The sequence below is a fragment of the Rutidosis leptorrhynchoides genome, chromosome 1, assembly GCF_046630445.1.
Source record: "Rutidosis leptorrhynchoides isolate AG116_Rl617_1_P2 chromosome 1, CSIRO_AGI_Rlap_v1, whole genome shotgun sequence".
NCBI classification, from domain to species: Eukaryota; Viridiplantae; Streptophyta; class Magnoliopsida; order Asterales; family Asteraceae; genus Rutidosis; species Rutidosis leptorrhynchoides.
In genome coordinates, this window is record NC_092333.1 from 460,969,267 (window position 1) to 461,041,355 (window position 72,089).

The 72,089-nt window shown below is 34.1% G+C and overlaps 4 protein-coding genes and 2 long non-coding RNA genes across 6 annotated transcripts; all 6 read right to left on the reverse strand.

Moving 5' to 3' along the window:
* Positions 1 to 2,896: 2,896 nt before the first annotated feature.
* On the reverse strand, positions 2,897 to 3,505 carry LOC139904111 (transcription factor TCP9-like). The gene has a single exon (XM_071886045.1). The coding sequence runs from the start codon at positions 3,503 to 3,505 to the stop codon at positions 2,897 to 2,899; it is 609 nt and encodes a 202-aa protein (XP_071742146.1).
* Positions 3,506 to 5,444: 1,939 nt separating this feature from the next.
* On the reverse strand, positions 5,445 to 13,697 carry LOC139904120 (phospholipase D beta 1-like). Its single transcript, XM_071886052.1, has 13 exons — positions 13,655 to 13,697; positions 13,423 to 13,500; positions 10,235 to 10,367; positions 9,171 to 10,134; positions 8,318 to 8,434; positions 8,034 to 8,228; positions 7,579 to 7,824; positions 7,364 to 7,432; positions 7,102 to 7,249; positions 6,861 to 7,009; positions 6,617 to 6,787; positions 5,849 to 6,046; positions 5,445 to 5,738 (listed from the first exon to the last, which is right to left on the reverse strand). Exons 1-13 carry the CDS (start codon positions 13,695 to 13,697, stop codon positions 5,445 to 5,447), a joined length of 2,805 nt encoding a protein of 934 aa, XP_071742153.1.
* A 3,363-nt stretch (positions 13,698 to 17,060) lies between these two features.
* On the reverse strand, positions 17,061 to 18,380 carry LOC139874224 (uncharacterized). The gene is made up of 3 exons (XR_011767846.1): positions 17,857 to 18,380; positions 17,598 to 17,694; positions 17,061 to 17,412 (listed from the first exon to the last, which is right to left on the reverse strand). It is a non-coding gene; the product is annotated as an uncharacterized lncRNA (long non-coding RNA).
* Positions 18,381 to 18,542: 162 nt separating this feature from the next.
* Positions 18,543 to 25,409, reverse strand: LOC139874231 (uncharacterized). The gene is made up of 3 exons (XR_011767847.1): positions 25,197 to 25,409; positions 19,199 to 19,829; positions 18,543 to 18,863 (listed from the first exon to the last, which is right to left on the reverse strand). It is a non-coding gene; the product is annotated as an uncharacterized lncRNA (long non-coding RNA).
* A 7,636-nt stretch (positions 25,410 to 33,045) lies between these two features.
* Positions 33,046 to 33,558, reverse strand: LOC139904128 (uncharacterized). Its single transcript, XM_071886065.1, has one exon. The coding sequence runs from the start codon at positions 33,556 to 33,558 to the stop codon at positions 33,046 to 33,048; it is 513 nt and encodes a 170-aa protein (XP_071742166.1).
* A 45-nt stretch (positions 33,559 to 33,603) lies between these two features.
* LOC139904136 (uncharacterized) lies at positions 33,604 to 34,727 on the reverse strand. Its single transcript, XM_071886075.1, has 3 exons — positions 34,631 to 34,727; positions 34,262 to 34,522; positions 33,604 to 33,959 (listed from the first exon to the last, which is right to left on the reverse strand). Exons 1-3 carry the CDS (start codon positions 34,725 to 34,727, stop codon positions 33,604 to 33,606), a joined length of 714 nt encoding a protein of 237 aa, XP_071742176.1.
* Between the last annotated feature and the right edge of the window lie 37,362 nt (positions 34,728 to 72,089).

A 72,089-nucleotide genomic window follows, 5' to 3' on the forward strand; every position in this document is an offset into this window, starting at 1 on the left:
AACAAACCGTCTGCAATTAAAACGTCTGCCCGCCCGCAGACATAAGACAAAATAAGGTCTTCAATGGGAAAAACAAACAACACCTGAAGTTTAAGAAAAAATGACTGTTATATCTACTTTTTCTTTACAAATTTACCTTCCTTTTTACATATATTTTCGCCTTATATGCTAAAGTTAAGGACATAAAGGAAATCTACCTTATTATTCTTATCTATTTATAGAAGTGAACTATTAAATTAGGGCAACCTAAAAAGAAATACTGGAGTATTAAGATGAGACAGAGGTAGTATAATTTGCAGTGCACGAGTTACAAGTTGTTATCTTGTTTTCGGTTATGTTAAAATGAATTTGGTCACATTTTGTAAGTATGCTATTTCATAGACTAGACAAATCGATGTTTAAGTTATATATATTTTGCTAAAATCCTAAAAAGATGTATTACATTATATTCCAACTGGATATAAACAGGTTCAATAGTTTTATTTAATATGCGTTACGTAACAGTTTTACTAACCAAACTTTTCTTGAAAATTAACTTAATTTGATACAGTAAATTTACTTTTATCATTTCATTTGTTGTATAACATGTTAACATTTTGCATCAATCAATAATTAAAATTAAAATTATAAACTAATAACTTGTTAAAACAGCTACAAGCCTCCCAAAGCAGAAAGTGGTCCCGATTTAAAAAGTGGTCCAAGTAGCAGAAAGTTGACATATTCCATTTCCAAGTGATATTCGGTGAATGTTATACTCCCTCCGTCCCTAAATTATTGTCTAGTATTCCATTTTAGGATGTCCCAAATTAATTGTCTACTTCCATAAATAGAAAGGAAAGGAGATATTTCATTAGTGGATCTGGAGAGAGAAGATATTTCATTGGTGGAGAAATAAAGTTAGTGGGATTTCCTAAAACTGTGTGTTTTTTGTCTGGGGACAATTAATCTGGGACGGAGGGAGTACTAGTTTATTTGTGGTCCTTCAACTGGAAACAATTTTTTTTACTATCACCATTACAATTCATTCGCTGTGAAATTTTGAACATTTTGTCAATCAGTAATTATAATATGTATTCAAAAACTTATATGCTATATTAAAACAAAGATCGAACTAACATAGTAGTAATAATTTAAGCTAGCACTACAAGTCTTTCAAAGCAGCCTATTGCTGGGGTGACCTTCACCCCTTTCCCACATCGGTTGGAGAGGCAAAAACAAATGTCCATATACGTAGCTTGATACCTCTTTCTCACATGACGCGTTTTAAACCCGTGAGGGCAGTTGAGTCGCTGGTGGCTCGCTGTTCCCAAAGCGGACAATATTCTGTGGTGGTCCTGGCTTCTGTCTCCGTTGCCATCAACTGGTATCAGAGCCGGGGTTACCACACTGATGTTTGTGGGTTGTGTGTGTGTGGTTGGGAAAGGCAAAAACAAAGGCCCATATATGTGGCTTGATACCTCTTCCTCACAGGACGCGTTTTAAACCCGTGAGGGCAGTTGAGCCGCTGGTGGCTCGCTGTTCCCAAAGCGGACAATATTCTGTGGTGGTCCTGGCTTCTGTCTCCGTTGCCATCAACTAGTATCGTTGCCATCAACACCTATGTGGTCCCAAAATGTTATAGATAATTAACTCGATGGCTGTGTTTGGACGAAATTAGCTGGAGCTGAAGTTTATGACTCAAACTGGAGCTGGAGCTTCTTTTGAAGCTGGAGTGTATTATTTTTTGTAAGTGTTTGGTAAGTAGTTGGAGCTTATACTTGTAGATTATTAAAATCATAAGTTCAAGCTCCTATAAGTTTTCATAAGCTCTTATAAGCTTGTCGGCCAAACACACCCCATGTGTATGATCGTAACTAACCATCAAAGACTTCCGTGATCACGCTATAATCTCGGTTTATATGTAACCGTTTACTTGATTTATACGATGATAACTCATTACCTGATTTTATTTAATGTGTATTCTTTAGCAAATCACTCAGAAAAATTTTTAAACACACTTCTTTAGCAATTACTCGAAATTTGTTTCAATACACTTTGACGCACATAATTGTAAACCTTCCTCAATATCATCATTATTTTTTAAGTTTGTGATTTATACACTTTAAGATCCTTATAAATTAAAATTCCATCAAGCATAATATTTAAAATCGGTAATTACAAGTGATTTTCTCACATTGTGGTGCATACAATGTAGATAAATTGAAAGCAAACTAGTACGCATCATGAAGTGACAAAAAACAAAGAAGAAATAAGTTAACTTAAAATTTCGACCAAAGTACATACTATATTGCAGGTGGTACAAGTGGTTATTACAAGAAGCAGATAGACAAGGTGGGTGGAGGAGCACCATACTACCTCGCGTGCTACCTTTCATCTAAACAATGGGCCATTAAAAAGTTACGGAAAAAAAAATAGAAAATAAAATATAACAAATAAGAAACATCCACGTGCCAAGCCCTACCAAGTGTCATAACATCCATCCCCATTCAGACACGTGGCCAATTTCTTGCCGTATACTACGCAGGAACACGGTAACCTGGGCCCCTTTTAAATGGCCACATAAAGCGACGGTATCAAATCAAGCGGCCCAACAAAAGTGGTCCTGTACCTTCAGGGCCCACTTAAGCAACCATCACTTTGGTCCCACCGTAGACCCACCCTACACCAAAGCCTGCCCACCTTTGTAGACCCCACTCCTTCACTCACGTGCTCACGTTCTGTTGTTTCACAAAAGGGGATGATTCTCACACACTGTTTTTTGATCCTCACACACCCTTTTACCCCGGAGGAGTTCAATTGGTGTGTGAAATTGGTGTGTGAGGATCAAAAAACAGTGTATGAGAATCATCCCTTTACACAATTGTAAAAAAAAAATAAAAATTAATAACCAGACTAGTTATTGTCTAGAAGGTGATCGATGATTTGTCACAATGAAATCAATCTCTTTCTTCTCATTAACGTTTGTGGTCGCCGAAGCTGACGTAATTACCGACACGGGTGTCGGTTGAAATGCCCAAAACGCAGTTGTCCCGTTAATAGGTATAGCCCATACCGGGACCAAAGATTGAGATTGTGCAAGCGGTGCGAATAAGGTTTTCGGCTTGGTTTCGATTCGGTTTATATCGAAATCTCTAGGGAGTTTTCTTTTGTGTTCGGTTGCAGATGTGGTCGGGACTTTAAGTGTACCGTTAATCGACATAGCGATAGCAGGAATAGTACCCGTACCTGTTGCCGCAACAATAGATGGTTCAGCGTGTTGTAACAGCCATTGAATTGTTTCACCGTCCGATTTATGACCGAGTTCTCTAGTCAGCTGAAATATTCGTGCAGCACACGTGGCAGGCATTCGGATTCGTCTTCCTCGTCCTTCGACTTTGGTGTGTCTATCCTTATTGGATGCTCTTCTTGATGGCGTGGCAATTTTTATGGGCGCCGTAAGTTGTGGCTCATCTGAAAAAGGTTCCTTTTTGAGAGGAATGAACTGGAACTCGGATGGTGACGTCATGGTGAGGTATTGAAAGAGAATGGGAAAAAGTGCGTGTGATTGTGTGTGTGTGTGTGTGTGTGTTTTGATGGGTTGATGAATTCAATGTATTGTATTGTGAACGAGGGGGCCGATTTGGTGTTGGAGTGTGGGACCACTGTTGTGTACAAAATCAAGAAGGCTCTAGACCAAATTTCACTCATTTAATTAGCCCATATGCAGTGGACAGGATATTATGTGGAGTGAATTAACAATGTTCCTCAAACCTCATATTGCCTATTGCCTATATCATAATATTCCGTAACCAAAGTAACTACATGAAATTATTGTATCCAAAACTTTGTTTCTATATTGTTGGACCGTAGGACAAATAGAGGGCCACGTTCGAGAATATATTATGTCTGGTGGGCAAGCAATTGAAAGAGGCTCACTAAAAATGAATATTAATTTTAATGGGTATGCATAAATTTCTGACTTTAACCCAATTCGTTGAATTATCGACTCACAAGCTCTTTTAAATAATTCTAACTCATTCACTTAGAGAATGAGAGATGTATAGATGTATTCCATTTCCAAGTGATATTTGATATATATGTTAATTTAGATAGTATGCGGGTTTCAAATAAAAGAAATTGCAAAATTACTTGAAACTGGTGTCTATAGTGGCATGGTCTCCGTCTCCGCGCCATTATCAAGACGTCCTTGCTCGGTCCTCTAACACTCTCTTCCTTGCAAGACACTCATAAAATGGGGGTATGTGGTGGCATCGCTCTGTCGCCCAACCCATTTCTATATCGACATCCCACTCAATTTTGTCTAGATCACTTTCAACTACCACACACTTCCTCACAATCACAAACTGCCACATCATCATTATATTAACATTTCTTCCTATCACAAATGAATAACAAATGCACTCTTATCCATCACATTCTTCCTAAAAAAATTAGACTTGCTGTATTTGTTAATTATACCAAAGTATATATTGAGAAGTAGATGGTACAACCCAGTTTTACCGAGCATTTAGTTAATTATACCAAAGTATATATTGGGAAGTAAATGGTACAACCCAGTTTTACCTAGCATTTCATAACACTCGTCGTAAAATATGCTTACAAGCACGAAGGGAAGGACGACGTGGTGATGACGGATGCATCACACGCAGTGGCGGACCCAGAAATTTTTTTCACCGGGGGCGAAATTTTCTTTTAAAATGTAGGGATTTTTTTGCCATGGAGGTTTTGAGGCAAAATATAGAGTTTTTTGAGCAAAATTTGAAGATTTTTGGGCAAAATACGAAAGTTTTGAGGCAACATATAAATGTTTTGGGGACAAAATATGAAGGGTTTGGGGTACAAAAAAAATTCCACCAGAGGCAAAATCGAAAAACCAAAAAAATTTGCACTAAACATTGCAAATCCACTGGGGGCGGGCGCCCCCCTCTGCCCCTGCATAGGTCCGCCCCTGATCACACGCCCATACCAACGGTGCCATCCCTATCACATGGCAATGACGGATGAATGGCACGGCGTTGGGACTAATTTTTCGTACTTGATTAAAGCCACTATAATCCATTTTTCAGTTTCGAAGTTCATGTTGAACCTTGAGTTGAACACTGAACTTCAATGTCACCTTTCCTCTTGCCTTATTGTATTGAACACTAAATTTCAACGTCACCACTCCTCGAATCAAGTATTCAGGTCATTGACGTACAGGCTAAAAGAGTAAAACAATTAATCATTGCCATATATTGGTTTACCTTAAAAAAGGTTGTCTAATGTGATGTTCATCCAACAAGACATATACATATCATCTTTAAAAAGTTTAATTATTTGCAACAACATTCTGCAAAAAGAAGTTACAAACAAAACTACACAAAAACTGATTCTTTAACAAAATAAAACCTTGATCAAAACCGGGGTTCAAGAAGCCTAAACCTTACAAGATCAAAACCGACGTATCAAATAGTCAAATTCTCTTGAATACCAAGAAACGACCCGACAATTTGACCTCCTACATCAGGGAAGTTTTCGAATCCAGGAAGTGATCTTACTTTACCACTTCTAACAACTTCAACCGGATATTTCATAAGATGACCTTCCATTTCAGTTATTTCATCAGCTGCAAATTGATTCCAGTTAGCTTCAGCCATTGATCTAACTTGTCTTACACATTCAATTGACTCTGGCTTCATAAAACACTCATGAACGGTGCCAAGATGCTCAGCCCAAAGAGACATTCGATATCCATGAATCTTGAATTGATCATCAATACCAAAACAAACATTTCAATACAATTAAGAAAGTAGTTGTGCATCTTGAGCATATTGAAGGTTAGAAGTGTAAATTAACAAGTATGATTTACCTGTCCTCGTGGATCGGTGAGGTTTTTGGCCCAAGTATGATGAGGTTGGTAGGCACCCATTGCAATTTCTGTGTCTCGAGTTCCTTCCATAGAACGTTGATTTATGTTTGCAGAACCTATAAGTACATACTCGTCGTCTACTATCATGCCTTTTGAATGAACATAGATCATAAATCGTCGGTTCTTACGTGCAAGTCCCTACAATACATCAAAGTATGAACAATGGTGCACAATGTCAAATGAAAGTCAGTCAAAAAACAGTCAAAGTCAAGTTTGGTCAATGACTAACTAGCCCTTTGACCAGCCAACGACTTTTACAACCTTGACTGTAATGACAGGTGGCAATTTCAGTCCGCTTGGTTAGGAGTGGGTCAATTCGGGTTGTCTTGTACGGGTCAATAAAAATTACTCCAGTATTAGAAGGGGAATTTGTCAAATGGGCCCAACCGGTTGAAAGCCCTCTAAGTCTTCTTTTAATGTGTAAAACTAAAACTGTGTAAAATATTCTTTTCCAAGATTTAGATTATCATTATAGCATTTATAGTTTTAACATATTTATACATACACATAAAAGAATAAGAAATGTGTTTGCAGTTCAACTCAACAATACAAGTTTATTCGTTTCAAAACTAGTAAAACTGACCCATTTTTCCGCTCATCTGGACACCTCTCCGCATTATGGATTGGATTTCTAAATGTAACATGAGGATATTTCAAGGTTTTAAGAAGCTTTTATAACAGTGTAGTGATAGTCGATAAAAGGTTAACCTGAGGAGTACTATCAGGAGTATGGTTAGGTGAAGCATCACTTGTGTCGATTGCCTCTCGGTTCCCCAAACAAAAGAAATTTAAAAAATCTTGTGTAGAAAATGCCTCCTCAAGACCAACCTCCACCAAAGCCTTGTATATAGTTTGATACATCATTTGCATTGTTTTGTTCTGCAGAAATCAAAGTGTCATCTCAATAAGTAACTGATCTTGACTTTCTTAAGTCAAAGTCAAAGAAATATACCTGCCAAAACAGAATTCGTTGAGTTGCAGAACCTGTTGGTACACCCTCTGGCCACATGGGTATGACAATGTACACTGCAAACCTTTCGTTTGCTCTAATTTTACTAGCAATCTTAAGTGCAATTTCCATTGGAATCAAATTGTTGGCACCTAAAAATGGTAAAGATAATTAAATATTAACGCTCGTATAGATTTATTTAGCACTTAAAAATTATTATAAAAATAGAAGAAATGTCCCTTACCCAACTCTTTGTAAGACTTCCAATTGTATGAAGATCCAATAAAGTATTGATTTTCGATATAGATATAATGTTGTGCAGATCGAATGGCCTTTACGTATGCAGAATGTATGCTCATGTCGATCAGAACGTTCTTCCCGCACATCAGATTCTGTTCAAACGAGTTTATCGTTAATCACTATTAAAAGTTATTATTGTTTTATATTTTTTTTACAATAAAAAAAAAAACTCTTGACTCATGAAAGTAATGATTATATCTCCTCACCTTCGCTGTAGCTTCCCGCGGTTCCTTTGGAAAGCCTTTAACAGAGTTTGAATCAATCGAACGAAATATCTGCATCATACAAATCAGAATTTTATTGCATAAGTGGTTGACTTTTGAATTTGACCCGTTTGAGATAAGACATAGTACTCCAATATGCCATTCATTGATACATGGGTCGTGATTTCCACCTACAATTTATATTTTATTTTATTTACCTGTACATGCCACCCCTCAGGGTCATCCTCACTTACGGAAGGTCCCTCATCTGCACCCAAAAGTTCCGGAAACTTCTCCAGTTTTAGCAAAGCATCGATTGACGCTTTAAGTTTTTTTATACCCCGAGGCTTCGAAGCCTTTAACCATCGTTCCTCAAAGTTGGTCATAATATCATACGCTGCGGGCCCATCAATTTTAGTATGCAAATCATGCCATGGTTCTCTTGGACAACCAGAAACACTCCCCTGTTAATATCATAATAAGGATCATGTTTAAAAAAAATAAAAAAAAAAAAATAAATTATATTTTTCTAATGACCCCCTTATAGACTGTTATTATTGACTTTTGATTGACGGTTATTCTTTTATACAAGCATTTTGTGCACCTTAATGACAGCCCTAATCATAAAAATCCTTAGAATATTGAAATTCTTCTACTACTGACTTTTATTTACCGTGAAAGTTGGATTATGGTAATCATCTGCATGAAATGTATTTAAAGTCTTAAATATCGGATGTTGTGGATTATCGTATCGCCCGTTGCAAAGATCAAGTCCACCAACAAAAGATACAATTTTTCGTTTACCATTCTCTGCATCAGCATCTACAATAACTGTTTTCTGGTGGTGCGTGTAGATCGTCCCAACTTCCTTAACAAAAAAATAAATATAAAAATAAAAATGTGAAGAATATAAAACTGATCATTTTGTTCCTACTTGTTTGTTGGTTTGTAAGGTACCTTTTTCTTGACCCAACTATGTTTTTTTCCAGCCATACGAGGACAAAGCAAGACTTGCACCGAAGAGTGTTTGAAAAAACGCCGAGTCTCTTCATCATGCGTTGCCATTAGTCCATCCTGAAGATGTAGATACAGAAATATTCAAATCAAAGAACACGAGAATGTCTAAATGGGTCAAAACGGGTTAAAATGGGTTGGGTCCCATAACAGTTTATGCACAAGAAGTTATAAAATTTATGTAGGTAAGTATTATTATTACTTATAATTCAATACTAATATTGTTTCAGAAATTTTATGTGTTAAAAATACATTTCGATAACCTTCGACCTGTTTGACCCATTTCAACACAGAACTAATTTATACATATTTGACCCATTTCAAGCTAAAACGTCCGCCTTTAAACTATCAACATACTTAAAACGAAACTGACACTGGGCTCTAGTTATTGAGTCGACAACAAATATCGATTTATTGGAGACTTGACTGACTCTTAAACCCTAAATTAAATTTAAGACAAGATTTAAAACCCATGAAAATTTGATATTACCATTTTGATGGCGTCTCTATTTTATTTATAATTTTTTTTTCAAAACTTTTTTTCCTACTTATTGGCCGGAGTTCCACTCGGAAGCAATCTCTCTATCCGTTGAATAGAGAGAGGGATAACTTTCTCTACTTTTGAGAGTGTTTTCACTCTAGGTGGAGAAATGCCTTGTCTTTATTCTCGGATAGGGGAAGGATTGACTACATCTCACCTCCCTCATACACCACTTATGTGGTATTGGATTTTATTGTTGTTGATGTTGTTGTTAAAACAAAACTAACACTATCAAGAAACAATAAATTAACGTACCGTTTTGTAGCCCATGATGTTTCTTGAAGTAGGATCATCCCAAACAAGAAGCAAAACCCTAACACCATCTTGTGCTTTAGATTTCAAAAGATCTCCTAAAGATTGCGATGGTGCATTCGATTGGTCACGAACCAATCTCACTTTATCCCAAACCGACCACCCAGTAATATAAACAAGACGTTGTGCATTACTAATCGCATCGAATATATCAATCCAACAAGTTCCATGAACATAATCCATGTCATCACTTAACTTGAAATCCGGTAGACTTTTATGAGGCACGTGCGCATCTTGATACAAAGTCACCCTCCCGCCTTTCCTTAATGGAAAATACGTCCCGGGAACACCAACATATTCGGGGCCCGCTCCTACGCCATTGTTATAAAAACTCAATCTTGCCATTGGAATATATTGCATTGTGAGCGATAAACCAGCTCCGTTTTTGCATGGTCTCCCGTTTGCGTTAATAAGTGGAAAAAATCCTTCGATTTTGGATCCCGAATATATATGTTCAACTGGGATTGCTACCGCACCTATAAGTTGAGACCCCACAATGTCCCTATCTTTAACAAGAAAATGAACTTCGGCTGTATGATGCGCAACGGGTACATTAAAATGTTGGTTCCAAACGGGGTTAGTGCTATTCGAAAGTACGTAAGTTCTTCCAATTACAGCGCTTGTTATAACAATAGAAACGTACGGATCACTAGTTTGTTTCCCGGGAAATTTGGTAAAAACATCTATTGTTTTATGGAACACATCCATGTTTGGAAGGTTTTTCGCTTCGTGAACCCAAATATCAAGGTTTCCATGTAAGAGCAATACTTTTAACGCCTTTTTAGGTGTCCCAAATGGTACGATTTGGTAATTCTGTTGATTCGCTAAATCTAAACAACCGTGTTGTTGGATAGCAAGAATTTGTGTTGAAGAAGGTACACCCGTGAATGTACTTGGATACGAAACGCTATGTAGATGTTTTTGAGTATCCGAGGTAGAACAATGATCATCTTCACAAGAGCGATTAGTGGTCCCACTAACACCACATTCTTGATTGTCACTATGACTATTCGGTTGAGTTTCCATTTTTCGTGCGAGTAAAAGAAAGTTTGTTAGTGTTGTGGAGTGAGTGATATGGATATGGATACGGATATGGATGATATGAAGCTGAATTGTGATACGGATATGGATGATATGAAGCTGAATTGTGAGATAGATATGGCGATGGATGGATGGATGGATGGATGGATGAATGGAAGTGGACGAAAGTTCGACAAGATTAGGATTATATGAAGATGACTAATTGGATTGATTAGCCATACATGTATAAAACAAACATAAACATATGATCATAGGATTGATCACGTAGATCTATAGTTTTGTTCAAATGGGATATCTTTAGATATATGACGCAAAACCTAAGCTTATTGAATACAGAATATGATCTAGAAAACTTACAACAATAAATCCATGTAAGAACGAAAATTATGAATACCTTTTGATATGGAATTTGTTGATTAAGGGGATGATCACAGCTTGAAACAAGATCAGAAAATAGGGAATGAAGAGAAGGACCCATGTGAAAATAATTGCGATTATAACGCAAAATATTCACCAAAAAATTTTCTGTCAAAATTTTGGAACAAACACATATTAAAATTTGTTTTCAAAGAAAAATCCCTTTACTACCAAACGCAACGGTTTTCAAATTTAAGCAAAACGCGCATTAATTTATTATTATTATTATTATTGATTATTAACCTATAATAAGTATTTTGAAATTGACTAGTGAAACTAGAAGTGAAACATTGACAACTCCTCGAACAAGGGATGTGCATGATTCGGGTAGAATCGAAAACTGAGAAGAAACCGACCTAAAACTGTACCCGAGATTATTTTGTCCGATTCTTGGTTTAAAGAATTTCATATTTTTGAGTATCGGTCCGGTCCGGACCAAACTCAAAAAGAAAGAATTTTGACCAAACCGAAGATAATGTATGAATAACTTTTGTATAATAAAGGCAAAGGCATTATATTGTACTTAAACAATATTAGCCTACTCCATGACAATGGTTATTTGGCTTATAGTGTTTGATGTTGTTTGTTTATTAGAAGAGATTAATTAATAGACCGGCAGAGTTAGTAATTAATTGTTGGTGTTTGCAATTTTATTTATTGAGATGATTTCATTGAGTTTAGTATGTATAATGTACTGTTACTGCATAAACGTAAGGCCTTCGTTTATTTAGACTTCGTACGAAATCAAAGTTATACTATCATAGTTCATCCGTACGGATAGGAGTTAACATCTGTACGGATAGAGTACTGTAGCACGGATAAGTTATATTCGTATGAATGAAGGACACATCCGTTGGATACATCTGTAGACTCGATAGATAGGTGATTTCGGGTTCATTGTTAAGGTTACGAACCCTAACACCTCTTAGCCAATTCTAGTCGTCCATTAGCAAACCCTAATCGAATTCTAATCGTTCCAAGTCAATTCTTAAGGTAAATAGATCAATTAATCAAGTGTATTCGAAACACTATATCGAGGATTCCGCACTCGATATAGCAATATACGATTGTTTAATTCTGTTTAAACGATCCTACAAAGTGGTATCGGAGCCAGTGATCCTGGTGAGTGCATGATGTTTTTTTCATAAAACCTCGAAGGTAGATGAAGTAACGATTCAGTCTGTGCGAAAAACACTGAAGAACGGGTTTTGCACTATTATGTGTACAAAGCCATAAACAAAAAGAAAATATTTTTGGATTTTTTATCTAAGAAATGTAAAACATATTTTTGGATTTTATATATTACAGGAAAACAAAAATATACACAAAGAGTTGGGTTTTTTTTTATGTTAAGGGATCGGAATGACACGAGAGACTTAGCATCTTTGTTCATTTTCAAACATTCAGTATATACATTATCATTCAATTACTGCTGGATTTACTGATATCACTTCATTAAACATGTACATGCTCATCCTTAACACTTTGAAAATCACATTGACATTAGTTACTCGAACATTATAGAGCGATGATTTTTGAGATCATGTTGAGTTCATTAATATTAGACTCTTTCATCACTTATGATCGCATGTTGTATTAGTTAGCCAATTCATTCCGATATTTGGCAACTTTCCCTTATCACTTCCATGTACTTTCGATCTAATTGAACACGAAGGTTCTCGCGGCATTTTGAATAATCCTTTCAGCCTTTGGCTTCTACTATTGGTTTATAATCCTCAATCCAGTTGGCTCGGCAGATCTCAAAGTATGTTGGATTATCCGAATAGGCGCATTATTTACCGTAGGCATTGGTCTACAGTTAGAGCAGACATACATGTTGACCAGTCGTCACAAGAACCAAAACACAAGGCCCAATACTTCTTTATTTCAAGTTATCGTAGGAAATGGAATCAAAAGATTAAACTTTCACTGATGTGCATATCTAGATTATATTTAGGTGCGTATCTTCCTAACTTATAGCCTATATGGGTATAATTCTTAATCGCAGACAACAAGAATCTTGATAGTTCGATGTGAACATCGTGATTAACAATTGAAGCCAACACGGGGGCGTCACACTAAGAATGATTTGATTTCTTTATGAGCAAGCATACTTCATGAATAAGCATACTTCAAATTTAAAACTTCGGGAATTTTCAATCATTGATACGCCAACATATTGACTTTGATTTTCTATGGATATTTCATTGTATAATTCAGCATATCAAGGTCTTTTTGAATCATTAATTTTGAACATCATCATGAGTGGAACTTCCATCATTTCTTTATTGACTACATGCTTCGTTGTGTGTGCTCAAATCATTCAAAGGTGTTCTCCCTTAAACACTTGAAAGATCCGCAATAAAGAACATATTTTTGACTTTAAGCGAGAAGGGACACTTACTTCGACATAAACTATTTTTTTCGACATAAACTATTTTTCTCTGAATTTGGGGGTTCAATTTTGATTATCAAGTATGAAGGCCCGTGACAACGTGGCGTGCACCATCCAGACAGATAACCCTCAACTTATGATCCTCTGAATATCTCATCATAGTTTTGACACTGAATGGCAGAGCAAATTTTGAATTTTGCTTGGGGATATGCAACACCACCCTTTTCTAATGATTATAAGTTATAGTAGGGGTTACGTTCAACCGACTATCAGGTTCCTCAATAGTTATCTCTAGATACAGTTTCAGTGATAGTTAGGTGACTACCCTCAAACGCTATAGACCTTTCCATGACTTCCGATTCTTAGAATGTACATTATTCTTAGTGTGATTGTCTAATGCCAAGAAATCGTTAGCCACGTCTATCAGTACATCACATAACAGATATACATAAACGTTCAGTTAAGTCCTTACTAATCGATTATTAGTTATCAGTTCAGTAAAGTTCTCGTCATCTCCAATAAAACATTAAGCACAACTACTTTACAAATACAAAAAGTTGATATTTTTAAAAACCTCTTTGAAAAACGATTCCCACATAGAAGTATACAGAAGTCATTGTGAAGTCAAATCATTTTGAAGATGATTTTGAATACCATGTGTATGTGTTATTGATTTGACTTATGCTCATTGAATTCCACCTTGATTTGATATACGGTGTATCTTTTGAAAGTAGTTTTCGTATAAATGGAGAATTAAAATAATTAGTTTTAGCCATAATCAGAGATCGTGCCTTTAACTTGAGTAAATCTATAGAAGAGTACTTAGCTGATTTGGTTGAAGAAGTGGAACTTGGTGGAAAAAATTGGTTTGGTCGTCCACTTCTTATTTAGAGGGCTGTTAAGTTTGTGATATAAATGTGGTTTAGAAATACCCATCGTATGTGCAATGGTTTGAATTTAGAAAAGTTGAATGAAATTAGGTTTTTGAGCTGATATGAATCTTGCACAAATTTTCATCATGATCAATTTGAGCTATACCACGTAAGTTTTAACGCATTATTTATCGAGTTTTGATGAATTTTTTCTGAAAACCCTAAACATTCAGTTGGTTCGATTAAACATGAATCCGTATGTTTTAGTTTGAATTGCTATATATAAATGGTTAATCGGATGCTTATTCAGGGATTGGTTTGGGTTTATAACATGTTTTGATTCGCAATAGTGATTTTTGAAAACCCAGATCTGTTGAACTGCATTCGTACAGATGGAATCCATCCGCACGAATACAGCTCCCATATGTACGCGTGGAATTTGTAACCGTACGGATACGTTATTGGGAACCCTTGAGTTTAAATGTTTATATCCATATTGATATTGTGAGATTGATATGATCTATTTACTTATAACCGGTTGATAACATGTTTAATTATAAAAGAACAATCCTTGTCATTTGTCAAGCATTAAAGTGAACACTACCTTTCTCCGTTTAAATTTTATTTATTTAATTTTCATATCTTAGTTTAATTAAAATCCAATCCAACTATTTTTCTTAGTACAACTATTAGTTAATTTGAATTCTGACTACTGCTCTCTGTGGACAAAACTGAACTTACTAAATACTTTACTACATTGATCGGGTTTAGTAGCCTGATCCGTGTGTTAAAACCATTTAGTTTAGTGCATTTAATTTAGGTATGGTTTTACAACATCAGGAGGCGTGAACAAATCTAGTGCGACAAATTTTATTGCATTAACACTCTTAAGTGTGATTATATTAATAATTGTAAATGCCTATAAATGTGAACTTTTTATCTTTACAATTTTATGTGTGAAACTATGAGAGATATTTACGGTTATAAATGTAATACAATTACACATATTTATAAGTGTATAGAACTTAATAAAAAAGTTCACACTTTTTAAAACGTGTAAAAATATGTGTAACGAAACGCCAAATTTGTTGTAATATATGTACCATTATTATTTAAATTGTTATTATTATTATTATTCGAGAATATTAAAGACAATAATAAAGTATTCATCACACCATAATTGCTCTTTTACAAACGTAGCAGAGTCCCATATAGAAATTAAGCCTCTAGATCTACCTTTTAGCAAGGCTTACTGCGAAATCAAAATTATAATTACCCCATAACGATCTTAAACCATGCATCTCAAGACGAAGCATCTTCGGCTCTTAAAAACCCAAGAAAAGAATGTTATTTCGAACACAAACATTCTTAATTAACCGCCTCTTATCAATCTTCTTTGACCCGCAACTATTTAAAAAAAATCATCTTCGTTGAGAATCCGATTTCATACCTTCACCAGCTATTATTTTCTCAAGATCACAACCACTGATATCGTAACCAAGTGTATCTGCCAGTGACTGCCACTTCAATTAAATTTTCTACCTCATGATCATTAGAAGCTCTACGCAAATGCTTATCAACAAAGCTCTCACACTCAGGAGAAATTTCAACACTTATGCCACAATATTGTTAAAGCTCGATTATAATTTGTTTTAATAAACTAACTAGTTTAAGACCTGCGAATTCGCGGGGTTTTTTAGGGACGAATCAAAATTGAATGGTCAATATAATTAAATTTTATAGAGTATTTGTTAGATTGACGAGAAATCAAAATAGTTTCAGTAGTGATGTCCAATCATTGATAATAAAGCAAGCAAGTTAAAACTTGTAAAAAACAAAAAACACAAAGATGTGAACCATAATAGTTGAAAAGAAGGTTTAGTTTGTAGTTATTTTTCTGATCGAGTTTCCTATAATGAATTGTATAGAGAGCGAAAGCTGTATAATTTATTATGAGTTGGGCACCCAACTGCACTTAATTTGCTATTGGTTGATTTAGGTCAGTTTTCTTTGGGATCAGATAACGACGCTTGATGGTAGAAGCTAGACCCGAGTGGTATTTTTTTTTCCGGTCATGAGTGTGAGAACTTGCGCTGATGATGCTCCTCTTGCATCTTTATAGGTTGGTGTAAGTTGTTCCATAGAAGGTTAACGTTTTCATTTAGCGAGCTATATTGGATAGATTGCCTACTTGATTGAATCTATCTAAACGAACGTTGAATATTCTTTCTAATGTGGTTTTTTTTAACCAGAGTGCTTTTCAAATCACATCTTTTTCAATTGTGACATGGCAGCTATGGTCTGGTGCAAGGTTAGGATCTGGTGCAACATTGTGATTCCTGTTTTCTTTGATTTGAGATTTATGCTTGATTGGGTTGATAACTGAAATGGTGGAACACAATTGAAAGAGAAGCTTTTGGTCATATTCGCATCTATCTCTTCGGTGATATAGAAAGCTCGAAATAGTATCATATATGATCCTAATCCAATGAAATGAAGAAGCATTCTTTTTTTGATACCATTTGTAGCTTTTCGCATTTTTGATTTGTTAATGTTAATAGAGGTAGAAAGCCATTAAATTAATTATTTCCTCTTAGATATTAGAATTCCGTCAAATGAAAATTCAATGGCTTTTCGGCTGTCACCATAAATTGTTCTCTATCGATAGTAAACAACGCATTAATGGACATTCCTGAATATAAGCAAAAAAGGTTTTGTAATATATGAACACAAAAATATGATGGAATTTTTAGTAGGTTCAATGCATCTAAAATTCAAAATCACTTATCTAGTAAATTTTGATTTGTCACCCGTTTATTACCGATCATAGGTTTTAGTATTACCTCTAAAGAAAATAGTTAATCTTGACAGACTATCTTTAACTTACCTTGTGCCAACTTTATTTAAACCCTCCTAAACATGTAAGCACCATTGAGAAAAAGATAGTAAATTTCCCTACACGAAATGACCACGTGATTTAGACTTTCATCCCTTTCATAGTACCGTTTGAGAATTTTGAATAAGATGCGTCAAGTTCCAAATCAAGTGATTCATGGGTAAATGGTTTATAGCAAGATTAAAGGGCACACGCTTCACTGCTAAGAATTGTGTGTGATTATTTCGATAGCTATTCATTATACACTCAGTTTACATGGAAAATTATTCTAGAGTCAAAAAGTTACCATCATTTCGTCGATGGCTATTCATTACAAAGTTAAATTACACGCCAAAGTATTCGACGGTTTAGGCAAAAATGCACAACACATTTGCTCTCAGTAGTTGTTTCGGTTGCTTTATTTGACTAACGATAACAAATGTGGGCTTCGTAGTTGCTATGATATTTCTGGCCTCGAATGCTCTCATTCATTCTTTTCCGTTGTTGTTGCATTGCCATGACGTGATAGTAACATAGATCACAATAATTGTAAACTGCTTTCACATAGTTCTCTCCTTCACCAAACTACTACAATCAAAAACATCATCAAGATTAGTTACGAATTTTATCAAGTAAAGTAGTTTAATAATGTTAACGTAATCACAACCAACTCTTCAAAACATTCGTAAAAATGCTTATAGGACTATGTGGACGAAACTAACCCAGCCCATTTCCACTTGAACAAAACATAATGGTAAAGAGTGACATACCTTTGAGGTGATGCTCGACATCAATATGCTTGTCATGTATCTCGTAAGAATGCTCTATAAGCAAGTAGTACATATTTGGAAGAATCCTTTCTGAAACCTGAAACAAAGAAAGTCATGAAAGCAGAATAAACAAAAGACTACATCAAAATATATATATATATATATATATATATATATATATATATATATATATATATATATGGCAAACAACAGAGGCGCTAAAGCTAAATAATAATCCAGAGAAAAAGTTAAAACTTACTATCAAGAATCGCTGCAATACCTGAAACGAAAAAAAAAACCACGAGAAGCAAAAAAATTGGAATTTTTTATAAATAAAAAGTAAAGTATGATAGCAAGTTGTACATGATTTTGATTAGGTCATGCTCCATTTGATATTCTCCAAATAATACCATTGACAAAACCCTCACACAAAAGGCAAACTCTATCAGATCTTCTAAGATGAAAACTACAGCAAAAATTATTTAAAAAACCTGATGATGTAATTGATGATTCGAAAGGTGGGGTGGAAACATCGTCGTAGCAGAAGGCACCGGTGAAGGACATACTCACCCATAAAAAAATTAGGGTTCCTGGCGATTCTGCGATGTCTCATTGAAGGTAGGAAAGAAGTATGCATAAAATCTGATGAAATTAGGTTTGGTAATGAAAAGAAAAAGGTAGGGAAGAAGATATTAGGGTCGTGATTGAAGAGGTGAGGTTGTAGGTAAGGCCCTAAGGGAGAAGGTATTGGTGGGTGCAGAGATGTCTCCCTAATTATATATTATATATAGGGAAAAAAAACGTGAGCAGTAAAGTTTGTGAGAGGGGAGTGGTGACGTGAACCAATGGGAACAAAAGCTTTTGTTGTGTATATAGTAGATGGGTAATATGCTGCTGCTCCAAAACAAGAGAGAGAGAGAGAGAGAGAGAGAGAGAGAGAGAGAGAGAGAGGGAGGTAAAAAGAAACATGACAAGATTCCAAATGACTCCCAACCCCTTTTGCCTCCAACTGCAACCAATCCGTATCATCCTTCGCCTCCATTTGATTTTTTTTTTTTTTGCACACTAACTCCAAGAAATCGTTAATTACCTTATACACACAACATTTTTGGTCAATGAATTCATGAAAGCTTCAACAGGTATTATACATAAACAGAAAGAAATACAAATATTTGACCTATTGGAAGAGGAACTAACTACCTCATTGTGGGTTAGCACTTTATATAAGGAGAATGTTTGCAAATACTCGCATCCAGTTATCTCGACCTATTACGGAATAGAAGTTATTCTGTTATCTCAATTTCATAAAGAAATACGAATATTGACCATTTATTCATCACTCTGGAATAACTTTAATAACAACTATAACACCAAGTTGCGAATGGTCTAGATGAAAACGATTAAACCTGCTATAGCTCCTACTCACATTAACTTAATTAAATTAAATATGTTCGTTCCACGTTTTGTATCAATTTTTAGCTACCTGATATTTTATAATTAGGTCATTTGACCTACCTTCAAAGCAAAAATTCAAATAACATTATTTGCATACATAAGATATATCGAATTTTTAAATCGATATAAAAGACGAAGATACTTACTTTCGAAAACAAAGAAAATAGTGTATGATTCAGATTCTTCATCAGATTATTGTACATGTTACTTCACAGCTGAGTTCCTTCAGGCCAAGATTCTGTATTTTCTTGTCACACAGTACATGATACTGTGTGGCGGATTCTATAAGGACTTGAAGAAAGAAAAATCGAAGAAGCTCCACCTTAAAGTCAGAACTAACTCTATCCAAGAATTCATACAAAGGAGTTGGCATCAAAGTCACACGCTAGAAGTCTAAATAATTTAATTCAAGTACCATGATCACCATTCAGTTGATCCATCATCTTCGTTACAGGTTCCTGACTAATATAAAATATATTAGTAATCAAGATCAATGCGACTATGAACTGAACAAAAACAAAAACAAAGTTGATTATATATATATATATATAATAGTATAACTTTACATCCACCTGACCCGCCCATTTGGCTACCTATATGGCTATACGCAATAAAGTGAGTGACATGAGCAAAAGAGACAATGAGCTATGAATGATGAAGCATCGAATCAATAGCACCAAAACAATCAAGAGCATCTCTAGTGGTGTATTCGTGAGGAAGAAGATGAAAAAAGTGACATTTCCACAACAATCAAGAGCATCTACTCTTCCACTGCATCTGTTGGAAACTAAACTTGATTTTGGGCTATGTGTTTTAGATTTGAGCTTGCAAGTATACAAATATTTTGGATCAAGATTATAGCCCATTATGTAGAAGCTTCTTGTAATATGTAGTAGTGAAAGTGTGTAGAATGTGTGTAGAATAATCTTGTAAAATATCTAGGTCTAGAAATACTAGGAAATATCTAGATAGTAGTAGATGATGGAGTGATCTAGACTACTACATTGAGTAGTATAAATAGAGGGCTTCACTCCTCATTTGTAATCAAGCAACAAAGCAATTCAATAAGCAATAAAAAAAAAGCTTTCAAGATCAATCTAACTTCTAAAAATCATCAATCCACTCTTCCACAAATAATATACATAACCTCCTATTTTTAACAAATTGGTATCAAGAGCTTGGTTCGACAAGATGATGGCCAACAATGTCATCACGTTTCCTCGCCTCACAAAGGATAATTATGATCGATGGAGCATCCAAATGAAGACCTTCCTAGGTGGACAAGACTTATGGGAGATTGTGGAGGAAGGCTATGAGGAACCTACAGAAAAAGGTCCTCTCGGCAAGGAGAAAAAATTAATGAAGACGAACGATCAAAAGGCTCTTTTCATCATCCAACAAAGTGTAGATGATGGAGCTTTTGAGAAAATTGCAAGTGCAACCACCGCCAAGAAAGCATGGGAGATCTTGGAGAATTCTCACAAGGGAGTTGAAAAGGTGAAAAAGGTTCGACTACAAACACTACGAGGTGAGTTCGAATCCTTAAATAAGAAAGACTCAGAATCAATTTCCGATTATTTTACAAGAGTCTTGGCGATTGTCAATCAATTAAAAAGGAATGGTGAAACTCTAAGTGATGTAAGAGTCATTGAGAAGATTCTTAGATCATTAGATTCAAAATTCGACTATATAGTCGTAGCCATCGAAGAATCTAAAGATCTAGAATCAATGACTATCGATGAACTCATGGGTTCACTACAAGCCCATGAAGAGAGGTTCAATAAGAATAATAAGGAGCCATTGGAGCAAGCTTTACAAGCAAAACTGTCTTTCAAGGAAGAGAGCAGTGAAAAGACTCATCAAACGAGTCAACGAGGTCGTGGTCAAGTACGTGGCCGAGGACGAGGACAAGGATATATCAAACATGGAGGTTATAGTTCTTACAGAAATGAAGAAAGAAGTCAAAATTTTCACCCGACAAGAGGTCGCGGGAGAGGCTACACAAGTAGAAGGCCAAGGTATGACAATTCTCAAACCAAATGCTATAATTGTCATAAATTTGGTCACTATGCTTCGGAATGCGAGAAGTCAAACAATTACGTGCAAGAAAGAGCAAATTTAGTGCAAGAAGATACCGAAGCCGTGAAAAACACTTTGTTACTAGCATGCAAAGGTGAAGATAACGGAGAATCAAATTTATGGTATCTCGACACGGGTGCAAGCAACCATATGTGCGGTGACAAAAACATGTTTGTGGAGTTAGACGAGGTAATAAGTGGAAATATCACCTTTGGAGATTCCTCAAAAGTCCCGGTTAAAGGCAAAGGTAAGATCCTCATCCGCTTGAAAAATGGAAGGCATCAATTTATCTCTAACGTGTATTATGTGCCTAATATGAAGACAAATATACTGAGTATTGGACAACTCTTAGAGAAAGGCTATGATATTCACATGATAAATCGTAGTCTTTATCTGAGAGACCAAAAAGGAGGTTTGATTGCTAAGGTGCCAATGTCAACGAATAGGATGTTCTTGCTAAATATTCAACATGACATTCCACGATGTTTAAAAGCATGTTTCAAAGATAATTCTTGGCTTTGGCACATGAGATACGGGCACTTAAATTTTGGAGGCTTAAAATTATTATCAAGTAAAGGAATGGTGAAGGGTTTGCCTCCAATTAATCACCCGGATCAAATTTGTGAGGGATGTCTTCTAGGAAAGCACTTCCGAAACAGTTTTCCAATAGAGGCTTCTAGTAGAGCGAAGAAACCTCTAGAACTTATTCACACGGATGTGTGTGGACCCATAAGCCCACCGTCTTTTGGTAAAAATAGATATTTTCTTCTATTCATTGATGACTTTAGTCGAAAGACATGGGTCTATTTTCTAAAAGAAAAGTCGGAAGCTTTTGGAATGTTCAAGAAGTTTAAAGCGTTTGTGGAGAATCAAAGTGGTCTCACCATAAAGGCGATGAGATCTGATCGTGGAGGAGAGTTTACATCCAAGGAATTCAAGGAATTTTGTGACAACAATGGCTTACGACGTCCTCTAACTCTTCCATATTCACCTCAACAAAATGGTGTTGCGGAAAGAAAAAATAGGACCATTCTTGATATGGCCCGGAGTATGTTAAAGAGCAAAAGGATGCCTAAGGAGTTTTGGGCTGAGGCAGTGGACTGTGCGATCTATCTAGCAAATCGCTCGCCCACTAGAAGCGTCAAGAACAAAACGCCCATTGAAGCTTGGAGTGGAAGGAAGCCCGGCATCTTACACCTTCGAGTGTTCGGAAGTGTGGCATATGCTCATGTGCCAGATCAGAAGAGGACGAAGCTCGATGATAAAAGCGAGAAACTCATATTCGTGGGCTATGACTCAAGTTCGAAGGGTTACAAGTTATACAATCCCAAGACCGGTAAAGTAATCTCAAGTCGAGATGTGGTGTTCGATGAAGAAGCAACATGGGATTGGAATGTTCCCGAAGAGGAGAACTACGACTTTCTCCCTTATCCATTCGAGAGTACTGCAAGGAATGAAGAATATCTAGAAGTTCAAGAACCTTCTAGTACACCATCTCCGCACTCTCCACGTACTCCAACCACTACACCTAATGAAGTGACACCAACATCAGGAGGAGAATCAAGTAGGCTACAACATCACACAAGGAGTATTGAGGAGTTGTACGAGGTAACTCAACCTATGGAGGATCTAACATTGTTCAGCCTTCTTGCCGATTGTGAGCCAATAAGTTACGAAGATGCAGCAAAAAGCCAAAAGTGGAAACGTTCCATGGACGAGGAGATTCAAGCAATCGAGAAGAATGATACGTGGGATCTTGCTACACTTCCAAAAGGGCATAAGGCTATTGGTGTAAAGTGGGTGTACAAGGCCAAGAAGAATTCCAAAGGTGAAGTTGAAAGATACAAGGCAAGGTTGGTGGCGAAGGGATATAGTCAACGAGCTGGCATAGACTATGAAGAAGTATTTGCTCCCGTCGCTCGTCTAGAAACTATAAGATTAATAATCTCACTTGCGGCTCAGCATAATTGGAAGATTTATCAAATGGATGTCAAATCCGCGTTCCTTAATGGCCACTTAGAAGAAGAAGTCTATATAGAACAACCTTTGGGATACATCGTGAAAGGCCAAGAGAATAAGGTGCTGAAATTGAAAAGGGCCTTATATGGGTTGAAGCAAGCGCCTCGAGCATGGAATAGCAGGATAGACAAGTATTTCCAACAGAATGGCTTTACAAAATGCCCACATGAGCATGCTCTCTATACCAAAGTAAGCAAGGAAGGAGATGTTATGATTGTGTGCCTATATGTGGATGACTTGATATTCACTGGCAGTAATCCCAAAATGTTTGAGGAGTTCAAGAAAGCAATGGTTCGGGAGTTCGAGATGACCGACATTGGACTTATGGCTTACTATCTTGGGATCGAGGTAAAACAAAAGAAAGAAGGAATATTCATATCCCAAGAAGGTTATGCGAATGAGGTGCTCAAGAAGTTTAAGATGAATGAATGCAAGACAATGAACACACCGGTGGATTGCAATCTCAAATTGTCAAAAGATGATGAAGGATACTTGGTGAACCCAACACAATACAAGAGTTTGGTTGGAAGTCTGAGATACCTAACCTGCACGAGGCCAGATATTCTCTACGGAGTTGGACTAGTAAGTCGATACACGGAAGCACCTACAATAAATCACTTGAAGGCAGCCAAGAGGATACTTCGCTACATCAAAGATACGATTGACTATGGCCTGTTTTATTCGCCTTCTAATCACTTCAAGCTAGTTGGATACAGTGATAGTGATTGGGCTGGAGACAAAGATGATCGTAAGAGTACGAGTGGTTTCGTGTTCTATATGGGAGATACAGCGTTCACATGGAGCTCGAAGAAGCAACCCATTGTGACTCTGTCAACGTGTGAAGCCGAGTTTGTTGCAGCAACATCGTGCACCTGTCATGCAATATGGCTCAGGAAGTTACTAAATGAGCTTAAGTTTTTTCAAAAGGAACCTACAGAGATATATGTGGATAACAAGTCTGCGATTGCTCTAGCAAAGAATCCAGTCTTCCATGATCGAAGCAAACACATCGATACAAAATACCATTACATAAGGGAGTGTGTTACAAATAAAGAGGTGCAGATAAAGTACGCGAAGTCACTTGACCAAGTTGCTGATATTTTCACAAAGCCCCTAAAACACGAGACATTTCAGAGATTACGGAATATGCTCGGAGTGACGAAATCAAGTTTAAGGGGGGCTGTTGGAAACTAAACTTGATTTTGGGCTATGTGTTTTAGATTTGGGCTTGCAAGTATACAAATATTTTGGATCAAGATTATAGCCCATTATGTAGAAGCTTCTTGTAATATGTAGTAGTGAAAGTGTGTAGAATGTGTGTAGAATAATCTTGTAAAATATCTAGGTCTAGAAATACTAGGAAATATTAGATAGTAGTAGATGATGGAGTGATCTAGACTACTCCATTGAGTAGTATAAATAGAGGGCTTCACTCCTCATTTGTAATCAAGCAACAAAGCAATTCAATAAGCAATAAAAAAAAAGCTTTCAAGATCAATCTAACTTCTAAAAATCATCAATCCACTCTTCCATAAATAATATACATAACCTCCTATTTTCAACAGCATCTACATACAACACATTTATTTATGGTCAGTCTTATCACGTGGTCCTGGTGAAGTCAACCCATTTGGACCGTATACGTTCATCTGCACATAACCACAAAATCAATCTCTGTCAACATTTTTTAAAAATTCTTATCTGCTTATTTGAGAAGAAATAGGCACTATAAAATAATGATGTACATACCTACTTATTTTTTAGCAGTCACTGTACATGAAAGTTTCATCACTCTTCATGATCACTGTATATGAAAATCTAAAATACATACAATATTTTTTGAACATCAAAACTTTATTCATCTTTATTCATTATCATATATCAGATATATTAAGAAGAATCGTAACTAATTAAAGCTTCAAATGAACACAACACATATGGATCACAGAATCTCGAAACAATATTTCAAACTCACTGATTTCATAAATTGATAAAAAAAAAAATTAATGATCGATACAACAGGAAGTAGAAATAAGATGTGATTACCTGAGTTTCTAGACATTAGGTTCGAGATTAAAACGATAATCTTCACGTAATAGTCGAATGTAGCTTATTGATTTGAAAACTTTAATCGATCGAAACTTAATAATGCATCCGATTCGGAATCTCCATTTATATTGTTCTCCGATTAATATTGTTGTTTAGTTCGGATCGAAATCAAAACCATTCACTCTTTTGATTTTAGTCGTTTGTTTTCGTTTTTAGGGACAAATTTAGGGTTTTTTCTCTGAAGTGATGAAGTAAGAACGGGATGAATGATATTCTGTGGAACCCTATTGTCTATATGTTTTCTCCCGTGTTTTTTTTATTTGTGAGGGTATTTTAGTCGCACTATTATAATTATTACATATACTTTTTAATGGTGTAGATTTAATGATAGCTAATGAATTGAGGGTTAAGATTAGAAGTTAGAAATTTGGATGACCTATTTTGGTGTTTGTTATTATATATATATATATATATATATATATTACATATACTTTTTAATGGTGTAGATTTAATGATAGCTAATGAATGGAGGGTTAAGATTAGAAGTTAGAAATTTGGATGACCTATTTTGGTGTTTGTTATTATATATATATATATATATATATATATATATATATATATATATATATATATATATATATATATATATATATATATAGTAGAGAGTAGAGATAGAGATAATTACACTATTCTTCATTTTTATACAATGCACTAACTTCCTCCTACCGACAACTTTTTCCTCTGCCTCATTTTCAATGATGATTGCAATGACTAAACATACGTGGAAAGAAAACTTAATTTGGCAAAACATATTTCAATACATATTTTTAAATATATTTTTGCTTCTTAGTTAATGTGTTTTTTTCTTTCTTTTTTTTTTTAAAAAAAAATCTTCCTTTCTAACTTAAATAACCTTTCGTATAGTTTTTTTATCATACTTTTTTTTTTTTTTTTTTCATTTCAAGTCAATTAATATAGCTACCAACTTTTAACTTCAACTACAAGTATGATTATTTTTAATTAAAAAACAAATGACTTAGTAAACTAATTGAAAAGGGTAAAACAATTAATTACTATTACTATACTATCTAAAAGACAAAACTCTGTAACACTATTCATCAATAGTAACCAGGTGTATTTTCGTTATTTCATTTTTTTTTTGGTCTCCAACGATAAAAGAAGCAACTTTCGTAAAAGAACCAACCCTTTAATGTTACCAAAAGATGCCGAAAAAATTTATTTTTTACAAAACAATCAACTACCTTTTTTTTCCTCAACGATAAAAGAGACAACTTTCATAAAAGGAACAACTCTTCAATGCTACCAAAAGATGTCGAAAAACATTTTTTTTTTACAAAATAGATCAACTAACTTAAAAAAAAAAGAATGTTAAAAGAAGAAACTTTCATAAAAGGAACAACCCTTCAATGTTAGATGTCGAAAAAAAATTCTTTTTTACAAAATAGATCAAGACTTTTTTTTTTTAACTCGCATTCAAAACGGAGCCCCCGGCACGAAGCGAGGACTCCACAACTAATTAATAAAATTTGATAGTTACTTTTTATAAGTGAACATTAATTATTCTACGATATATATTGAATAATTTTGAATAATTTTAAGTGAGAAATATATTGAATTATCTTAAGTAACGGAGGATGCTTTTTTATTATTATTATTATTATTATTATTATTATTATTATTATTATTATTATTATTATTATTATTATTATTATTATTATTATCATCATCATCATTATTATTATTATTATTATTATTATTATTATTATTATTATTATAACGGCGATTTTTAAGCATTAGTAGATCATTTATTTCAACGATCTTCATCATTTGCACGTATCACACACGTTCGGGCGAAAACTCGAACTTGATCGATCATTTATTTCAACGACCATTATTTGCAAGTATCACACACATTCGGGCGGAAACCCGAACCCTATCGACGGTAACCGGAAACACATCCATTCGAGCAGTGTTCTTTGGTGGAGGTCCGTGAACGAATCCGGTAAAACCTTCATATAGGGTCAATATATACCACCATTATTGGTGTTCAATTGTTTTAAAGAAAATCATGTCCACCCTAACGATCGAACTCATGATCTCTCCATATCCCCTAACACAAAGTACATGGGGAACCGTTAGGCCATTGTAGCAAATTTATTATTATTATTATTATTATTATTATTATTGGAAAATGCTAACGACAGCCCTAAGGACTGTTATTAACACGCTTTATTTTGTTGCAAATATTAATAACCGCTATTAGAAAAGTGACCATAAACCGTCTTGTGCAACATTATAGCATCATAACGACAATCTTTAGAAATGTTCGTTAGCATTTTCTAAAAATAAATAATAAAAAGTTCGTATGATGGTTATACGTTTTCACACGTGAAACAATAATAAAAATTCTAACAACTGCTTTTGTCACTTGTTATAGTTTATTCCGTTGACGGTACTATTTTATGATTTAATAGATTTAAATCTGTTTAATCTATTAAATCTATTATATTTGTTGTTTTCATGAGGCGTCACGCTATAACTTTCTGCCATCCACCATTTGACATAGACCATAGATAACGCGACGGCATAGAGCCGTATGCCGCCACAAACGCCACCACAAACGCCACCACAAACGCCGGAAATGGGCGGCGGTGGGCGTTTGTACGGCGGCGTTTGTCGCCGAATCACGGGGGTGAGGGAGGGCGGTTTGGGGAGATGTCAAGCTTTGATTGGTGGATGAATTATATCTGTTGGAGTTTTTTTTATCAATTTACATATGAACAAAATTTTAGCTGGATGAATATTTGATGATTAAAATTTTTGAAGAAACATGCAATTGATGATTAGTGAGGAAGATGAAATGGTTTTTTTAATTTATAGAAGACCCCTTGAAGTTTATTAATGTTTACACAAAATATTACAAAGGTTAATAACATTTTGGTTTAGCCCCTTAAGTTTTTTTATAATTCAAGAAACGTTTTTTTTTTTTTTTAATTCATGTAACGTTATTTTTTTTTAAATTCATGTAAAGCTTTTTTTTTATATGTAACGTTTTTTTATTTATTTATGTAATGTTTTTTATTATTTAACAAATCAAAACAATTAAAACAACCAAACAAAAAATCAAATATAAAATATCACGTTACTGTCATCCTTTGACAAAAGCCCCCATAACAACTCCCCCCTAAAATGGCATGGTCCAGTCACTGACTTGCCCCAAAAAGTGCACATCTTTCACTCCACGTAGGCGTCACCATTATCCGTGGTCTAATAGTTTTTTATTAAAGAAAACACTAAACGTAGATCTAAGGCTTAAACGTAGTTTGTAAAATAATATGAAGTATACTTTGAATTAATTAAGTTTGAATATTAAGTTTCAGATAGTGAAAAATTAAGGACGAAACTTTTCAAGGACAAAGAGGGGTTATACGCCTAGATAGAAATAAAACTTGTAGCCCTTTGAATTACAAGTATTTGACTTTTGGATCAACAAAATCATCGTCCGTATGATAAAGATATGATTAAAATGTTGACAACTCACTAAATCTGTAATAACAATCAAAAAGTCACATTTTATTCATATTACATAAAAATAAATTTCATAATTAAATAAGTATCAGAAGTTTATAAAATCTAGTTAGATAATGTACAATTCGAAGAATATGCCGCTAAAATTATAGTAGTGATTTGTGTCCCCCAATAAACATGTCCAAGCTCCGTTTTTGCATAACACAATACAATCAAATGATACTTTCAATCAAGTTTTATAAGGCAAATCGCGACGGCGCGTTACGATCTAGTGCATTCCCGCCAAGAAAAACAAAAGGTCATCAGTCGAAAAGACGTATATTCATCGTCATCCGTGTGTAAAGGATCTAAAACTAAATGTGATGAGGTTTTTTTTGGTGATGGTAGTAACGTGATAAATATGCTGGTAAATAAAGAAGTATTAATTCCACCATCATTGTTAATAATTTCACCATACATGTACATTGGAATGTTGTACTTTACAATTTAGTGATGTACATAAATGGTGGATATATCAAAAAATAGTGGTGAAAATATCACTACCATATTGGAATAAGGTGATGGAGTGTAGGTCTCACATTTTAATTTAATCTTTTTAAACAGTTTTTATTATTTGATTTTTATTTTATAATTTTAGTTTATTTAATTAAAAAAATACAGTAAATTATTAATATAACTAAACACATATAAAATTACATTAATAAATTCATAAATTATATTAATAAAGTTCTAAAATTTAATTAATAAAATAGATAAATGGAATAATTTAATAGTGCTAAAAATCATTATTATTGTACGTATGAAAATGTGAAGGAAGGTGTCAAATGTGCTCGGTCAAATCGTCTTGCCAAATGTCCTAGTGTAATAACTCTACTTTTTTCGTTAATTGTTTAACTATCGTATGTGACTTTTATGTCTTGATTTGAGTACATAACATTTATAAAATATAATTTTTTATAAATAGTATTTGTAATATTTATTTGAGGACTATTGTGATGTTAATAATATATATTCTTAAATTTTGTTGGTTATACTTGACGACCGTTAGAAACCGTTAGTGATTTATCCATATATGCATCTGTTAATTGCTAGACACTTAATATTCGTGTCAAATTATAAAAACTAAAAAGTTCCGTGTCCCCTCCCTCCCATTGAGCCGATCGGCCATGTATATGTCCAGGGGGCGGTTGTAGCTTTTGTTAACTAGTAATCTAGGTTAGACATCTCTTAATTCATTCAACAAATAAACTTCGTTTTGCTCTGCTCTTTCTTGGCCGCTACACACACCCACGACATCCATCATCATATTCAACCAAAATCTTCATCTTTTAGCAAGAATTAAACCACCCTTCCTCAATTAATCGTATCCGTACGTCTCTAGTTGCTTCCTTCTTGTGCTTTCTTGACCCTAATTTTATTTCTGAGTTTTTATCAATTATTCATATTATAATCATGATTACTGCTCGAGTTATGATAGTTACATGAGCGGATCATTGTTAGATTAACGTTAGGGTTAATTTTTGAGATTGTTGAGTTGAATATGTTGATGTCGACCACCAAACAATTTTATTAAATTATAATGAGTTCATATATAAATTTATTTTTTCGAGTAGATAATTTTCATATAAGACTCGTAATTTTTCATTGAACGATTTTCAAGTTACAATCAAAATGAGTTTTATGTAAATGTTGTAAAAAAATGATGGGACAGTCGAGTTCATTTACTGTTGATGCGTTTTTCTAAGTCGACTTAGGTCTCAAAATTGTTACTGTAGGTTCTCGACTTAAAACAAGCTTCTTCATTTGGCCTTGGAGAATTGGGATTGCGGTGATTTTTCTAAAAATTTTAAAGTGTAACACCGGCAATTTTTTTTAATTTTATTATAACACAGCGGAAGTCTTACTTAGTAACATCACAACCTTAATTACATCAGTACAGAAACCACTTAATTAAGTTTACTTTCATAAACAGTGTTACGTTATTACAAACACGGTTACAATTGTTCACATCAGAGTTACTAGTCAAACATGTCTCCAACATCATGGCCCGATCCCATCAGCAGTACCTAAAACCTGCAGGGGAGGAATGTGGGGGATTAGCGCATCGCTAAGTGAATGGAATCTATCTACAGACTGAGCTAAGCAATCCACCATACTACAATCAGCTAACATGCTTACAACCAACAAGCATACGAATAAGGACAATATGAGGATCGGTGGCTTGTACGGTCACACGAACCTAGCTGATCGGGCTAGGATCTACCGATAGTCCTTCCTACCAAGTCTCTGCATAACTATCCAAACGCAACACATGCGTTCTTCTATGCTATACTAAACAGACTGTAGGACTTGGACTCAACCGCCCTTGGAATGGTGGACCTCACACGGACTTCAACCGCCCTAGGAATGGCTGGTGTCACACAAAGTGCACATATACAACATATATAGATCACATAGCATGCAACTATCCACCTAGCATAGCAATAACTACACTACATAAGGTAATCAGAGTAATCCACAGTAGCATGATTTGCTACTTAAACTCTATCCGAAGATAGACCCACTCACCAATTACCAGCAACTGAAGATTCTCGGAGGTCTAATCTTTCTGAGTTTTCTCTTTCTCTTTTCCACCTGAGAATAGACATAACACAGTCAGTAATCATGTCTTGATATTAAATCAACAACAAGACAACAACACTATAAATCAATATTTAAACACTTAAAACTGGTCTGCCAACCGTACGAGTAACACCCTCACTCGCACGTTTGAGAACACTAAATTGTGCGGTTGACAACTTACTCGTACGTTTGGTCTATAACTAAACATCCATCAATGAATTACCTAATCCATACGGTTCGTCACACGAGTGACCAGTGACTCGTACGAGTCACATCTCAACCGTACGTATCATCTTAACCAAAATAATAGTTCGCCTTATCCACTCACTCGCACGGTTCATAACACGGTTTGTGACGACCCGGAAATTTCCGACCAAATTTAAACTTAATCTTTATATGGTTTCGACATGATAAGCAAAGTCTGTTAAATTGAATTTCAAAATTTTTGAAACTATTTCATGATAACATTTGACCTTTGACCATTCCCGACGATTCACGAACAATTGTGTATAAATAATTATGTATATATATATATATATATATATATATATATATATATATATATATAAACATAAATAAGTATATATATTATAATGTGAAATAATAAAATACAAACTTAATTAGCAGAATTAAACATGTAAAATAATATACAATATAAGAAAGTTGTTATTAATATATATATATATATATATATATATATATATATATATATATATATATATATATATATATGATTTGTGTAATAATTATTATCATATGTATGTATATATATATATATATATATATATATATATATATATATATATATATATATATATATAAAAGTTATAGATATTATATGTTGAAAATTACTTGTACGATGAAAGAATATAATATTTTAAATAAATATATATACAATACTCATATATATAAGATAATTATATTCTCAGATTTAATATGCAACACATATTATATAATGTATTAAATATTCGACATATGTTATCATATGATATATATATGGTATATTTATAATATATAATATTAACATGTTAAACGTAATTACAATTTAAAAAAATATAATTACTATACTAATGCTATTATTACTTTTATTAATAGTAATATTAAAAATCAATATTAGTTATATTACTATATATAATATATAGATACGAAAGTTGATACATATAATTTGTTATAGTATTAGAATTACTAATATTATTGTGTCATTATTAATATCAGTATGATTATTTATAATAGTAAAATTTAAGATTTTAGTTATTATTAAGATCTTTATTATTGTTATAATTACCATTATCAATAAAATCATTATTAATAATAATAAGATTTTTTTATAAAAATAACACAATTTATTTTTATTATCATTAGTAATATCATTTTTAAGAATTATTATTATCATTATTATTAAGATTATTATTATTAAGATTATTTGTATAATTATTGTTATTATTAGTTTTATTATTATTAATATATATATATATATATATATATATATATATATATATATATATATATATATACACTAATATTTATAAATTAAAGAGTCAAATAATTACCCGATTAGTTTTTTTTTTTTGAAAAGCAACAAATTATATTAATAGAGCAATCACAATGTACAACTCGAGGGTTTTATGTTAACTAAACAAGCCGTTAAGCCAACATACATCTAAGCACACTAAATTTACATAACAAAAGATTGAGGATTGTGTAGCCAATTATGCCAATCAAGATGAAGTGACTTGCTTCTTTTCCCAATCCGCTCGAAAGCCTTGAGTTGAATCTCACATAATGCTACCGGGGTTGTCCAACCTTTTTTATTAAAGACCACTTGGTTCCGGTTCAACCATATGAGATAACAACACGACCAAAGAACCACTTGCCATATCTTGGAACCTAAATCCGACATATTCCCTATTGTAGAGCCTTGAAAGATCTCACACAAACTAGCCGACGAAAACACGCTAAATCCCCACCATTTGAATATCTTTTCCCAAATACCGAAGACTTTTTTACAAAAGAGCAAGGCGTGGTCAACCGATTCCACCCCATCGTCACAAAGAGGGCAACGAACGGAGTGAAGATCAATCCCACGCTTGTCTAGCTCAATCAAAGTTGGGATACGTTTTTTCCTCGACCTCCATATGAAGAGCTCGACTTTCTTGGGGACAAAATTATTTCTCAAAGTTTCCACCATATTAGAACCAACATTTAACAACTTTGAATCTATCAAATGAGTAAGTCATTTTGTTGTAAACACCCCATTGTTTGCACCTTGCCATCGCCATGAGTCTTGCTTATCCGGAGCCAAAGTGCACGAGTTGAGGTCGGATACTAGCATCACAAGGTCAGCCACTGTTCGGCCCCTCGGAATACGAACCCAATCCCAATTCCCGCACCATGAAGAGCCATTCCAAACCCAACTATCCGTAACCGTAGCATTTGAGTTTGATTCTAATTTGAATAATCTCTTGTATTTGTCCCACAATTTCATCCCGTCCACCCATACATCATGCCAAAAGGAAGTGCTTGAGCCATTACCAACAACTTTGACGAAAGACTTTGAAAAAGGAACTCCCATATCATCGATCTTTACACCTGTTTTGATAATATTCATCCAAGTAGAATTATATTTAATTTTATCAAGAATGCCTAACCCACCCGATGACCCATAAATGCTCGAAATAACTTTGACCCACAAGGAGGAAGTTTCGGTTTTAAACCTCCACCACCACTTGCCGATCAAAGCTAGATTTTTGCTTTTCAAAGAACCCAAACCTAGCCCACCCTCCCCATAAGGTAAAAGCACCTCATCCCATTTAACCCAAGCAATTTTTGAAGTATTTCCCGACCCGCCCAAAAAAAAGAACGTCTCACACTTTCAAGTTTGCTTAACACACATGGCGGGGCACGGTAGAGCGAGAAAAAGTACAATCGGAGGCTATTAAGCACTGATTTAACAAGAGTCACGCGACCACCAAAAGACACCAAACGCGCTTTCCAATCCGAAAGATGTTTTTCAAATTTATTAATAACCGGCATCCAACTACTCATCTTATTCATATTCGCACCAATGGGAAGACCGAGGTAATTAAAGGGAACCGAACCAATTTTGCAATCATAACACTTGGCCACAAAAGAAACCTCATGATGATCCATACCTAAACCAAACAAGCTACTTTTTCCATAATTAATCTTTAGACCCGAAGTTAGCTAGAAGCATTTTAGGAGTTTCATGAGGTTTCGAATATTATGTGGGTTCCACTCACCAAAGAAGATTGTATCGTCCGTATATTGGAGATGTGAGATACAAACTTTATCTTTATCGATTTCAACTCCCGAGAAAAGATTGTTACAAACGGCCATTTTTGTTAAAGCATTCAAACCTTCGGCGGCAATAATAAAAAGAAAAGGAGAAAGCGGATCTCCTTGACGAACACCTCGACCAAGATTAAATTCTAAAGTCGGGGAGCCATTAACAAGGATGGAGATTGTTGCGGATTTAAGGCAAGCAAGGATCCATTGTCACCATTTTAACCCAAATCCCATGATGCCCATTACCTCCATGAGAAATTCCCAACTCAAACTATCAAACGCTTTCTCGAAGTCAACCTTAAAGATGAGACACTTCGACTTTTTTCTCTTCACATACTCGATAATTTCATTTTCGATTAGAACCCCATCCAAGATGTTTCTTCCCTTTATGAACGCGCTTTGCTCGGACCCAACTAAAGATGGAATCACTTTTCTAAGTCTGTTAGAGAGAAACTCAGCCACAATCTTGTAGTAACTGTAACATCCCGCCTTTTTCCGTTTACTTTTCCGTTTAATTATTTAAAGTCCGTTATATGATTATAACATCCCTCGTTAATACGCGTTTTAAAATATCTCGTTTAGGAAATTCACGCACCCGCAACCGAACTCGAGGGACTAGTTTCGCCAAGGGAGCAAAGATGTGACTAGCTTTTAACTAGTCAACACCCTCCTCCCTTCTTTTTCATTTTCATTTCTCTTTTCTTTCACTACTTCCATATTTTCTTTCAATTATCCATTTCCAAGATTCATCATCTAAATCACATCTAGCAAATTTCAATCAAAACAAATTACATATTTGGAATACTTGCAACTTCCTCTTCGATTCCATACCGATTTTATCAAGTTTGGGTAACTTTCTAAAATCACTATATTTTGTGTTCTTGATGTTTTTAACTTATAAAGTTGTTAATTAGTGTCTATGGCTCAAGTCTAACATGAATATATGATTTATATGTTCGATTTTGTTATTTGAAGTAACTAGCATGAACATAAACTTTGGTGTATTTGATTTGGTGATTTGGTTATTTGAATGATGTTAAATGTTATAAACGCATGTATTAAATGTGTTCCTAACATCACTAGCTTCAATTTGATGTGTAGGTTGCTTTAGAAAACTCCATAAACTTGATTAGTGATTTTGGTGAATTTGGGTTAGGGTTTTGATGAACTTTAAATGCATTTTTTTGATGTATTGAATGCCATGAATTGTTGTTGGTAAGTGGTTAGTTAGATTGTATGTTTGATTACCTACGAAACGGCGTGTCATATGTATGCATTTAATTCCCGAATCATAAATGTGCATTTATGAATTTGAAGCATTTATGGTGTGCATTAATTGATCATTTAACTTGGAAAGTCAATTGTTGCAAATGATGTTTTTGGTTGTTGAAATGTATTTAGTTGTGTTCTTTGTCAAATTACCTTTCTAACGATATAAGATACGAGTTCTAAGTGTTTGCGGTTTGTGATTTATGCTTGAAAGAGTTTTGATTTGAGACTTAGACATTTGAGACTGACCAGGTACCAGCACACGTTAAATGCCGCGGCGCGGCAGTCTTGGGTCGCGGCACGACCTAAGGCGTGTCCAGGTTCTGACCTACATGGTCAAAATTCGAAAAATGTTTGCTATGCTACGCACCTCCGATTCACATGTAACTTGTTCTAACATGCTTATATATGAATAAATACCTCAAAAAAATAGCTCGGGACCCGACCCGAACGTGTTGACTTTTTCGTTGACTTTGACCGACCAAAGTTTGACTTTTTGTCAAACTTAACCAAATGATTATGCAATCTTTCTAACTTGTTTCTATACTTGTATCTTTCATGAAACTTGGACAATTTGATTCACATGCTACATAATCGAGTCGTAACGAGCCATAGGACTAATTGAACATCTTTGACCTATCGCGTTTACCGTTATTGATACGACCTATTTGTTTAGGTCAAGACTAGCATTGTTCTTTGCACACGTTACTTGTTGAAGTACTTATTACTCGTATACACAAGGTGATATCATAGTCCCATCTTTCAAACAACTTTTATGCTTTAAACTATGGGATGAGAAACATATACGTATCATACTTTTACATGTTGAACACAAGTACAGAAATGAACATTCCACGTACGGGTTTGAACAAAAATCCTCAATTCAATTATCATTAGTTACACTTGCAGGGTGTAAATGAGAACTTATATTATGTGATCACATGGGCTTGACGAGCCTCATTCGGATGGTTCGCTACCGTTAGCGGATGAAATATATTTTCAGGTCTAGTGTATGTTCTAACACTACGCAAAGGGTGCAAAACAGTTAAGTTTGATAATTGGGTACCCGCGAAACAAATAACAACTTTGGAATGCAAATGATTTTGATAATCATATTATATTAAATCTTGTGGTTCAAATGCAACGTTTACTAAAACACCTATGATTTCACCAACGTTTTCGTTGACAGATTTCTATATGTTTTCTCAGGTCCTTGAGCGCTACTTGATACATGCTTCCGCACTCTTTTTGATACTTGCTTGGATGTCGAGTATACATGCATAGTTGGAGCGTCTTTTGACTACTTTAAATTGTGTCGCATAGGTTTCATTCGTACGTTAAACATTGTAATGTAACTAGTCTTTTGAACTACATTTGTAAACTTGAAACATCCTTTTACTTATGAAATGAATGCGACATATTTTGGTCAAACGTCATGTTTAAGACTTATGACCACGTAACGGGACCTAAGTAGTCGGCGCCGTCAAAAATGATTTGGTCGGGTCGCTACAGATGGTATCAGAGCATTAGTTGTAGGAATTTAGAGTTCATTGGTGTCAACCCCGAGTTGTAGGGTACATTAGTGAATCTAGACTACAATCGGCATATAGACTTGAAGTAGGAATTACTTGACTACTTGTGCATTTATACTCGAATTTCTACTCAGATCTACTCTTATTTCATCTTAACCTCACGTTGTTTAATTTAATTGACACGCCACCTTGACTTAGTGAAATAATGTCGAATGAACATGTGAATTAGGGTAATATAATTTCCGGGATTATATCACGGTGACTCATATGAACGTTCCGACATTATGGCATAAAGAATTTAAGGCGAGTCAAGGAAAATTTCTCTCTATCCTTATTCCATATCATGGTTAGTATTATTAAAAATACTAATCAACGGTATTCTTGTGTTTTGAAGGAACAATGCCTCCTCGTCGTGTGCCACGCCATGAGACTCCTGAACAAGCTCTACAACGAATGATAGCCACCGCCGTGGATGCGGCCATGGCCGATCACTCCTCCAACAACAACAATAACAACAACCACAACAACAACAATCAAGGGGCCGGTAACTCAAGCGAAGGGTACTCCTATAAAGCTTTCATGGGGTGAAAACCTCATACTTTTGATGGGACCGGGGGACCGGTTGTACTCACTCGATGGTTCGAACAAACAGAAGCCGTTTTTAGCATAAGCGGTTGTCGGGATCAAGATAAAGTCAAATATTCCACCCACACCTTTGCCGGTATCGCCCTCACGTGTTGGAACACGTATGTACAATCGGTGGGTACCGATGAAGCTCACGCCCTCTCTTGGGCCGATTTAAGGGAAAGGTTGATCGTCAAATTTTTCCCTCGTGAAGAAACCTGAAAGCTCGAACAAGTGCTAAGAACTTTAAAGGCGGTCGAAAACGATCTCAAGGCCTACAATCAACGATTCGCCAAGCTATCCTTGATGTGTCCCAACCTCGTGAACCCCGAATCTCAAAGGGTTGAACTCTATATGGATGGTCTTCCAAAGAGCATCAAACAAGGAGTGATGTCATCCAAACCCGCTAACCTACAACAAGCCTTAAACATGGCCCGCCAATTGATCGAAACGGTTGACGAAATCGTAGTTCCGGCACCTAAGGCCGAGGATAAATCGGGTGGCAACAAAAGAAAATGGGAAGCCCCCCAATCAAGCAACAACTACAACAACAATTTCACCAAAAAGCCTTTCACCTCCGACGCCAAGAAAAGTTATGGCAGAAATAAACCCTTTTGCAACAAATGCCACAAACACCACTATGGTGAATGTAGCAATCTATTTTGCCACCGGTGCCAAAGGGGTGGTCATGTGGCCAACGATTGTAGAAGTGCCGCCCCCGTCACTCAAAAAGTGCCCAATGCACCAAAACCGGGTACTTGTTATGAATGTGGCCAAACGGGTCATTTTAGAAATGCATGTCTGAAGAAGAAAGCCAACCCCAACACACGCGGCCGAGCTTTCAACATCAACACCGAGGAAGCCCGAGATGACAATGAATTAGTCACGGGTACGTTTCTCCTCAACAACACTTATGTTACTTGTTTATTCGATTAGGGTGCCGATAAGAGTTTTGTATCCAAGACTTTGACTTATTCTTTTAGCACTCCACCACTTCTACTAGATACCACTTATACCATTGAAGTGGCCAACGGGAAACTATTGAGTGCCGACACATATTACCGGGGGTGTACGTTAAACATTTTGGGTAATGAGTTTGAAATTGACTTGATACCCATGGAACTAGGAAGCTTCGATGTAATAATCGGTATGAATTGGCTAGCCAAAACGAAATCTCACATCCTTTGTGATCTTAACGCAATCCGGATTCCTATCGAGAACAGCGAACCTTTGATCGTCTATGGCGATAAGAGTTGCACCGGACTCAACCTCGTTTCATGCATTAAAGTTAGAAAACTACTCCGTAAGGGTTGTTTTGCGATCCTTGCTCACGTTAAGAAAGTCGAGTCCGATGAGAAGCACATCGATGATGTGCCAATTGTTAGTGACTATTCCGATGTATTTCCCGACGAATTGCCGGGTCTTCCACCTCATCGACCGGTTGAATTCCAAATCGATCTTATTCCGGGAGCCGCACCCGTAGCACGTGCACCATATAGACTCGCTCCATCCGAAATGCAAGTATTGCAAAGTCAAATCCAAGAACTACTTGATCGTGGTTTTATCCAACCTAGCCATTCACCTTGGGGTGCTCCGATTTTGTTTGTTAAAAAGAAAGACGGATCCCTACAAATGTGCATTGATTATCGTGAACTAAACAAATTGACGGTTAAGAACTGATATCCTCTTCCTCGCATCGATGACCTCTTTGATCAACTACAAGGGTCTTGTGTATGTTCGAAAATCGATCTCCGCTCGGGTTATCATCAATTAAGGGTTAAGGGGGAAGATGTCTCCAAAACCGCTTTCTGAACTCGTTATGGTAGTTATGAATTCCTTGTCATGTCGTTTGGTCTCACTAAAGCACCGGCGGTGTTCATGGATCTTATGAACCGCGTGTGCAAACCGTATCTTGACAAATTCATTATCGTGTTCATCGATGGTATTTTGGTTTATTCTAAAAGCGAAGAAGAACATGAGGAACACCTCCGACTTGTGCTTGAACTTTTAAGACAAGAACGACTCTATGCCAAATTCTCCAAGTGTGAATTTTGGTTGAAGGAAGTTCAATTTCTTGGTCATGATGTAAGTGACCAAGGTATTAAAGTCGATCCATCAAAAATCGAAGCCATTAGTAAATGGGAGACTCCTACTACTCCTACTCACATTCGTCAATTCTTGGGTCTCGCCGGATACTATCGTAGATTCATCAAAGATTTATCTTTGGTCGCTCGTCCTCTAACCGCGTTAACTCATAAGGGAAGAAAATTCGTTTGGGCAACCGAACAAGAATCCTCATTTCAAATCTTGAAAACGAAGCTAACCACCGCTCCTATCTTGTCACTTCCCGAAAGCAACGATGATTTTGTTGTGTATTGCGACGCCTCGAAACATGGTTTTGGGTGTGTGTTGATGCAACGAACGAAAGTCATTTCTTATGCTTCTTGACAACTCAAAATTCATGAACAAAACTACATGACACATGATCTCGAACTCGGAGCCATTGTCTTTGCACTTAAAATGTGGAGACACTATCTTTATGGAACCAAGAGTACCATCTTCACCGATCACAAAAGTCTTCAACACATCTTCGACCAAAAGCAACTAAACTTGAGACAACGAAGGTGGATTGAAACCTTAAACGATTACGATTGCGAGCTTCGTTACCATCCCGGGAAGGCAAACGTAGTAGCCGATGCCTTAAGTCGAAAAGAAAGAGCGGTGCCTCTTCGTGTCCGAGCTTTAAACATCACCATCCACACCAACCTTAATAGCCAAATTTGGGTAGCCCAAGATGAGGCTCTCAAGGATGAAAACGTTTCACACGAGCTCTTGAACATTCTCGTCTCTCGATTCGAAATTAGGGAGACCGGACTCCGATATTACGCCGGAAGGATTTGGGTGCCTAGATATGGGGACCTACGAAACCTTATTTTAGATGAAGCCCATAAGTCACGATACTCGATTCACCCCGGTGCCAATAAGATGTACCACGACCTTAAAGAACAATATTGGTGGCCGAACATCAAAAGGGACGTAGCTACTTATGTTGCCAAATGTTTGACATGTTCCAAATTCAAAGCTGAACACCAAAGACCGTCCGGGTTACTTCAACAACCCGAAATCCCGCACTGGAAGTGGGAAAGAATAACGATGGACTTCATCACCAAGTTACCAAAGACAACGGGCGGTTATAATACCATTTGGGTTATTGTTGACCGTCTCACCAAATCCGCACACTTTCTCTCTATGAAAGAAACCGACAAAATGGAGAAACTTGCACAACTTTACATTAAGGAGATCGTAGCCCAACACCTTTATCGATCATCTCCGACCGAGATGGCCGTTTTGTTTCTAGATTTTGGCGTACCTTATAAGAAGTGTTGGGAACGCGTTTAGACATGAGCACCGCATATCATCCTCAAACCGATGGGCAAAGTGAACGCACAATTCAAACCTTAGAGGACATGTTACGGGCTTGTGTTGTCGATTTTGGAAAAACTTGGGACAAGCACTTACCTCTTGCCGAGTTCTCTTACAATAATAGTTATCACGCGAGTATAAAAGCCGCACCTTTTGAAGCGTTATATGGTCAAAAATGTCGTTCACCTCTTTGTTGGGCCGAGGTAGGCGACGTGCAAATCACCGGACCCGAACTCATTCACGAAACCACCGAGAAGATCGTACAAATCCGAGATAGGCTTCGGACGGCCCGGAGTCGTCAAAAGTGCTACACCGACAAAAGACGCAACGACCTCGAATTTCAAGTCGGTGACCGAGTAATGTTAAAAGTCGCACCTTGGAAAGGTGTAATCTGTTTTGGGAAACGCGGGAAGCTAAATCCGCGGTATATTGGTCCTTTCGAAATCTTGGAGCGCATTGGAACCGTTGCTTATCGTTTAGATCTTCCACCTCAATTGAGCTCCGTTCATCCTACCTTCCATGTGTCTAACTTGAAAAAGTGTCTAGCCGAACCCGATATCGTCATCCCTCTCGAGGAACTTACTATTGATGACAAACTTCATTTTGTGGAGGAACCGGTTGAAATTGTGGACACCTCCGTCAAGACATTGAAACAAAGCCGAATTCCGATTGTTAAAGTCCGTTGGAACGCCAAAAGAGGACCCGAGTTTACTTGGGAAAGGCAAGATCAAATGCAAAGGAAATACCCTCATCTATTCCCGGTTCCGGAAACGCAAGATTCCGAGGAAGAAACAACGACTCCTACGCCTACTTAAATTTCGGGACGAAATTTCTTTTAAGGAGTAGGTAATGTAACATCCCACCTTTTTCCGTTTACTTTTCCGTTTAATTATTTAAAGTCCGTTATATGAACCCAAAGAACCCAAACCTAGCCCACCCTCCCACTTGCCGATCAAAGCTAGATTTTTGCTTTTCAAAGAACCCAAACCTAGCCCACCCTCCCCATAAGGTAAAAGTACCTCATCCCATTTAACCCAAGCAATTTTTGAAGTATTTCCCGACCCGCCCCAAAAAAAGAACGTCTCACACTTTCAGGTTTGCTTAACACACATGGCGGGGCACGGTAGAGCAAGAAAAAGTACAATGGGAGGCTATTAAGCACCTATTTAACAAGAGTCACGCGACTACCAAAAGACACCAAACGCGCTTTCCAATCCGAAAGATGTTTTTCAAATTTATTAATAACCGGCATCCAACTACTCATCTTATTCATATTCGCACCAATGGGAAGACCAAGGTAATTAAAGGGAACCGAACCAATTTTGCAATCATAACACTTGGCCACAAAAGAAACCTCATGATGATCCACACCTAACCCAAACAAGCTACTTTTTCCATAATTAATCTTTAGACCCGAAGTTAGCGAGAAGCATTTTAGGAGTTTCATGAGGTTTCGAATATTATGTGGGTTCCACTCACCAAAAAAGATAGTATCGTCCGCATATTGGAGATGTGAGATACAAACTTTATCTTTACCGATTTCAACTCCCGAGAAAAGATTGTTACAAACGGCCATTTTTGTTAAAGCATTCAAACCTTCGGCGGCAATAATAAAAAGAAAAGGAGAAAGGGGATCTCCTTGACGAACACCTCGACCAAGATTAAATTCTAAAGTCGGGGAGCCATTAACAAGGATGGAGATTGTTGCGGATTTAAGGCAAGCAAGGATCCATTTTCGCCATTTTAACCCAAATCCCATGATGCCCATTACCTCCATGAGAAATTCCCAACTCAAACTATCAAACGCTTTCTCGAAGTCAACCTTAAAGATGAGACACTTCGACTTTTTTCTCTTCACATACTCGATAATTTCATTTGCGATTAGAACCCCATCCAAGATGTTTCTTCCCTTTATGAACGCGCTTTGCTCGGACCCAACTAAAGATGGAATCACTTTTCTAAGTCGGTTAGAGAGAAACTTAGCCACAATCTTGTAGTAACTGTAACATCCCGCCTTTTTCCGTTTAATTATTTAAAGTCCATTATATGATTATAACATCCCTCGTTAATACGCGTTTTAAAATATCTCGTTTAGAAAATTCACGCACCCGCAACCGAACTCGAGGGACTAGTTTCACCAAGGGAGCAAAGATGTGACTAGCTTTTGACTAGTCAACACCCTCCTCCCTTCTTTTTCATTTTCATTTCTCTTTTCTTTCACTACTTCCATATTTTATTTCAATTATCCATTTCCAAGATTCATCATCTAAATCACATCTAGCAAGTTTCAATCAAAACAAATTACATATTTGGAATCCTTGCAACTTCCTCTTCGATTCCATACCGATTTCATCAAGTTTGGGTAACTTTCTAAAATCACTAGATTTTGTGTTCTTGATGTTTTTAACTTATAAAGTTGTTAATTAGTGTCTATGGCTCAAGTCTAACATGAATATATGATTTATATGTTCGATTTTGTTATTTGAAGTAACTAGCATGAACATAAACTTTGGTGTGTTTGATTTGGTGATTTCGTTGTTTGAATGATGTTAAATGTTATAAACGCATGTATTAAATGTGTTCCTAACATCACTAGCTTTAATTTGATGTGTAGGTTACTTTAGAAAACTCCATAAACTTGATTAGTGATTTTGGTGAATTTGGGTTAGGGTTTTGATGAACTTTAAATGCATTTTTTTGATGTATTGAATGCCATGAATTGTTGTTGGTAAGTGGTTAGTTAGATTGTATGTTTGATTACCTACGAAACGGTGTGTCATATGTATGCATTTAATTCCCGAATCATAAATGTGCATTTATGAATTTGAAGCATTTATGGTGTGCATTGATTGATCATTTAACTTGGAAATTCGATTGTTACAAATGATGTTTTTGGTTGGTGAAATGTATTTAGTTGTGTTCTTTGTCAAATTACCTTTCTAACGATATAAGATACGAGTTCTAATTGTTTGCGGTTTGTAATTTATGCTTGAAAGAGTTTTGATTTGAGACTTGGACATTTGAGACTGACCAGGTACCAACACACGTTAAATGTCGCGGCGCGACAGTCTTGGGTCGCGGCGCGACCTAAGGCGTGTCCAGGTTCTGACCTACATGGTCAAAATTCGAAAAATGTTTGCTATGCTACGCACCTCCGATTCACATGTAACTTGTTCTAACATGCTTATATATGAATAAAAACTTCAGAAAAATAGTTCGAGACCCGACCCGAACGTGTTGACTTTTTCGTTGACTTTGACCGACCAAAGTTTGACTTTTTGTCAAACTTAACCAAATGATTATGCAATCTTTCTAACTTGTTTCTATACTTGTATCTTGCATGAAACTTGGACAATTTGATTCACATGCTACATAATCGAGTCGTAACGAGCCATAGGACTAATTGAACATCTTTGACCTATCGCGTTTATCGTTATTGATACGACCTATTTGTTTAGGTCATGACTAGCATTGTTCTTTGCACACGTTACTTGTTGAAGTACTTGTTACTCGTGTACACAAGGTGAGATCATAGTTCCATCTTTCAAACAACTTTTATGCTTTAAACTATGGGATGAGAAACATATACGTATCATACTTTTACACGTTGAACACAAGTACGGAAACGAACATTCCACGTACGGGTTTGAATAAAAATCCTCAATTCAATTATCATTAGTTACACTTGCAGGGTGTAAACGAGAACTTATATTATGTGATCACATGGGCTTGACGAGCCTCATTCAGACGGTTCGCTACCGTTAGCGGATAAAATATATTTTTGGGTCTAGTGTATGTTCTAACACTACGCAAAGGGTGCAAAACAGTTAAGTTTGATAATTGGGTGCCCGCGAAACAAATAAAAACTTTGGAATGCAAATGATTTTTATAATCATATTATATTAAATCTTGTGGTTCAAATGCAACGTTTACTAAAACACCTATGATTTCACCAACGTTTTCATTGACAGTTTTCTATATGTTTTCTCAGGTCCTTGAGCGCTACTTGATACATGCTTCTGCACTCTTTTTGATACCTGCTTGGATGTCGAGTATACATGCATAGTTGGAGCGTCTTTTGACTACTTTAAATTGTGTCGCATAGGTTTCATTCGTACGTTAAACATTGTAATGTAACTAGTCTTTTGAACTACATTTGTAAACTTGAAACATCCTTTTACTTATGAAATGAATGCGACATATTTTGGTCAAACGTCATGTTAAAGACTTATGACCACGTAACGGGACCTAAGTAGTCGGCGCCGTCAAACATGATTTGGTCGGGTCGCTACAGTGACTACCGATTAGGCTAATAGGACGGTATTCATTTAAGGAAGTCAGATCCGTGACTTTAGGCACAAGAGTTATAAATGAAGCATTACATCCCCTCGAGATCTCACCCTTTTCCCAAACACGTTGGATAGCATTAATTAAATCACCCTTGATTACGTCCCAATATTTTTTGTAGAAGCTTAAGTTGAATCCATCGGGACTCGGCGCTTTTGTATCCCCACACTCTTTTATTGCTGTCCAAATTTCATCTTCACAGAATGGTAGCTCGAGGTTGCTTGCTTCAGTGTTGCTAAGTAGCAACAAATCAGGTCCAGCAGAACGTGAATCAAGCAAGACACGAGCAGGCCCATTACCTCTCGGGTCAGATCGAACAGAATGAACAGGTCCATCAGGCCCATGAGCGAGCAGGTTAGCAGTGCAGCTACAGAGGTTAGGCCCCACGAAATTACAGTTGGGACGGTCTGTTGGGCATTCATATGGGTCAGACACAATCCACTTCACCACGTGTGGTCTTTCGGCTTCTTTTGATTCGAAAATAGATTGAAAGTAATTTTTGACCGCTTCCTTTACCTCACTTGGGTTTTCATTCCATCTTCCATTAATATTAAGGCCACGGAAGTTGCATTTGTTGTACTTCCTTTTGATAGAAGCGTGAAAAAACTTAGAATTCTCGTCACCTTCCATAATCCATCGGTTTTTCACCTTTTGCTTCAACATATTGGTCTTAATATTTTCCTTTTCGAGCCAAGCCTTTCGATCATTCAACCATTCTTTCCTTTCACTATCATTCAAGGAACCACATTCCGCCTTTTTTTCCCAAGCATTCACCTTTAACAAGAGATCACCAATTTCCCCATCTAGATTGCCAAATTCTACCCTACTCCAAACTTGGAGATCATATTTAACATTTTTAAGCCTATCTCTAAAAATACAATCAAGTCTCGAACTAGTAACCAGTTTGCCCCAAGCGTTTTTTATAATATCATCAACCCCTTCTTTTTTTAAACCATTCGTTAAAGATCTTGAACGGTTTGGGACCATAATCGATGAATTTGTCTCTAAGAATTAACGGGCAGTGGTCGGAGACATTTCTATCAAGCGGATGAACCGAGAGGTCATTCCATAAATGGATAAACTCATCATTCACCAAGAATCGATCTAGTTTACTAAACTTTTCCCCATTGTCACTAATTCTTGTGAATTTCCTACCATTAATTGGTATTTCAATTAAATTGTTTCTTGCGATGAACTCATTGAATCTAGTTGCGCGAGTTTGGTGGAAAACACAATTTAATCTATCCGAATAATCCCTAACCTCATTAAAGTCCCCACAAACCATCCAAGCCGAATCAATGCCACTGATCAGACTATCAAGACTACTCCACATACGTTTCTTACTAGCATCGTCGTGGGGGCCATACACGTTAACAATAATCGAATCTTTCCCCGAAGCAACCCAATCCCCACGGATAGCCAAGAAGAAATCATTACAGAGGTAACTAGTAGCCACAAACACGTTAGTATCCCAAACTAATAACAATCCCCTAGATTTCCCGACCACTTCTTTTTGCACAAAGTTACAATTATTATTGCCCCACAAGTTATGAACCCAACGATCACTTAGTTGTTTACACCTCGTTTCTTGTAAGGCGATTATATCTGGTTTCTCGTTAAAGCAAATGCTCTTAACCCACCCGAATTTCCCTTTTACCCCGAGACCGCGAACATTTAGTGTTAATATCTTCATTAAAAAAGATACAAGAAACGAAAGGAGAGGGGAGAAGGTCACTTACAGGGGGATAAGAGGATTCCACCTTAACCTGAGATCATTACCAAACTCCTTAATCTCCTTACTGCTAATCGGATGGAAACCAATGCTCGAATTTGAAAGACTGGGTTTTGAAGCTCTTTTCCTGTCACCAGGTTTCGATCCACATCCCCTACATCTATGAGTTTCATCTAGAGTGACACCCTTCCTAGCTATATCTTTCATACTTTTAATTCTGGAGGAGGCTCTACAATTGCTTATTGCCTTCCAATAACAGATAGCACAGAAAGAAATAGATGAAGAAGAAGACCTAGATGATCGATTTGAAATGGGACGAGCACCAGGGATCTCAGTTGGCACTTTATTTGGTCGCAGATAATCAGTAGTTCTGTCAGAAGCACTCACATTTACCTGGGCTTGATTTGGGTTGTTTTCTGGCCCATATTTATCCACATTATGATCTATCTCACCAACATTTGGGCTTGAATTATCCATTAAACCCTCCCTACAGTCATAATCATTTTGTGAGTCCACATTAGGGCCCAAGTAGTTAGCAGGCCCATTTATAATCTCGTCACTATCAGGTCCATCATGATCGAGTCCATTAGCATTCTCCAATTTTTCCTCTTCGTTACCCATGTAGCCGTTTGAGTTATCAATGTTGATTTATTCACCCGAGTTAACCATATCTTCATTGTGGGACCCATTCGCATAATCATTAAAAGCCTTGGGACTCTTACACGCCGAAACCCTAGCATAGGGAGTAGGACTAGGCGTAGGGTTACGTAAGGTCTCTGGGATAACCTCATCGGAATTCACAAATAATTTATCAAACCCCATACACCCAGACTGTTCATCTTCTGTCGTATGTGCCACACCTGCCGGAGATTCATCAACTTTTCCGGTGACTGGAGAGTAGCATCCATCTTCATTACCCATTGCACCACTATAATCCGCCTAATGAGTTCGACATATTACCTGATTCCAGATCTTCTTCATCCTCACATAGATAAAAAAATTCATCTATATCGCAATGATCCTCTTCCTCAGTTGGGTAATATGAGTTGTCATCTTCACTACCCAAGAAATCTTCTGACACGTTTTCTTTCTCATTCTCGGTTCCATGTTCAGAGTCTTTGTCAGACATAAAATCACATGGATCATTACTAAATCCACACCATTTTCTTTTCTCCTCACTAATTTTTATGAAGTACTCGCGTGATTTATGAATTAGAACCATCGAATCTTTAACTTCATCAGGCTTATACAACTTCACATAAACCCTTCCCCATTGTAATTTTTGGTTACCTTTAAGGGAGCAGTTTTCCATCTCGTAAACCACTCCCCACCAGTCTGCTATTGACATAAATGTTGTGTTCGTCCAAAAATTTACCGGCACCCCTTCGATCCTTAGCCAAACCATTCGTCCCTTAGGCCAAGCATCATCTTCCCACTTTTGAATCTTATGAACCCATTTCCTCAATGGGTGGGAGACATCCTTTATGATTGATTCAGCTTCTTCTGTTGATTTGAAGATAATAATAAGGTTAAGATTCCCTAATAACTTGAATTCAAGATTCCCAAACCCCTCTTCTTTTGTGATGTTATGTAGGTTCCTTAGGATTTTGAGAGATTTAGCTTCGCATAGAATAGCAGATCTGAGGACATCCTGGTTGCAATTTTCATCATCAATCTTAATCACCTTTTCGAACTTAGTACCTGGATCAGCAGAAGGTTTTTTCTTATTGAGAACATTCCTTAAATCTTCACCATTGCACTCACATCGTTTCTTCTTTAACATAACCCTTAGATCAGACTTTTCGGATTCCATATCAACCCTACATCCATTGTTGGCAGACCCATCTTTCCTACCATTAACCACGTCGTTAAAGCTTCGTCCATCCTGGAAATAATCATTTACCAGATCTCCCCTGTGAGCAGGGATTCCCAGAGCAGACTTGGGTCTAGAGTCAGGTTTAGGGTTTCTTGAGGTAGCCTTGAAAATCTTTATTAATTCACCTTTGATTCTGACTGATTCCAATTCTTTTAAGAGACGATCGACATCCCTAACATCAGCAAAACATACGAAAGCAAAACGTTGTCCGTTACGTAGCCTTTTTGACGCGATGTACACATCCCTTACCGCACCATAGGGTTTGAATAGCTTCAAGAAATCTACCACATTCCAATTAATCAGAAAATTGAAAAACGTGAATGACGTAAGTTGGTTGCCATTTGAACTCCTGTAGAAATGCTACCTGTAGTCATTGCCGTTGTACACCTTCCGTTGCCCATTCGTGCCAGCCCTCTCTCTCCAAACTCTCTCTCTCTCTCTACTCTCTCTCTCTCTCTCATCTTTTATAAAAGTTTTGAATTTACCCGATTAGTTAGGAGGCTCCATCGATTGTTCTTGTATTATTTCCTTATTGCCAGTTCATTGAGGAATCAATCAACAAGATAACAACAAAATCTATTGCAAGTCCCGATCGAATTATACTTTTTCTTTATTTCCTTTCTCAATTTTCTTGCTCCTGTCCACTCCTTGTCTGTAATCCGTTAGACGTCGACATCCAAACAATTTGGATCGACTATATGCACTACAAGTCACTCAATTACTCAAACAAATTCATTACTTACTGCATATCAAAAATAAAAACAGATATATTTCCTTTAAGTACGAATACCTCTGTTTTTAAACCCAAACTGCAAAATCCATGATTTCGAAACAAATTAAAAATGTAAAAATGCAGTTAGGTTAGGAATTAACTAGTAAATCTTTCTTCAAAATCCCACTTTCCAATTCTTCGAAACGAAGACGAATTTTTGAGTCAAAGTTATTATTCAAAAGGTCAACAAATTTGTTCTTGAAGAAATTCAAGTTTATAGTTATGTTTCAACTTCAATTAATGATTTCAATAGTTTCTAAGGGTGAACTACAATGTATTTCATGTTATGAACTTAGTCTATAACGGTCTAGATTTCAAAAACAATTTTTTTTCTTTCCTATAAGCGACGAAGCTGCAGTCTGCTTCCTGTATATTTTATTTTTTATTTTTCCTTAATCCAATTCATCACAATTAAATTATTTTATGTTGGATAATATATTCTGAAATCAATCTGGTAACTATTATCAAGATTGAAAGATTAGTGGTTTGATTTTAATTTTACGAAGAAGATGAAGAAATAGGGAAAGCAACAGGGATGGTTTAAATAAATTTTGGTGTGGGTTTAATCAGATGAAATGAGATAGCGTGTTGGTTGGGTGTTTGATGGGTGAACGTGAGGTCTTGGGTTCGAGCCCCGGTGGTGGTGTATTTTTTTGGAACCTGTTTTCTCCAAAGGTTGTACATTTAAACATATTATTTTTATTATTTCATTATAATTGTTATTATTATTATTATTATTATTATTATTATTATTATTATTATTATTATTATTATTATTATTATTATTATTATTATTATTATTATTACTATGATTATTATTATTGTATTTGTTATTACCATTATCATTATTATTATTATCATTACAAAGTATTAGTATTATTAATACTAAGTATTATAAATATTATTGTTATTATGAAAATGATAATAATTTGATATGATATGATGATAAAAAAAAATATTTGGATGATATGAGTATCACTAGTATTATTATCATAAATATGTTTATTATTATTATTATTATGAAAGTAATATGAATTATTATCATTTTCGTAAATATTAGTATTAATATCTTTTTATAAATAATGGAATTGTTAATATTGACATAAGTAATATTATTTTGATTCCAAGAATATTAAACATGTTAATTTATAATGAAAAGGTGATATGATAAGGATTAGGAAATTTATTATAATTATATGAATACATGAAGATTATGATTATGAATACAAATTTATGTTAAAAGAAACTATAGTCATTAGTTTATAAATTAAACACGAAGATTATGATTATTATAACTATGAATATACAGGTTTAATAATATTGTTAAGATTAAAAATATAGAAATTTTGGATATAAACATTATTATGAAAATGATTAAAATCTTAACTAAAGTATGTCTTAAAGGAATTATTATAATTGATGTTATCATAGTTATCTTAATACAATTTAGTATTATTATCATTATTAATATCATTATCATCATCAACATTATTATCATCACTTTTATCATTATCATATAGTATCAATATTATTACTAATATTAGTATTATCATAATTATTAATTTCAACCAAGTGATCCCCATATAAAACTATATTTAACTTAACTATATTAATATTATTATGTACAAAAATGAAAATATATAAATAAATAATGAAATTTATAAATTAATAAATATAAAAATTATATCACTAATAATAATAATATATATATTTAATCAATTACAATTATATATATTAATGAGTATGCAAATAATATAGGTTCGTGAATCCGAGGCCAACCCTGCATTGTTCAATGTCGTCCTATGTATTTTTACTACAAAATACAGTATTGTGAGTTTTTGCTCCCTTTTTAAATGCTTTTGCAATATATATTTTTGGGACTGAGAATACATGCGCTGCTTTTATAAATGTTTTACGGAATAGACACAAGTAATCGAAACTACATTCTATGGTTGGATTATCGAAATCGAATATCACCCTTTTAGCTTGGTAACCTAAGAATTAGGGAACAGACACCCTAATTGACGCGAATCTTAAAGGTAGATCTACGGGCACTAACTCCTCCTATACTGGAAAATGGTATGCTTTAGTACTTCGAGTTATTTATACAGATGGATTTCTGTTTTGGGGATATTCTATATGCATTATGTTAACGTCGGTTATCAGGTGTTCAATCAATATGAATGATTTTTTAAACACTTGCGAGTGTATGATTATTGAATAAAGGAAATCTTGTGGTCTATTAAAATTATAGAAATGATTGATTATGATAAACTAATGAACTCACCAACCTTTTAGTTGACACTTGAAAGCATGTTTATTCTCAGGTATGAAAGAAATCTTCCGATGTGCATTTGCTCATATTAGAGATATTACTTGGATTCATTCATGGCATATTTCAAAAGACGTTGCATTCGAGTCTTTGAGTTCATCAAGAATATTATTAAGTCATTTATAGTTGGATATACTATGAAATGGTATGCATGCTGTCAACTTTTGATGTAATGAAAGTTTGTCTTTTAAAAACGAATGCAATATTTGTAAAATGTATCATATAGAGGTCAAGTACCTCGCGATGTAACCAAATGTAATGTATTCGTCCAGATGGATTAGGACGGGTCGTTAGAGTTGGTATCAGAGCGGTGGTCTTAGCGAACCAGGTCTTGCATTAGTGTGTCTAACTGATAGTTGTTTAGATGCATTAGTGGGTCTGGACTTTGACTGTGTCTGCATGTCAAAAGTTTTGCTTATCATTTCGTGTCGAAAATTACCTGCTTATAATTCTTAGTCTAGACGCATCTTATTGCATTGATTGCATGAATAGTGTAAAGACAAAATTCATATCTTAGCGTATTTGCTAATTCATATTTTAATGTATCTGTTACAGTAAACTTTGCCTGACATATTCCGTAAATTCCTCCGTAATCTAAGAAATCTTTTGCTCTATATATATATTCTATGTAATTAGAATACCATCCGATAGCCGAAAAATCATTTCATAATGAAAAATTCTTTATTCAATCGTACGAAATGGAATTCTCCACTAGTTCAAGTTCCTCGGATTCCGACAGCTATTCCGATATTGATTTTCACTTGAGCTCCGAAAGCAGTGTGACCAGAATGAATCAACCAATCAGTCATCTCCAATTCATCCGTTGGGTTCGTAGTCGACTTAATCAATAGAGACGCGAAGAAGACGATCCTTTCCACCAACCAAATTGCCCTCTTGACGAAGAACCCGAAGCACTTACCGGCGAACCAGTTCGAAACACCATCTTCACTTTCATTTCCAGAGTATCTCGCCACGACTATATCATATTTACAAATCTAAACCTTATTCACCCACTTGTTCCGACCGACAATCATCCCCGAGTAATCGAAGAAGTCACGAGCTTCGCGCTCGAGTAATCAATTTAGAAAATATGGTGCAAAACTTACCAGCTTCAGCAACATCACCGGCACCAACAGTACTACCAACAACCCAAGTTTCAATATCACATGCCTCAACATCTCATTCTGTACCCCGAGTATAATCTTCGTTCTACGTATCGTTCTACATCTTTGATCTTCGTTCGACATGATGATTATGTAATCTCTAGTGTTTTAGAAATTATATATTCTTGTTCTAACGGTAAATCAAATGAGTTTAATATCATATTAACTCATTAAATCCATGATTACGTCTGAAGAAAATATATATATGTATATATATTTTCATAAAGATTGTAATTAAAAATTCTTTTGTACAAACTGTTAATGGGGAAAATATTTTAACGGGTAGGTAATACCCGAGGAATATTTAGATTTCACATTAATAAGTTACACTGTACATTCTTCGAAGCTGATTCAACAGTCATTTACTATCCTACTTACATCTACCGATATACGTATTCATTCACCACAGAATAACAATTTTCATTCAACTTCATATTTGGATTTTGACTTATCAGAATCCAACAAGTGGCATAATGAAGGAAACATTGGACAAAATAAAATTTGTTAGAAACAAACAAATTAACTATGAGAAATTTTGCTAAGAATCCACGCTAACAAAGTCCTAGCTAACTGATTACATTTATTTATCGCAATTTATTTATCGCAATTTTAATTCTCGCAATTTTATTTATTGTCATTTAATTTCTGTTATTTATTTTACGCACTTTAAATATCGGGACACGTATACAAGGTTTTGACATATCATATCGACGCATCTATATATATTATTTGGAATCACCATAAACACTCTATATGCAGTAATGCTTGAGTTAGCTATACAGGGTTGAGGTTGATTCTATAATAATATATATACTTTGAGTTGTGATCGAGTCTGCACGATACGTATTAATTAATTCGAATATTATAAACTATATATGAATTATTGAATTAGTAACTGTGGGCTGCTAACTGTGAACTACCAACATTGGACAATTAAAATGAATTAAAATATTGATTATAACATATGAAACTAAACAATTCTTCAAGTTTGCCACCTGATTTCATCTTAAACCTCATTTGTATCTTGACGATTACAATCCGCGTTCAAACCTTTCATGATTCTTGAAAACACTTCAATTGAGAGGATGAACCAACCGCACTTTATATACGGAAAAAAAGATTGATACATATAGTTATGCACCTGAAAACACTCTAAACCTGAGTAAACATTTAACACGTATCTGTGCTAGCTCCTTTGGCGTTGTTATTACCGAAAATAACTTTGCGATCCCTTTCAAAGTAGCAAATTTTGTCACAGCTCCAGCAAGTCAACTTCGACTTTTCATTCGAAATAACCTTATTATAACCTTGATATATATGCATGCTCATTTATTGTTACCGAAGAACCTTTTATATTCCACCATATTACCGTCAGCGTTTAATCATCTAAAAACACAATTCTCTTGAAACCACCTCGGATTGATAACCGATGATTCGGTTATGGTAGCATTAAATGCAGAGGAAACTACTTTAGTTTCTAAATTTCTTTAAAATTCGAGTTTGAATTATAAATGATTTTGAAGTAGTGTTGGAAATTGATGCATGAGTTAGTATAATATAATGACACTTGATCAACGTGATTATATTACAGTAAGTCATGCTGAGTTTTTAATGGAACGTGATGATTCACGGGCTATAACGTCATCATGTGCCATGTTACACGACTCTTACATTCTATCTAATCTCTAAACACATCAAGAACATAATTTCTTGATAGTTCTATCTTTTCTCTTGAATTCTGGTAATTTAACCAATCAAGATCGTGCTATTACGTTCCTTTCTACTTAGAACATTAGGATTATTCGGAACTTCATACCTACGAATTCTGGACATTATTCGCTTGACTTAAAGTCAGGAAGAGAAAACAAAAGGATGGAACTCCAAAATATAAAGGGAACGAAGGGAGTAGATTTCTAGTGAAATATTCGACAAGACAATCAAAACAGATCATCACATTTAACCAAAGAGGATTCTAATATCCTCATTCGCCGAAGAATCAAATCTTATATAGATTTCAAAGATTTTCTCAAAATCCCTTGAAATCCGAAAATCAACCGCGATAACGTCACCGGTTAAGGCGAATCTGCATTTATTCATTTCACTCTTTTGTGATAGCTTCACTCGTACTCTTCGAATAATCAAATTATCTCACCTATATTATGCAATGGTGATAAAATTTTATTTTATCAACTCATATTCGTCATGAAAATAATTTTATTGTTAGCCATGACCACCTCACTCAAATTTCGGGATGAAATTTCTTTAACGGGTAGGTACTGTGACGACCCGAAAATTTCCGATCAAATTTAAACTTAATCTTTATATGGTTTCGACATGATAAGCAAAGTCTGTTAAATTGAATTTCAAAATTTTTGAAACTATTTCATGATAACATTTGACCTTTGACCATTCCCGACGATTCACGAACAATTGTGTGTAAATAATTATGTATATATATATATATATAAACATAAATAAGTATATATATTATAATGTGAAATAATAAAATACAAACTTAATTAGCAGAATTAAACATGTAAAATAATATACAATATAAGAAAGTTGTTATTAAAATAAATCTATGTATGTATATATATATATATATATATATATATATATATATATATATATATATATATATATATATATGATTTGTGTAATAATTATTATCATACATATATTGGAATATATATATAAAAGTTATAGATATTATATGTTGAAAATTACTTGTACGATGAAAGAATATAATATTTTAAATAAATATATATACAATACTCATATATATAAGATAATTATATTCTCATATTTAATATGCAACACATATTATATAATGTATTAAATATTCGACATATGTTATCATATGATATATATATATATATATATATAATATTAACATGTTAAACGTAATTACAATTTAAAAAAATATAATTACTATACTAATGCTATTATTACTTTTATTAATAGTAATATTAAAAATCAATATTAGTTATATTACTATATATAATATATAGATATGAAAGTTGATACATATAATTTGTTATAGTATTAGAATTACTAATATTATTATGTCATTATTAATATCAGTATGATTATTTATAATAGTAAAATTTAAGATTTTAGTTATTATTAAGATCTTTATTATTGTTAGAATTACCATTATCAATAAAATCATTATTAATAATAATAAGATTTTTTTTATAAAAATAACACAATTTATTTTTATTATCATTAGTAATATCAATTTTAAGAATTATTATTATCATTATTGTTAAGATTATTATTATTATTATTATTATTATTATTATTATTATTATTATTATTATTATTATTATTATTATTATTATTATTATTATTATTTGTATAATTATTGTTATTATTAGTATTATTATTATTAATATATATATATATATATATATATATATATATATATATATATATATATATATATATATATATATATATATATATATATTTACTAATATTTATAAATTAAAGAGTCAAATAATTACCCGATTAGTTAGGAGGCTCCATCGATTGTTCTTGTATTATTTCCTTATTGCCAGTTCATTGAGGAATCAATTAACAAGATAACAACAAAATTTGTTGCAAGTCCCGATCGAATTATACTTTTTCTTTATTTCCTTTCTCAATTTTCTTGCTCCTGTCCACTCCTTGTCTGTAATCCGTTAGACGTCGACATCCAAACAATTTGGATCGACTATATGCACTATAAGTCAATCAATTACTCAAACAAATTCATTACTCACTGCATATCAAAAATAAAAACAGATATATTTCCTTTAAGTACGAATACCTCTGTTTGAAACTCAAACTGCAAAATCCATGATTTCGAAACAAATTAAAAATGTAAAAATGCAGTTAGGTTAGGAATTAACTAGTAAATCTTTCTTCAAAATCCCACTTTCCAATTCTTCGAAACGAAGACGAATTTTTGAGTCAAAGTTATTATTCAAAAGGTCAACGAATTTGTTCTTGAAGAAATTCGAGTTTATAGTTATGTTTCAACTTCAATTAACGATTTCAATAGCTTCTAAGGGTGAACTACAATTTATTTCATGTTATGAACTTAGTCTATAACGGTCTAGATTTCAAAAACAAATTTTTTTTTCTTTCCTATAAGCGACGAAGCTGCAGTCTGCTTCCTGTATATATTTTTTTTTCTTATTTTTCCTTAATCCAATTCATCACAATTAAATTATTTTGTGTTGGATAATATATTCTGAAATCAATCTGGTAACTATTATCAAGATTGAAAGATTAGTGGTTTGATTTTGATTTTACGAAGAAGATGAAGAAATAGGGAAAGCAGCAGGGATGGTTTAAATAAATTTTGGTGTGGGTTTAATCACATGAAACGAGATAGCGTGTTGGTTGGGTGTTTGATGGGTGAAAGTGAGGTCTTGGGTTCGAGCCCCGGCGGTGGTGTATTTTTTTGGAACCTGTTTTCTCCAAAGGTTGTACATTTAAACATATTATTTTTATTATTTCATTATAATTATAATTATTATTATTATTATTATTATTATTATTATTATTATTATTATTATTATTATTATTATGATTATTATTATTGTATTTGTTATTACAATTATTATTATTATTATTATCATTACAAAGTATTAGTATTATTAATACTAAGTATTATAAATATTATTGTTATTATGAAAATGATAATAATTTGATATGTTTTGATGATAAAAAAAATATATTTGTATGATATGAGTATCACTAGTATTATTATCATAAATATGTTTATTATTATTATCATGAAAGTAATATGAAATATTATCATTTTCGTAAATATTAGTATTAATATCTTTTTATAAATAATGGAATTGTTAATATTGACATAAGTAATATTATTTTGATTCCAAGAATATTAAACATGTTAATTTATAATGAAAAGGTGATATGATAAAGATTAGGAAATTTATTATAATTATATGAATACATGAAGATTATGATTATGAATACAAATTTATGTTAAAAGAAACTATAGTCATTAGTTTATAAATTAAACACGAAGATTATGATTATTATAACTATGAATATACAGGTTTAATAATATTGTTAAGATTAAAAATATAGAAATTTTGGATATAAACATTATTATGAAAATGATTAAAATCTTAACTAAAGTATGTCTTAAAGGAATTATTATAATTGATGTTATCATAGTTATCCTAATACAATTTAGTATTATTATCATTATTAATATCATTATCATCAGCAACATTATTATCATCACTTTTATCATTATCATATAGTATCAATATTATTACTAATATTAGTATTATCATAATTATTAATTTCAACCAAGTGATCCCCATATAAAACTATATTTAACTTAACTATATTAATATTATTATGTACAAAAATGAAAATATATAAATAAATAATGAAATTTATAAATTAATAAATATAAAAATTATATCACTAATAATAATAATAATATATATATTTAATCAATTACAATTATATATATTAATGAGTATGCAAATAATATAGATTCGTGAATCCGAGGCCAACCCTGCATTGTTCAATATCGTCCTATGTATTTTTACTACAAAATACAGTATTGTGAGTTTTTGCTCCCTTTTTAAATGCTTTTGAAATATATATTTTTGGGACTGAGAATACATGCGCTGCTTTTATAAATGTTTTAGGGAATAGACACAAGTAATCGAAACTACATTCTATGGTTAGATTATCGAAATTGAATATCACCCTTTTAGCTTGGTAACCTAGGAATTAGGGAACAGACACCCTAATTGACGCGAATCCTAAAGGTAGATCTACGGGCACTAACTCCCCTCATACTGGAAAATGGTATGCTTTAGTACTTCGAGTTATTTATACAGATGGATTTTTGTTTTGGGGATATTCTATATGCATTATGTTAACATCGGTTACCAGGTGTTCAATCCATATGAATGATTTTTTAAACACTTGCGAGTGTATGATTATTGAATAAAAGAAATCTTGTGGTCTATTAAAATTATGGAAATGATTGATTATGATAAACTAATGAACTCACCAACCTTTTGGTTGACACTTGAAAGCATGTTTATTCTCAGGTATGAAATAAATCTTCCGCTGTGCATTTGCTCATATTAGAGATATTACTTGGAGTCATTCATGGCATATTTCAAAAGACGTTGCATTCTAGTCGTTAAGTTCATCAAGAATATTATTAAGTCATTTATAGTTGGATATACTATGAAATGGTATGCATGTTGTCAACTTTCGATGTAATGAAAGTTTATCTTTTAAAAACGAATGCAATGTTTGTAAAATGTATCATATAGAGGTCAAGTACCTCGCGATGTAACCAAATGTAATGTATTCGTCCAGATCGATTAGGATGGGTCGTTAGACGGTTGACCACCCCAACCGTACGAGTGAAGGCTCACTCGTGCGAGTGATGAAGAACAGTAGCAGCAACTGTTTAGACAGATTTTAACCCAAGATACACAACATCAAACATTTATACATACACTAAATCAATACATACAATCATGCATTCACTATAAGATAAGTCTGTATCATAAATTTAATCAATAACGACACTCAATGTGTGCAAAATAAGACATATACCCTAAAACCCCTTTTTTGACCAAAATAAATTTGCTCCTGCTTTTTAAAACCTTATCATTGGAAAGTAGACCTCAAGACAATTCCAACGATAGTTTATTCATCGAAAATGAAGTTACGGTTTGAAAGTTATGCCCTTTTTAATTTTATCAAAAGCTGACCAGTGCTCAACCGCGTGGTTAAACCCTCAAACACGTGGTCAACCGTGTGGTTGAGCTGTCAAAAGTGTGGGAACTGATGAACAGCTCCAGCTCGCTGTTTTTCACGTTTTTGACACCAAATATTGATTTTAGCTTGTTCTGGTCACAAAACTCACTTACAAACTTCATATAACAACTATATAACATATATCTAACATCAATTAAGCATAAATAACACAAATCATGAAGATTCAAGCTCAAAATGCACACTTTTACTCAAAAACACAAAACCCCAAATCTTTAAGAATTCAAACAACAAATCAAACATGCTAACCTGAATAAATGATCACAAGGATGATAATAATCACTCCTTAAAGCCTCTTGATCCAATTTCTAGCTTGAATCAATTAGGGTTTTGAAATGGGTAAAGGTTAGGTACGGTGTTTTCTTGAAAATATCTAGAAAATGAAGGAAATAAACAGATACATACCTATTATTGTGTTAAAATATAATACCCCATTACACACGGGTATTTATCAGTTATCTAATATCTTTCGTACATCCTTAGGTCATCTTAACGGAGTCCGATTTAAACAAACGAACCTGTTGTGTGACCCTTGTCACAAACTGGTCTTAACCACATAACCAATTAATAATTAACTTATTATTAAAATTAAAAAGCATATAAATGGGCCACACATAACCTAAGGGCAAAATAGTCATCTTACATCTAGCCCAGGTTTCAGTCTGTTACATAAAGTTACTATAGTAACATTGATTTTAAACAGGTGACTTTCGCAAACATTTGGTGTTTTACAAATATTTATAGATGAACAAAGTCTAATTATTTTTGTATATATATTATACTTAGAAACCAAACTACTCTAATTGAATTTGTTTGATTTGGAATTGTAGTTATTTTACTATAAATTTTCATAAAAAAAAGTGTTGTTAAACCGTGTCAAAATGTGAAGTCTTTGGAGTTTGATATTTACTACACCAATTGGTGACAAATTTGGGTTAAACAAAATTGTGGAGTCAATACATGACATTTCAAGTCTTTGGTCAAAAGAGTAAGGTTTATTATTTACTTTGAGTAGTCTTAAATATGTCGTTCGATTTAAGACATGTAGTGATACTACCGACCATTTTAACTTGCTAAAACGAACTTAATGATTTAATTCTTTTATTGTGTGTGATTATTTTAAGCAGTTGACTTTCTGTAAGTCTTGGTCAACACTTCTTGAGTCAAAGGGTTTATTAGATGTTATACGTAGCACACACTACACGGTTGTTTCTCGAAACACTCTTGACTTTGGAATTTTGTGAAAAATATTTTTGTTAGACTCGAGCATAGGATTGATAATTGTGATATGACCCGACCTACTTTGATAAGATGTTAATTGACCAACTTGTATCTCCAGGTTGAGTACTTCGTTCAACGGTGATTCATATAGCTGTCACATTTGTGTGATTTACTGCTATGCTATCGAGGTGAGTTGTAGTCCATTATTTTAATCTTTTATACCTTTTGGGATAAGAATACATACATTTTTGAGTTATTACTCAATAGACACAAGTACTTACTTTATTCTACGTTGATTGAATCACAAATCCATTAGCTTGGTAACTGGTAAGTACTGGTTTTTGAACTGGTGGACGCGAATCCTATATATATATATATATATATATATATATATATATATATATATATATATATATATATATATATATATATATATATATATATATATATATGGGGAAGTAACCAATCGGGGGAAAGCGGGGGGAAGCAAATTTTTTTTTCGTTTTTTTGAATTTTTTTTCCGGCATCAAGATCACACGAAAATATGAACATTTAGAAGAGACACTTCGTGATGAATGTTTATATTTAGGCGGGAAAATGATCAACAAAAATAACATTCAAGATAATATTGTTCGTGAAGAATATGATCGTTTTTTTTCATGTTTTGTGAAGTAAAATTTAGCCCGATTTAGAGTTTAGGGTTTGGTGTTTTGGGTTTATTCCATAAACTCAAAACACCAAACCCTAAACCCTAAACCCTAAACTCTAAACCGTTCGTGTTAAAAACTCAATCAAAATCCTAAATCTAAACCCTAAACCCTAAATTTCTAAACCCTAATATCTAAACCCTATAAACCCTAATATCTAAACCCTAATATCTAAACCCCAATAGCTAAAACCCCAAAATACGCTCGAAAAACACGATAATTGTTATATATTACTTCTTCGAGCGTTTTCCTGCCAAAATAAAAATATTTATCACAAAGTGTCTCTACTAAATGTTCATATTTTCATCTCATCTATAATGTTCGTAAACAAAGGTTTTTCAAAAAACGAAAAAAAAAGTTTTTGCTTCCCCCCGCTTCCCCCGAATGGTTACTTCCCTCTTGATCCTACCACTATATATATATATATATATATATATATATATATATATATCTCCAGAATTTGACAACTCCGTTCGGGTTGGTCGCATCAACATTTAACAGATGTATAGTAATTCGTTAAAATACACCTGATTCAGTGCGGTTGTTTTTATACAAAGGATAACGTATTATTTTTGTTAAGTATGGTTACCGGATGCTCAAAATTGTAGAAATTTTGATGAACCTTTTGATGATGTTTTTAACATGAAATCCGAAAACGATAACTTTTTTTTTTCAACAACGTTAAATACGTCAAAACGCACGATCCGTTTACACTAGTTTTAACGTGCCCAATATACAATGAAACACATGTTTAACATATGACCAAGTCCAAAAAGTACAATTCGACACCTTTAGACCCGTTACACAACAAGTGGGTAATTACGACCCATTTACACTACAAACCGGGTTAAGACTCAATAACCCAACCCGATACCAAGAGCATAATCCCGGAGATTTACCAAGTCCCCAATCTACGTTCGAATATCCAAAAGCTACCCCATCATAAGCTCAAGCAACCCGAAAGCAACTAGTCTAGCAACTTGATATTGCTCTAATTATACATGTTTATCTCTCAATATCTTCCTCACTTCACTCGGTTTTTGATGATTATGGAGCCTATTTGATATGCTTATGAGCTAAATGGCAATTTGGGGGCTAAAAGCTTAAGTTGGTGTAAAATTGACCAAGTCTTGATCAAAAGTGGCAAACAAAATGAAAAGTGCAAGATTCAGCTCTAAAAGCACCGCTCCTATAACAAAAGCGCCGCTCCTTATGGACAAAAGCGCCACACCTCATTTAAAAGCGACGTTATTTTACACGTTTTTGCACAATTTTCCACCAATAGCCAGAAGCGCCATTTCTCATTGCTAAAAGCGCTGCTCTGATGTGTGCGAGGCATACTAGGAAATAGTTATATTTTTGCTACAAAATACTATTACATACGATACAATTTTACACAAGTGATTTATTTATTTATAGAGTGGATATACCTAAACCTTGCTACAACACTTATAGACAGTGTACCTAATCGTACAGTAGTGTAGTTTTTAGTAAGTCCGGTTCGTCCACAGGGAACTCGCCAAGTTTAACGCTATATTTTTAACTTATAATTGTAAAAATACAAAAAAATATATAAGTAGTATTATTATTATAAAAGGGGGTTTTACCGTTTAATGACCGGTTTGTCTATTTTTAAAACTTTAGTCGCAGTTAAAACCTAATGTAAAATATTAAAAATAAAAATAACTTAATTTAAAGCGTAAAGTAAATAACGATAATGAAATTGCGATAAATAAAAATGTGATAAATAAAAAGTACGATAATTAAAAGTGCAATTAAATACGAAATAAGGAAATTAAATATGAAATAAAGGAATTACGCTTATTTAAACTTCCGTAATCATGATGTTCAACGTGTTGTTTTTAGTTTATTCCCATGGGTTAATTGTCATTTGTCCTGGATTATTTGATATGTCGATACGGATTTGTCCATAATAGTCCATCAGTCATAATCATAAAGTGCGGAAGTCTTCGTCAAATTATTCTTATTCCCGAAGTCAAATATTCCAACTAATTGGGGATTCGAATTGTAACAAGGTCTTAATACTTTGTTTAATGAATACACCAGGTTATCGTCTGCGTGTAAACCAAGGTTTTACTACTTTGTTAACAATTACACCAATTACCCTTGAATGTAATCCACCCCTGTTTCAACAAGTCTATTAACTATTAATCCAGTTTCGTGTCCGGTAAAATGAACAATTATTGGTATTTATAGATATCCCGCCCACCGTACCCAGTCAAGCGTATGTGGTTATATATAAATACGTAAATTATAAGTCTATATATTAAATTAACGAGGTATCGTTTAGTTAATATAAAGCCCATTAATAGCCCATAGTCTAATTTCCACAGGTGTCGTTCTTTTGTCCAAACCCCAATTATGGTCCAAAGCCCAATTACCCAATTTTAATATTTAGCCCAACATCATGATTACTTCGGCATTAAATAAGCATAATAATAACTTAGCTACGAGACATTAATTTAAAAAGGTTGAACATAACTTACAATGATTAAAAATAGCGTAGCGTTACACGGACAGAATTTTGACTTACACCCTTACAATATTCGCTAATATACCCTTATTATTAGAATTTAAAATTAAAATTAAAATATAATATATATATATATATATATATATATATATATATATATATATATATATATATATATATATATATATATATATATATATATATATATACACACACGTTGAGTGAGAGAGAGATGGAAAGATATGTAAAACTTGCTCAAAACCGCGAAATTTATAGGCATGTGGCCTGACTTTTTGGGTCATGCGACCGCATGAAAATCCTTCTTCCTGGCCATGTGATCGCATGGCCAGCTGGGACAGCTCAACTTTGGTTGTTTTCTAGCTTTTCGACGTTATTTTTAAATATATATAATATATAAATAATTTATATAATTATTTAAATATTATATTATATTCTTGTGCATAGTTGACTCATAATTTTTAGTCCGTTGCGTCGAGCGTTGAGAGTTGACTTTGGTCCCGGTTCCGAATTTTCGAACGTCCTTGCGTACAATTTAATATCTTGTATTTTGCGTTTTGCGACTTGTACTCTTGTAATTTTGAGACGTTTCTCATCCATAATTTGAACCACTTTGATTGTACTTTGTACTTTTGAGCTTTTTGGTCGTTTGCGTCTTCAATTCGTCGAATCTGTCTTTTATCTTCACCTTTATTATTTAAACGAATATCACTTGTAAATAGAACAATTGCAACTAAAAGCTTGTCTTTCTTGAGGGATAATGCTATGAAATATATGTTCGTTTTTAGCATTATCAAATATTCCCACACTTGAGCGTTGCTTGTCCTCAAGCAATATAGTCTTGAAATAAAAATACTAGAATCACTTCTTTATTCTTCACACTTTGTACATCAGTGATTTCTATACGGCGGTATGAACAATGGTAGTAACGATGTGGTTTACAGTCCAATATGACTACAAAAATTTAGATCCTTAAGGAAATTGGATCTTTATGAAAACATTTGATCTATTGAAAATTCAATCTAGCTTTTACCCTAGATAAGTTTTCCGGAATAACCCTTCACCGGTGTTTGCGAAATTGTTTTTGTGGGTTTGGTGGGTTTCAGATTTGAAAATTTTAGCTCAAAACTTGCGGTTTTGTGTCACCCACCTGCTAACCTTGTATTGGGAAAGCAACACGTCCAGTATACTTGCTCCGTATATTACCTTTCGGTAAACTACCGTCCGGTTGTAAAGGAAAGCGTTGAACAAGCAACTGTTAAGGCAATGTCCCATGACATGCTTTTATTTATGGTCTATAACGTATCGGATGCAATTACTATCCTTTGTAGGAGCAATAGTAAAGCTCACCTATAGTTTTTCGGTCTAGCACAAGGTCCTGTCTTCGACCATGCTATGCAACCACCGTTCTTATGGTTGACACCCGATTTGGTTCAGGTGACCTAATGAATTCCAGGTGAATTCCTAGGATTTTACGTTCAATGGTAATGAACGCATTAAAAATGTGTTTTCAGAAAACAAATCGGTTTGTAATTTGATCAAAATATTTTCTCGTTCAAGCTCGAGTTTAGATATCATCGAATTCAATGAGTTTGTAATTCTCAATCTTTAAAGTCAATCTCAAGGATTGAGTAATATCAGGCTTAAAAGCTGATTTTTAATCTTTAAAGGAGATTATCCTTTCCTGAGGGTCTGATTCATTAGTCTTATCAAGCTAATTTGCACGGCGCCCTCCCCATTTTACGAGACAGATCCTCTCATGGTTAGCATAAGTCTGACCACTTAGCGACCCTGTTTGATGCTGAGGTCCGTGGATTTCCAGCTGATTTTCGAGAAAACTTTTGTGACGACCCGAAAATTTCCGACTAAATTTAAACTTTATCTTTATATTATTCTGACACGATAAGCAATGTTTGTTAAGTTAAACCTCAAGGATTTTAAACTATGTTTATACATTCATTTAAACCTCGACCAAATTCCAATGATTCACGAACCATTAAATGAACATATATGAATATGTATGTATATGTGTATATGTTATAAATTGAAAATGTCAACAAAGTATTTAAATGTATAATGCTTTATATGAACGTATTTGTTTCAATATGATTATCGACGAAATTAAAAAAATATATATTAAATGATTGAATTATCAGAAACATTGAATTATGATTACAAGTCTCTGTTGAGAGGTCCACTATGATTTGAGAAAATCTATTCCTCTTAACAATATTCGGAATAATTTGTAAAGCTATTTATAAATAAAAATAAAAAGTGTCATTTACGAAAGTTAGACAAAAGCTAGTGGAAAATTGGTTTCCATAATATTCTATTAATCTATTTTCAAACGTACAAAAACATTTTCAGTTTAAAAAGAACTTTATTATTAAAACGTATATAACTTTTATAAATATCTAGAATCACTTTTGACAACTCATTACTTAACCAGTATAATAAATATAACGATATTTATATTTTATTTCATTAAATATATATAACGATTTAAATTAATATTATATATATTTATACGCGTATTATACATACATAGTTTTTATACTTTTACTATACTTTTACTTTACTTTTACTTTACTTTAACTTTAATAATTCACTTTAATAATTCATACTTTAATAATTCACTTTAATAATTCATACTTTAATAATTCACTTTAATAATTCACTTTAATAATTCATACTTTAATAATTCACTTTAATAATTCATACTTTAATAATTCACTTTAATAATTCAAAAATCTATTATAAATAGAATTCAATAGGTTTCATTATTTCATAGAAACTTGAAAATATATTTCTCTAAACTCTCTCAATCGATTTATATATATATATATATATATATATATATATATATATATATATATATATATATATATATATATATATATATATATTTGCTTTGTATTATTTCAAGATATTATTAGTATACATAAAATATTACGACGGAGTGATGTCCGAGTGATTTCAAAATAGTTTTTTGAATGAGTCGAAGCTAAGGAAATTATGGGTTATAGCTATGGAGGTGATGGGTATGGTTCATGGGTATGCTCGTGAGGTCAATCTAGTGTTTATCATCTTCGTTGCGTCTACGTACTTTCCTGCAATATTGAATCTCAATATTGATACGTGAGCACTCATAACTTAACTTTTATATATCAATAGTGTATCCCTGACTAGTGCTCGAGTATATAGGATTATGCATGCTTGTACAATCGATTTTGTCCTTAGATAGGTTTGTTGAATCCTGAATTAGATACATATGCTACTGAGATAGGGTATATGATATGCATGTCATTGGAAAGCTAGCGAAAAATTAAGAACTTTTCATTTAAATATCGAATGGTTTCGATGAACGGATTAGAAGTTATAGTCAACTGAATTTTAGTATTATTGTTAAAATGATTATTATTACTATCGTCGTTATTATTTTAATAAAAATATCATTGTTATTATAAAATATCATTATTACTATTATGTTAGTATTATCATTTTATCATAATACCATTTTTAGTAAATATAAATATTGTTATAGAATAATAATAATTATTATTACAAAATAATACAACTTTTACTTATTATTATTATGATCAATATTATTTTATCAAATAAATAGGGGATACAAAGATATTTTTCACCACGCGTAATATAATTACATTAATAATACTTACCACTATAGTTTTACGATATTAAGTGAACTTTATAAATTTTACTACTTAAGATATATAAAAGTATATTTTATTATATATAAACGTTAATATAAATTTTTATTAATAAATGACTTTTATTATTATAAAATCTAATAAATATATTTAAATATATAAAACGACTATAGTTAAGTTATATAATAAACACGTATAAATTTTAGAAGTCATTTTGGGTCAAGTTGACTTTTGTTGACTTTTGCATATTAGTCTCGAGCATTAGGATTGTGGTACACTATGATTTGGCCAAAAATTGTTAGACAAATATTGACCAACATATAAATATATATAATTAATATAGGTTCGTGAATCCGAGGCCAACCTTGCACTTGTTAAATGACGTTATATGTATTTTTACTACGAAATACAGTATGGTGAGTTTCATTTGCTCCCTTTTTAATTGCTTTTGCAATATATATTTTTGGGCTGAGAATACATGCGCTATTTTATAAATGTTTTACGAAATAGGCACAAGTACTAAAACTAATTCTATGTGGGTTTAAACCAAAAATATACCCTTAGCTTGGTAACATTAAACTACTTGTCTATGTACGGTAGGCGCGAATTCTAAAGATAGATCTATTGGGCCTGACAAACCCCATCCTGACTATGGGATGCTTTAGTACTTCGAGGTTATTTTAAACACACCTGATCTGGTGTACTTCAGAGGGTAAAACATGAACGTTAAGGCTTGTTACCAGGTGCCTACAACTTATAGAATACTTTTATACACTTGCGAGTGTACATATATTTATAAACGGAAATCTTGTGGTCTATTAATATATTGAAATGATTGTTATGATAAACCTATGAACTCACCAACCTTTTGGTTGACACTTTAAAGCATGTTTATTCTCAGGTATTAAAGAAATCTTCCGCTGTGCATTAGCTCATTTTAAGGATATTACTTGGAGTCATTCATGGCATATTTTGAAAGACGTTGCATTCGAGTCATTGAGTTCATCAAGATTATTATTAAGCCAATTATAGTTGGATGTATTATGAAATGGTGTGCATGTCGTCAACTTTCGTTGTAAAGAAAGTTTGTCTTTTAAAAACGAATGCAATGTTTGTAAAATGTATCATATAGAGGTCAAATACCTCGCGATGTAATCAACTATTGTGAATCGTTTATAATGTATATGAACGGGTCCTTTCAGTTGGTATCAGAGCGGTGGTCTTAGCGAACCAGGTCTACATTAGTGTGTCTAACTGATATTCGTTAGGATGCATTAGTGAGCCTGGACTTCGACCGTGTCTGCATGTCAAAAGTTTTGCTTATCATTGTTATCGGAATTGCCTGCTTATCATTCTTAGTCTAGGCACGTCTTACTGCATTGATTGCATAAATAGTGTATAGACAAAATTCATATCTTAGCGTATCTGCTAATCCATATCTTAGCGTATCTGTTACTGTAAACTTTGTCTGACATATCACGTAAATTCCTCCGTAATCTACGAAATCTTTTGCGCTATATATATATAGATATTCTATGTAATTAGAATACCACCTGATAGCTGAAAAATCATTTCATATCGAAAAATCCTTTATTCAATCGAACGAAATGGAATTCGTCATTAGTTCAAGTCCCTCGAATTCCGATATGGAATCCCACTCAAGCTCCGAAAGCAGTGTGACCGGAATGGATCAACCAATTAGCCATCATCTATTCTAGATGAATTGAGGATAGGTTCGTAGCCTCCTCAATAATTGGAGACAAGAAGAAGGTGATCCCTTCCATCCACCACATTGCCCTCTTGGCGATGAACCTGAAGCACTTACCGGCGAACCGGTCCAAAACACCATTTTCTCTCTCATTTCCAGAGTATCTCGTCACGATTATATACTACATTAAATTCTAGATTTTATTTATCCGCTCGTCCGAACCGACAATCACCCCGGTGTAATAGAAGAAGTCAACGAGCTTCGCGCTCGAGTAGTGGCTTTAGAGAATATGGTGCAAGGGTTACAAACACCAACAAATAACGAAGTATTAATTCATAATTTCAATTTTATTGAATAAATACTCCGTAAAAGTTATGTAATTTCTAAAGTCTTTAGGGATTATTCAGTTCTAGTTTCAACCGTAAATCAAATGAGTTTAATTTAATATTAACTCATTAAATCTATGTTACATCTGAAGAAAATATGCACATATATATTTTCATAAAGACTGTAATAATATTCTGTTGTACAAAATATTAATTGTGAATTTTTTTTAACGGGTAGGTAATACCCGAGAGATATATAAATTCACAATTAATATGTTACAGTTTTCGAATCTGATTAAGCAAATCATCAACTACACTCCCAAAATCTCACAACAATATACATTCTTGTATAGTAATCAAAACAACCATTCTCACCCAAATTTGATTACGCATTCTGATTTTGACAAATCAAAATCCAAGTCATGATTTAACAGAAGACATCACTCTTAGATTCCTACATCTTTCAAAGCTATACTTTGGCTTCAAAACTGTGTTAGAACATCATATGTATATTAACGATTACAAACTGTGTTCAAACTCTCCGAAGTTTTCGAAGACACTTCAAACAATGAACAATCGAGATGATGATCCAACCACATATAACCCACATTTATGTACCTAAAAAGCTCTCGAAGCCAAAGTCATAGTTCGACGCGTATCCGTGTCAGACCCTTTGGCATTTATTAGCTAAAATGACTTTTCAATTCCTTTTCAATTCCTTTTCAAAGTAGACAGTTTTGTCACAGCTCCAGCAAGTCAACTTCGACTTTTCAGTCGGACTAGTCTTATTATAACCTCGATAGATACGTTGCCCTTTCGTCATCGTTACTGGGGACCTTTCATATCTCGCCACCTTAGCAATAAACTTACCAACAACTTCAATTATCTTTGACTTTTCGAAAAATCATTATATTTATTGAAATCACATCATTTACTCATTCACACCTTGTAACGAGAATTGTCATACGAATCATCGAAAAACAGTAACCAGTATTTTGAAATCTCGCAGCATGTCTACGCCAACAGTTATATGTGTACGTAAAACGTCTATCTCCTGGACTTAAATACTTTGAATGTGAAGTTCTGAAAAATATTTTGACCTGCAAACTAGTTCTTGAAATGCTGACGAAGCATCAAAAACTGTAAACGATCTTAACAGTAAAAAAGTTTGATGACAAAGAATAGTAAGGTGGTAAAGCTGAGAAAAAGAGAAGGTTTGGAACTGAAAAACGGATTGAACAGACTATGAAGGAGGCTGTGGACAAATCACAAAGACTAAATCTGCCTTCAAAGAATCCAAATGATTCAGTGCCTGCTAAAGTCATTAACGAATACCTTACTCTTTATTCTAAACCTTT

What these genes read in the sequence shown, in the direction of transcription:
- LOC139904111 (XM_071886045.1), bottom strand. Translation starts at nt 3,505, where the DNA reads ATGACGTCACCATCCGAGTTCCAGTTCATTCCTCTCAAAAAGGAACCT.
- LOC139904120 (XM_071886052.1), bottom strand. Translation starts at nt 13,697, where the DNA reads ATGACTTCTGTATACTTCTATGTGGGAATCGTTTTTCAAAGAG. An exon ending in GAATCGGAAGTCATGGAAAG is followed by an intron (nt 10,368 to 13,422) that starts GTCTATAGCGTT and finishes CTCACAATTCAG; the next exon opens with CTTCATATCATCCATATCCG. An exon ending in AATGGAAACTCAACCGAATA is followed by an intron (nt 10,135 to 10,234) that starts GTCATAGTGACA and finishes ACATCTACATAG; the next exon opens with CGTTTCGTATCCAAGTACAT.
- LOC139904128 (XM_071886065.1), bottom strand. Translation starts at nt 33,558, where the DNA reads ATGGTGGAAACTTTGAGAAATAATTTTGTCCCCAAGAAAGTCGAGCTC.
- LOC139904136 (XM_071886075.1), bottom strand. Translation starts at nt 34,727, where the DNA reads ATGGCCGTTTGTAACAATCTTTTCTCGGGAGTTGAAATCGATAAAGAT. An exon ending in GGACGATACAATCTTCTTTG is followed by an intron (nt 34,523 to 34,630) that starts GTGAGTGGAACC and finishes TGTTTGGTTTAG; the next exon opens with GTATGGATCATCATGAGGTT. An exon ending in GCTCTACCGTGCCCCGCCAT is followed by an intron (nt 33,960 to 34,261) that starts GTGTGTTAAGCA and finishes TTATCAAAACAG; the next exon opens with GTGTAAAGATCGATGATATG.